Genomic DNA, 60948 nt, shown 5'->3' with positions numbered 1-60948 from the left:
TATGATTAAATTAAGAGGAAAGCTGAAGGAACAATAATATACCACTAGGGGTCAGTATAAGTAAATGTTCTGTAAATGAAATCTAATACCCTATCTGTTTCCCTTCCTGCACACTCTCGCCATGGGTTACACCACACACACACACACACACTCTCTCTCTCTCTAGCTCTCTCTCTCTCTCTCTCTCTCTCTCTCTCTCTCTCTCTCTCCCCCCCTCTCACTCACACACACACACACACACACACACACACAGACACCGACACACACACAGACACAGACACCGACACACACACACACACACACACACACACACACACACACACACTGAAGCTGTCTACACAGCAGTCTGCTCCTGTGTGTCTGGTGATGAGCAGTAGTAGTATTGACCTGCCTATCTTCATCACTACACAGCAGCCAAGGCACCACCTACACACTGGATGAGTCTACTGTGCTGTACATGACATGCATGGACGAAACCAAATGGTGCAGCTTCATCCCACTAAAGCTACAAACAATGACTTCATTTTTGATGTGTTTTTGTTAGTATGTGACTCTGAAATCAAATATTTACAAGCAATCAGATATTCATTGGAATTCGGTGCTCCATAAACAAACATTGTCCACATTTTCTGCAGTTCCTCCCGACACAGACAGCTTCCTCCTCATCTCTCCTCTTTCTCGTCTCCTCCGTGTGGTGGAGCAGAGATCCCTCCCTCCCGTCCTCCCTCTCTTCCTCCCTCTCGTTGGCAGTAAACTTACTGACCTTCTCTGCTGCAGCGGTGATGCACATCTCTGCGATGACTCCTTCTGTGGAGGAAAATCAATATGCAAGGTTCAAAACAGCCATTCAAGGAAGCTGTATTGGTATCACACTATAAAAACCATCAGTGCAGGATTTATTGGGAATGCATGGACGCTCTCAGCACAAACTATGATACTGGTTTGATCTTACTCATGTTATTATTCACATGTTTACTCTACTGTGTCTTGCTTTTTTTTATGAATTTAATGTAGATAACAGCAGAAGTCTACCACACACACACACACACTCGCACACAGATGTTGGATGTGGGAAACCTCTGATAGGATCCTGTGAAGACATCGGCCTTTCTCCTTTCCTCACATGCTTCTCACCTCTCAGCACTTCCCAGTCCTCATTGCCTCTCTGGCTCCTCGCCCGCCCGTGTCCATGCTTCCCTCTTGCCCCTTATCAGGTGTCAGATGTGGGTTTGGTGTCACAGAACGTCCGCCCGTTTGATCTGATTCCACACACATATACCGCCATCTATATGTGCCGATGGGGAGGGGAATACTAATTATTGCTATTTAAGCTACAAACTATTGAATCTTTGTTGATGCCGCATTGAAGGTTTATCAGTTGATTGATGGAGTGAAATCTCAGTTCAAATGGAGCAGCTGACTGTCCTCAACCTTCTGACCTCTGTAGACAAGGAACAGATCGTTGCAAGATGATAGATAATCAAACTTTTATCAATAATTCAAAGCTGTAGTAAAGCATATAGAGAATAACAAAGAACTTAGACATTAGCTTCAATTCTACATCAAGCGTCCACATAGTTTTGGCAACAGTAGCTGCATGATCAAGCTCTTATCACAGCCTATGATGTTATATACCACATTATATTCAGTAGAGCCAAAGAAGATACGGTAACAGAGGAACAGGTTCGCCATCATACATCCCAGAGACCACGTGCATGTTGCCTCTGACAGTTGCTGGCTCAGTTTGACCTCTGAAGACAGAAGACAACCGCCAAACATGAATAATCAAGACCAAACATATCAGAATAAAACAGAGAGCAGCAGTGATTCATGCATATTCAACATTTCTGCTGAATTTTCAGATACGTGTCAGAGCCTCTACACACCCTGCAAACATAGGCATCTTCAATAGATGAAGAGTCAGCAACTGCTCAACTTCATCTCCCTCATTGCATCATGTCCGCTCCATCAAGCAAACTAGGTGCGACCGCCAACTTCAGAGGAATTGTGACAGAAAGTTTGATCAACAAAAGCTTCAAAACCAGATTTCATCACAAAACCTATTTTGTAACGAGTGTGTGACTAAGTTTTATTGGATCTGTTCCCCATATTTCGCATTTGCTCGTTGGATTTTCAGACCCTGGAGCGATTGCATAGTTTCTGATGGGGGAAGACGAAAGGAATGCATTTGTTTTTTTCCGCAAGAACGGATCTGTGAATAAGCGTCTGATCATTTCCTCTGAGGATGCTCGGAGGGGTTTATGGTGTGACTGATGTGGATGATGGGGGGAGAGACGGGGGGAGGGGAGGGAGGGGTGTTAATGGGGGGCATTGTCCAGAAGATGTTATTCTTTCAAACTGGCTCTTTCATATTTTTTCTTTGGAAGCTTAGAGAATAGATTGTTAATTGTGTTGCGTGCACTGAAGTGTTTTTTCACCTCAGCACACACACACACACGCACACACACACACACGCACACACACACACACACACACACACACACACACACACACACACACACACACACACACGCACACACGCTCACAGGGAATCTTGATCGTCGTTTGGAATTTTTCTCCCTCCCTTTGATGTTTCTGTGTGGGTGACTATTTATACAGCGACCACTTGTTGTCTGGAAAGTGCAGCAGCCTCTCCTGCTCCGCTCCATCCCAACTGTACACAAGCATATAAACACGGCCCGGCTCGGAGCGCTGCCCTCCTTATCGACAGGAACCCAAAGTTCCTCCAGTGGAAATGTCTTTGTTCCCCCCTCGGCTGCCACACAATGAGCACGACTCTCTGGAGTCAGGCGAAGGCACCGTGAGCGAAGGCTTTTGCTCATTCCACGCATAGCACAGCAAAGGCACTGACCTTGGCGAGGGGCTATTAAAACCATTCTCTTCCCAGCACACGTATGTACAGCCGCCGCCGCCGCCGCTGCTGTGCACAAACACACTCTGGAATGCGGCGCTGCACCTTTCAGCAACACCTCCGGCCTGTGTAACTTCCTCATGAACGTATAAGCAACTAGAGGGGCGGCCATTACAGCGCACATACCTCCACCAAGGCCCAACAGATTGGACTTGACTCAGAGACATTAAGGATGTCCCATGACGTTTCAACCTGAAGCACCGCACACACACTTTGGATCCTTTGCCACTTTGTCAACGGCGAGACGAGAGGAGGAGAGGAGCGACATCACCCAGCAACCATACCATAATATTCTCTGTGTGACATTATAAGGACGTTACCGATGTTTGGAACAAAGTCCGGGTTGCTCTGTCTGTTCCCGGTAACAAAGCGACATTTAGGAGACGTTCAGGGGACTTCCTGTTTACTGGGAACGCCAATTGCAGCCCTTAACTTACAGTATTGGCTCAAACACTCAGACATACTGTCTATCTGTCTCTCTCGCTCTCACACACACACACACACACACACACACACACACACTTTCCCTTTATGACTTTCCTCACGGCAGCAGACAGTTGCAGTCCACAGTTCCACAGACGGTGAAATCCTGTTACAGCTGGCTTTTCATGATGCGTTTAAGTGCATTACGCTCCCCCTCTCAAGTCCAGATCCAATTTCCCTATCAAACAAACCGGCACACACAGAGCTTCGTCGTGACAAGATGCCCTGCCTTTAATGTCACGAACAACAAATTGTGTTTTCCCCCCTCCTTCAACTTCTCCAGTGGCCGGTCGGCGTCCTCACACCGACAGAGAGGTTAAGAGTGTGTGAAGCATGTGAGCGCATAATCAGACTCCCTGAGCCGTGACACAGTGGCACAGAGTGGTCAGCCTGGACGCGAAGACCATTACCTCCCATAAGTCTTTGCTGCATTGCACGACCGTCGCCTAACCTGAGCGGCCATTTCCCGCTCCTTGTTGACATCTGATCTCATTGTCGCGGGATGAGAAGAACATCTTTGAATGGAAATCCTGCCAATTTGCATTCAAACTACTTTGCCTACGTTTTGCACAAATGGGAACACGGCCTTCTGTGCTGTGATCATTACCGCTGCCATAATATGTAGTTTAACACGGTAACTGTAAAGTGCCAATGATTCAATCTGTAAACACTTCTTCTGCTATTTTAGGCCCTAAAACAGGAGGTTTTAGTCTCTACACACACGTCAAACTGCTTTAATGGCCGCCTGCGATCCTCCAAAGGTGGTTTAGTGAGTGCGGGAGCCTGCGAGGTCGACATGGGAGTGGGATCATCAGCCACATGTTAGCGCTCAGGATAAAAGGTCTTCCTCATCACGTCAGCTGTCACGTCGGGCACGTTGCCAACACATTGCCATCCGCTCGCCATCATTCCCAGCTGTGCTCTTATCCCCCCTCCGCCCCACTCCCCTCCAGCCAACGCGCTCGTCCTCGCACGACCCCACGCCACCTTTGATTCACAGCTCCGGGGGGGGGGGGGGGGGGGATCGTCTCATCTTGTATTCCAGATGATTCCACCTCGCTGGAAAAGAGAAAATCCGACAAGGAGCTGACATTTATTTGACATTTGTTACAGATTTCTGCACTCGTTGGAGATAGAAATCTGCCCGCGAGATCAAACCGACTTGAACTAAGTGTAATGAATCTACGCTCAGGCTCGTCTACCCGGGCCCTTATATGACCCAAACCACATTAACTGGATGAATGAATGCGATCGCAGCACCTCAGAAAAAGAAAAGCAATCAATTATCTTTAGTTGCAATGCTCCCTGTAACTTTCCATTATCCCTTTACTTAGTCATTGTAATTTAATTGATTGAGCACAGATGGAGATGACCCGTGATCGGCTTTCGAAGGGCATATGTGTCAAGTGTCAAGTTGAGGGAATTGATTAAAGGATTGGTTGGAGTTTCTGATTAATTGATTTTCCCTCACCGGAGAGGGTGTTTCATTCACCAGGCTCACAAGGCAAACCGGGGGGAAAAGGAGCACAGCAGAGGATTTAGTCACTTTGTATTTACACAACGCAGATTAATGTGATGATCGTAAGTGATTTCATGCATGATCACTGCTGGCTGCTTAAACATAAAGGGAGTTAAAGTTGTGGATCAGGAATCTGAGGTTATCTTTAACACGCTCAATCATTTTCTCTGCAGCCATTATTTCTTTTAGAAATACTTGCTCAACTACACTTTCCATCGCTCAGGGCAACGTAATTCCTCAACGTGCCCGAACCGAGCTGGGGAATGTGTGATATTACAAAATCGCCCATTCATTATTTCCTTGTTCTTTTCAGATGAAGCCAGCCAGACTTTCCCCCCCAAAATGAGTCACGCCTGTTTATTGCACGCGAAGGGGAGGAATTATGAAAGCCAAGCATGAGTATCCTGTTCGTCCTCTTTAATGATATCAAAAGGAGAAACGTGTTTGATTGTAGCGTTCTAGTGTTGCAGGGATGTTGAGTTTGTAAGATAAATGCTCTTCGAGATGCATTTGAGTTAGACGTCATTATCTAAGATTCATATTTCCTGATTTCTGTGCAATTCTGTCATTATAGTTAAGGGATTTAGGTGAATAACAGGTAATAATGTGACTTTATGGAGTTTCTAAACAGCTGGAACCCGTATCCTTGCTGCTATTAAGTTGATTGGACTCTAATCAATGATTCCTACCCATTCTGGTCACTTCTTCGTCTATGTCAAGCTTGTGAACTTGTAGCAACTTGTATCGGGGCAGATCCTCTACGAAAACAGGCGACGAGTGAATGAATAAGTCATGTCACAAACTGAGTGCTTCCTCTATCCAGTCTTGTTTGAAGATGAAAATAGAAAAGAAGTGAATCTGAAGTGGCGAGGAAGCTGAAGGTCGAGTCGAGCCAAAATAAACACCGGCCTCCTAAATCTCACCGTGCGACTTCCCTTTATGCTCTAACGGCTCTGGCTGATATACGTTCTTATCTGACTGGGAATCACCCGGCAATTTATGAGGAGCGGGAACGCTTGATATGAAGGGGACGAAGACTTTGAATCCCTGAAGAATCTCCTTTTTGTTGGCTGTAACGCTTAAGAAGAAAGTGTGTGCGATATAAATAAGGGCTCAAAATAAATCTCCTCAGTTTCACGTATGAAGGAGGATTAAGCAGAACAATGAATATCCTGTCCTCCGCTCGTCTTTGTGTCAGTTGCAGTCTGCTGGGTTGGTTGAGGAGCAGATGCGCTGCGGCGTTCCAGCTGCTGTGCCAAATTATCTCGTAGGTAAACTTCCCCGATGTCATAAAGAGTAACAGACACAATCAAACTGCCTCGCAAAAGCCTGAAGCAGAAGGTTTCAATGATACGGTGAATTAAACCTGATTGGCTTGTTTTATATGATTGCCTAAAGAAAGAGATCAATCATTTTTTTAGTGGTTTAAAATTGGGGGTATGACAATTCAAGCTTAAGCCTCTATAATGACACTAAGGAAGAAGAATGAGGCAATAAAGGAAGATGTCTATATTCATACACACAATTATATTCCTCATAAACGCTCATATTGTACATTTGTCAGAAACCTATACTGAATCCTCATTCTGTGTTGTGTTCAGGTTCTGAAGGTATTTTTCAGCCTTTAAGGTCACTCAGGCTGGTTGGAGGTGCAAACTGACCTTGCGTATCACATGTGTACTGTAGGAGGTGTAGAGTTGCGCTGCACTCTGTCACTTGAGCGTGACACAAACACACATGAACAGAATATGTCCATGGAAACACACGCTGCAAGACGAAGTCTCACACACACAGCCAAAACGCACCTGCAACACACACACATACGCAAGTACATGCAAAAGATTCACATCTTTCCATCTGTTTGTACATCTAAACATACATACACACACACACACTCACCCATGACGTCATTCTTTGCCCCCCCCCACCCCCCTCACCAGCTGCTTAAGGGCACATTCTCCCAAAGTGACGTTCAAAAGACCACCAAGTGCATGTGTGCTGGCATCGTGTGTGTGTGTGCGTGTGTGTGTGTGTGTGTGTGTGTGTGTGTGTGTGTGTGGATAATGTGCGAGCTGGTGAAGTAAACGCAATTCACACTTTGTTTAGCCCCCGTTGACCTTTGACCTTTCCTTCTCCCCTGCAGAATTCTGCATGTATGAAGAATTCTATTAAATGAACCAAAAGGCTTCACAATTATGTCCCATAGCAGCAAAGCAAAAAACATGAAATTTCATTGTGTAAAGTGAGTGAAGAATTAACAATTGACACACATTTGCACATTTCAGAGACATACACACACTGTGCATCCACAGTAGGAATGATTTGTGGTCTTGTATGTTGTAGATTGTGCCTCCTTCCATCGCTGCATCTCCTCCCCTCTGCCCACTCATTAAAGGGAAGAGGTCAGAGTGATGGGTCTTAGTGCCAGCCAACACCCAGGATGCAAGCACACACACACTCACACACACACTCAAACACACAGTCAGTACATCGTGGCTTGCTGCCCTGCCTCAGTCCAGGCCACGGTGCCAGCTGCAGCCCGCTGTCCTACAGCAAGTGCCAGCTCCATGAGCCATGATGGTGTGTGTGTGTATGTATGTGTGTGTTTGCAAGGAACGAAAGCTAAGCCTAAAATCCTGCCACCCAGCTGCTTCCACTGTCAGATAGTCCTGCAGACTCACGTTGACAGATGCACAGAGCACCGACAGGCAGCAGAACACACAGAATACCAGCTGACGGTCTAAGACTACCAGGCACACTGCTGCTGTTTGCATGTGTGTGCGTCTGTGTGTATATAAAAGCAACCTTCTCTTCTTTAACACCGTAATATAAATAAAGCAGCCATGTCATGTCCTCTGCATTTTAGCCGATTGGTGAATGCTTTCAGCCGTTAGCATCTCAGCACAGTAGTACTACTTGTTTACAAACGCAGCGTGCTGAGGCGTCCTTGGCGGTTGTAAGGAGCCACTCCAGGAATCTGGTGTCAGTTTACTGATGCAGTCTGGGATGGTGGGGGGTGCAGTATTGATGCTGACAGGCACACTTGGCATCACACGTCTACATTAACATTATGGTTAATGTCCTGCATGATGAGAGGAAGTACATCTCCAAAACACGATTAAGAAGAAGAGTTAAGATGAAGATATTTGACAGCTGCATATTATACAGTTTTCAATGTTTTCATTTTCCTTTTGGAGTCTATTTGGAAAAAATGCTTCCACATCTACTTGCTGAAGCATCGCCGTGCACATTGAGTGAAAATAGGCATATTAAAGGCCCTTTCCCAAAAAGGCTGCTCTGTTTTACTGATCCAGCTCCTTTAGACCTGAGCAACACCTGTGTGTGAACATGTCATGTCATTTCCGTAGCGTTGTCTACCTGAGAGGTTTACTCAAATGTTAAGAACAAACCAGTAAATACTGACTTTTCAAATATCATCACAGCTATTGATCATTACTGGGCCTCCATTGTGTACAAGCAATGACACCTGCTTCAAAATAGACAACAGACGAAATGGATATGAAGCAGTACTGCAGGAACATCCATTCATCCATTCATCCATGCCCCGTACCCACCTATCCTGTGCAGGGCTGCAGGGGGCAGAGAAAATTCTGATGTAGTTACTTTTTCTGATTGAACTTATGGATATAAATTGAACAGGATGTGGGAACAAACGTCCGGTTTAGTAACATCCGACAATCAATGACTTCATAGCCACGCCCCAATATATGTATACAGACTATTTAGTAAAGACTTGCTTTTATATTACCAGGAAATATCTGCACCCTGGCTTTCTACTCCTGTGACTTCATCACTTCCACAAAGCTGTGTAAGTCGATCTGGTCTTTCCGACACGAGCAGGTCCCATTAGCATCAGCCTGGGGCACCCAAGGGAGACTTGGAGGAACAGTGTCCCACCCCTCTCCACCCAGCATAATAACATTACTCATAAAACATTCACATCTTTATGCGGTCGGTATGATCACGCCAGCCTCCCATTGGAGGAGACTGGATCGGCCCAGAACAGCAGAGGAGGTTCTATTGGTGTGATGGGAGCGAGAGCGATCGCAGGACGGCGAGGAGGTTGGCGAGGTTATTGGATCAATCGATCCGGTCCGTCCTCAGCCCACACAGACGAGGGCAAGGGCGAGGACGGCCAGGTTTCAGATACTTGTGTGTGAGTGTGAGCGGTAAGAGCCAAGCCTTTCCCAGTTAATGTGGCGCTGATTTGATTTATAAATACAAAGTCGTTGCTCAATTAGTCAGATAATTACAGATTAGCATAATTGCACTTATCTGAGCTGAGGGGAATTTCACTTAGAGGAGATGAAGAGTCACACTGCAGCTGAAACCCTAAATGATGATCTCACCCCCCCCCCCCCCCCCCCCCCCCCCCCCCCCACACACACACACACACACCTGACACCAAACAGTCCAAGTAACGGCTGGGTCGTTAAGAGCCATCCCAACACGCTACTGAAACACTACTAGTGGATTTAACGAGATAATACCTTCTATGGTGTTTTGATTAGGATGGAGCCAGCCAGCCAACACATGGGGATTAAGATCTAACCTCTCAGTGAGAAGAAGAAGAGTAGAGACGTTTACTGGCATGATAAAGGTGATCCCTCCGAATAGCTTTGTATTGATTTGCAGTGACCCTTCACCTACAACAAGACAAGCGGGCCTTAACCATGTCAGCCAACCCCTCAGTGTAGGATTCAAGCATGCAGGTATGTACTGTTCTCCTGGTGTAGGCCATAAATCCACTCACCCACTAGAATATGGTGACACATTAGTCTCTGTAGATCAGTTCCAGGAGCTTCTGTACCACTAAATTCAATCAATTGTGTCATTCTCTCCGTTTCTTCCATCTTAAAGCTATAATACCAACATTCAGCTTTTAACACCAGCAGTGATGCAACTCTTTATTTTTGCAGTGTCCCATTTACAGAAAATGCGATGGTGTTTTGAGACAAGGACATATGAAGGGGGTCAAACCTTTTTGAGAAGACGACATTGTGGAACGAGTTGGTAACTTAAAAACACAAATGCAAAAAACTGTTCCCTTCATTAAAGCCTTAAAACCAAAAGAGGATGAAGTCAACGCACCGTGTCCACATTTTGAACCTTCTGACATCCACGACACTCAAAGAGTCATGGTGGATTTGTTTGTTTTTTTCCTCCAACAGTGTTTTATTCCAGAAATCTCCATGAAAGCAAAATGAGACAAGGAGAGCACTTTACTCAGGCGAATAAAACACGCCACAATACACCACACAATGTTTGAAGAGTTACTTTCCTTAATAGTGAAAACAAACCAACAACATAAAAAGATGACCATAGATTACACAAATAACGCATTACACATTACATTAAGGCACCTGAAACTAAAGGGGTTTGTGACGGGTTTACAAATGGCTCCAGGTGAGGCGAGGAAAGACCCTTAAGGCTGCAGCACTGACGCCCCGAATGTTACCGTTGAACTTTTGTTAGCCAAATAACTAAAATCAAAGACTAATGCAAAAAAAAAAAAAAAAAAGATTAAGAAGTTAAAATAAAAAAATGGTTGAATTAAATAAGGCAGAGGAAGACTGTTGCTGCTGTGTTTGCGTACAAACCTGCCACTTTGGGCACACCCAAATTATAGTGATGGCACACACGGCCTTTGTGAAACACTAGCAGTGAAAAGCAACCAAACATTCAGATCAGGACGTTGGACCAAAATCGCCCCGGATCATTTGCACTGAAGTGGTCCTGTATTGGCAGGACGATGAAGATCTTCTGTGGTCGGCGTATTCTTGTTTACACTCGTAAACGTTAAGGATCAGCTTCACGCAAAGAAACCACTTATAAACCCTTCAAAAAATTCCTTCTTGGGTGGTACCTCACTGTAAAGGTTCTTAACTGTGGGACTCTGGATATGAAGTGATATAAAACCTGCCTATTACGACTGGCATAAATAAAAGGAATGGCATTGTAAAAAAAAAAATCATAACAATAATAATAATATTAATAATAATAAAAATGTGTGACTTGTCTTTAAGTTACTTAATTCAAATATACACAGCGACTCCTTTAGTATTTACACATATGTACAGAGTATTCATTTCTGTTTCGATCAAATACCTTGAATGGCGTTGCTGTGAAAATGAACTCTCCAAATGTACACGAACATCCCTTTCAGATTTGAGAACAAGGAGGTCAAACTGGGCAGCGCAACTCGGAGCCTTGAGAAGACTCTTAAGAAAGGCACTTGCTACCAACTCAAATACTGCAAAAAATCCTCAAACAGAGCTTTCAGCCAGAGACAACTGAGAGACAAGGAGGAAACAATGGAAGGCCACATAGTAGGCACTGGGGTTTGTGTCCCCTTCTCCCCTCCAGGCCTGGTGTTTTGGTAAGGCTGACGGCATGGGGTGGACCCGGCGGGCAAAGCCAGGCAGCGAACACAGCAAAGGGAGGGTTTCTACTGTCAATTCCCCCTCTGACCCGTCCCTCACTGTCCCTTCAATCTGCCCCCCTCCCCCTCCTCCCCGACAGACACTGAACAGGAGCCTCGCTGACAATTTCACTAAATCATAATCATCTGTAAACAAAATCATCTTTATACAAGTTGTTTTCTTCTCCTTTGAGACAATTCACCATTGCTTAAATTGGTACAATTTCAAAAGAAAAACCGAAGAGACCTTTTGCCTCCCGAGAGAATGTCACATGTATGCTCCTTCTGTACATAATGAAAAGGAAAAAAAAGAGTGAACATATGGAAAAAAAGAAAGAAAAAAAAGTCGGTTCACTTTGCTGGAGCCTCCTGACTCAAACATTCTTTTAGGTGACAGTGACAAAACTCAAATCAAAAGCAAAGAATGGCTTATTGAAACACAAAGCCTTTTTTTCTTTCCAAAACTAGTCCAAAAAATAAGAAAAGTCACTGCCTCGCAGCATGTCTCGCCTGAGACGCGAGTCCTTTGTTGAAATTCCTTATACACAATGGTCTCTGCGGCCTTTCTGACCAGTCAAGACAGCAGTGACATTTTTCCAGCGGTTGTCTTTGGGGCTGTAGCCTGCGGTCCGGTGTGGTGCTTTTAGTGGTGAACTGGAGCTGTGCAGGGTGCAGATCACTCCTGCACTGGACTGCACTGCAGTCTTAGAGTACTTATAAACTGGCTGCTTTCCCGCCTCTGCCCCGCTGTCCTCCTCCTCAACCTCAAGCTCTCCTTCCGTCTCCTCCTCGTCCTCGTCCTCCCCTTCATCGCAGGTCCGATAAGAGGGGCCCATGAGTTTTTTGCGCTCTTGCTCGGCCTCCCTGTTGCTTTCTTTGAGCTGTTGCTGCTGGCGCTCCGCGACCGGCCGGAGCGGCTCCCACTGGTTGTTCACGCTGTCGTCGTCGGATCGCGGCCTCCTCTCACGCTCTTTTCTCCGCTTGCGCGTCCACCAAATGCACACGATGATGCAGAAGAGACAAAGCAAGCAGAAGACGACACAGAGTAGAGGCACCAGGTAATCTGTTACCATCGAGACAGACAGCAGGAAACGGCAAAAAGAACAAGAGGGAAAGAAATTACAATTAAGACAGAAGGCCAAGGACAGAAAGGAGAAATACAATTGGTTAGAATCACCGATTATGAACCAACACTATCAATTCATTGAGCTCAAACGACACTTTTCTCATATCAGGACGCACGACAATTCATTGGAACCAAATCTTCCTGTAATCTGTTCTGAACTGCAGTTTCTGTGAAACATTCCTATAAATGATGTTTAGGATTCTCTGTGCCAGCCCCTGCAAATGCTGCCAACGCACTTCGGGTGTTGAGGAAATCGTGGGCTGGTGTGTTGTTGACCTCCAGCAACAACATTTTATATAATTTTAAGGGTGGAAGTGATTATTCTAGAAGCACATTACCCAACACACCAACAGTCAAACACTTTTCCCACGCCAAGGACCGAGTAGAAAATCATCATGAAATAAAAGGATGGATCTATTTTCCTTTGGTGGCTATTCAGTCATTTTGAGAGCGAATATAAACTCTAAAATAACTCTGGGATGCCCCGAACATCACAAAGTGACAATGTGAATGTGAGAGTTAATAATTGTCCAAGAGTAGGTTTCTGTTTTACACATCAGTAGCGAGGAACCATTCATCAGGATTCCCATCAGGATAGGACCCATGACAAATCCTTGCGGGACACCTTTGTTAATTATTACTCACCGACTGAAGGGGGCATGACCTGCGTTTCCACTTTGACCTCAATGACTGCCAGCATTATGGTGCTGTTGTGGCGCTTGGACAAGGTGCCCACAATGGTGCTGGCCGCCTCTTGGACCAGGCTGTGGTCAGGCAGCTCCTCCGGCTGGAAAGACTAAGAACCAAAGCAGAGAGATGAGACTTAGATATCCATTAACAGGCATTAAAGTTGTCTAAGAGCATCTGAACATCTGATCAAGATATTATCAATTACTCTTATTACCACCTGTGTGTGTGTGCATAACATTGGACGGGAAAATAATCTGTAATAATAAAAATCTGTATGGAAATAAGATAATAAGAACCGCTTCCACAGTCCAACACACTGGCATAGAACCAGCAGCTTCTTTGCATTTTCTCTCCAATATTAGATCCCAATCCCAACTAGAGAGAGTGAAATAAGAACTAAGAGAGGCTCCACTTACTATAGCCACCTCCACTGCATCCTGATTGGAATGAGACAGGTCACAGAGCAGGAGAAGGGTGCGGTCTTCAGCCAGACTTCGGGTGTCAGGAAGATACCTCAGCTCGTAGCAGATATTCTCCACCGTTGTTCCCTGAGGTGAAACACATCGCACACGTATCGATGACTGTTCCATGACTAGGGCAAAGAAAACCCCCGCACCTCAATGAATCATATCAAAGACCTGACTCACTGCTGGGACTTTGTCTTTGTCGAAAATCAGAGTTATGCGCGCACAACTGTTGTCCAGATGCCCACTGTTCGGTTGGCACTTGGTGGTGATTTGAGGAGGCGAGGGTCCGGACATGGAACAGACCCCCCACTGATGGCATGGGGGGGAGAAGCAGGTGAGGTAACTGTGCTGCACACACTCTTGTCCAGCTGGACAGGTGAGATGCTGCTTCTGGTCCTGGCCCGACTGCGGCAGCCGGCAGGGACTACGACCACACAGCACCTGGACCAAAAAAAAAAAGGTGACAATGTTCACCGCATGTAAAGAAAACCTCACGACTCTGACCAAACAGGAAATGGCAGCGTTCTCTACCCGACCAGTGCCTGGGAACACACACAGTGCATCCACTGTAGCATGAGGGTCAGGTGAGGTATGAGAGAGCTGGGGAGCTCTCACACATACCAGGCTTTGACCAGTTAAATCAGATTAGGGTTCGTTTCATCAATCAAACGGATGCTGGGAGAAAGGTTGTGACACAAATTAACATGGAGTTTCCCAGAGGTCTTGAAGTTCAATTTAGCATTCCACTGCCATTTTGTTTGCTATATTTCCCAAATGACGACTACATTTGTATACCGTGTTTAGGTTTGCTTGGAATTTTGTATGAAACCAAGGATTAGAACCAAAGTAACCAAAGTGCAGGTCTGAAAACACAGCAGGAAGAGGAGCTGGAGGTATTTGGACACTTTAGTGAAGAGCAGGATATGATTTGACGGCGTTGTGTTGGTGAGGTGCCACGTTACCTTGGTGCAGGACACTTTGCCATTGGTGCAGCTGCAACTGTTGCATTCCTCCTCCCAGCGGCTGCCATGAGGAAACTGCAATCCTGCATAGCGACAAGCCTTTCCAATGCCTATGACTACACACACACACACACACAGAAGTTTATCAAACACATGCAGCTGACGGTTTGTAGTTGACCAGAAAGTCCATTAATTAACGAGAGAATGATGTAGAGATACTTACACTCTTGGCATCTGGGTCCTGTTCTTCCGAGTGGACAAATGCAGCGGAAACCGTTGATCTCGTCGACACAAGTGGCGCCGTAGGAGCAGGGCGACGACTGGCACTCGTTGATGTCTATGCAGCGGGGAAAATGGACATCAACTTTAGTCTGGACAGCACCAAAGAGACCGCAATAACAGCCACATTTCATTTTAACATCTGTAAGTGCAGAAGTCCAATCTGATCAGCGTCCAATCCGCCGCACAGCGACACATTTGGCAGATCCGAGCTGTGGGCAGAAAGGTGAACGCCGTCCAGCCAAAACAAAAGGGCCGAAGAATTTTGGGGTCAGCGGGTAATTTGTCTTGTGTGTGTGTGTGTGTGTGTGTGTGTGTGTGTGTGTGTGTGTGTGTGTGTGTGTGTGTGTGTGTGTGCGACCGTGTGAGTATGGAGGAGGGATGACCTTTGGCCCCCGAGGCGTTAAAGGGACCAAGGAGAAAGGACAGAGGGAGGTGTCCTGGTCTGGCATTTAGGTGTCAATGCATGCCTCTCCTCTTCTCAGGCCCTCCCCTCCCTTCATGTATCCATCCCTTTAACCATACTGTGTTGCCATGGCTACATCAGGGTCTTTTGTGAGTGAAGAATTAAAGGTTGCCACATCAGGATCTGGACTTTAAACGGTTTTGTTCTGGGTTCCCCCCCCCTTGCTCCCATCAAAAGCCATAATTGTGTGTTACATGGTCATGGTTGCAAACTCACTGATTCGGCAGTCCGGTCCGGCGAAACCGGGAGCGCACTCGCAGCGGAACCAGTTGACCCCGTCCACACAGATACCGCCATTGTAGCTGCGAGAGGAAGGAGAGATTAAAAAATGATTAAAATAAGGCCGAACAAGAGCCGTGTCCCATCCAGCTGCAACAAAGAGCGCCGTGTGTGTGTGTGTGTGTGCATGTGGGTGTGTGAGCGAGCGAGCCAGAGAGAGTGTGTGTGTGTGTGTGCGTGTGTGTGCATGTGGTGGGGGTCACAAGGCTCAATTCAACTCATCAATACAAGCCTCCACCTTTCAGATGCTAATAGGCGTGTCCAGACCCTCCCCTTCCCTCCTCTCATCATGCCTCTATTCCATTCCTCCTCAAAGCCTCGTTCCCCCTCAGGTCGCACGGTAAGAATGGACAAGTACCCCCCCCCCCCCCCCCACTATTCCGCCCCCCCACCTACATTCACCACGGGGTAGGTGGGACTCTTGTCCGTCCCCCCCAAAACTCCCACCTCTCCCTTTCCTATTCAACACCGCCCTCCCTCCCCTCCGTCCTCCCTGTCCTCTGAGAGACGTCCCCCCTTTGAGGCTTGATTTAGGGACGACTTCCATCCCTTTCAACCGCAGCCCCTTCACCCCGGCGAGGCCTGCGTGAAGTGGGTCAGACGAGAGAGGCAGGAGACGCGGAGAAAAGAGGGGGAAAGGTTGAGCCACGCCACAAGAGTGTTTATATGTGTGTGTGTGTGTGTGTGTGTGTGTGTGTGTGTGTGTGTGTGTGTGTGTGTGTGTGTGTGTGTGTGTGTGTGTGTGTGTGTGTGTGTGTGTGTGTGTGTGTGTGTGTGGGAGGAGATGTTACATACCACGGGCGGGAGATGCAGTCGTTTGTATCTGTCGAAGGAGAAACAAAACAGATTTATGAGTTCAAAATGTGATTTTCTGTCACAAAACACTGAAGTCAAGTCTCCGCTTCTTCAATCTGGCAGCTTTAACGGCATTATAGACGGTATAAATGGCGGTAGGAGACTGACTCTGTGCGCAGGTGGGCCCTTCCCAGCCGTCTTTGCAGATGCAGGTGAAGGCGTCTCCTCCTCCTACGCACGTCCCGCCGTTGGAACACGGACCGGAGGCGCAGGTGCTGTTCTTGGCTGTGAGGCAGGAGGAAACATGAGAGGAAAAGATCAGGGCGGTGCTGCACTGAATTAACATTGAGGCCAGACAACAACAAGAACGACAACAACATAGTCACTCTTCCTATTGCCCCGACACTAATTTGAAGATGAGGCCACCTCACCTGTGTTGCACGTGTTCCCTCCCCACCCAGGGGCGCAGGCACAGCGGAAGGCGTCCCCGTGATCGTAGCAGGTGCCCCCGTTACTGCAGGTGGTGGCATCACACTGGCTCTCACCTAGATAACACACCCACACACACAAACACAAACACACAGCAGCCCTTAGACCGGTCGTACAAGCTACCGCCGCGTACGTAAACACGCACATAAACACACCAGCTGCCATAACTCACGGGAATGGCAGGTCTTGCCCTTCCAGTTGTCGGCGCACTCGCAGTAAAAGTCGTTGACGAGGTCGACGCAGCGGCCGCCGTTCTTGCATGGGTTGTGCCTGCACTCGTTGACGTCTGAAGGAGAGACAGCAGCGGGGGAGGAGGGGTTTAAGCTATACATTCTATGCTGTACTCTTGCCTCATCCTTGGTTATATAACCGGGGGGGACTCACTGAGGTCGCACAGTCGTCCTTCCCAGCCGTCGGGGCAGAAGCACTGGAAGGAGTTCACCCCGTCGATGCATGTGCCCCCGTTTCCACAGGGGTTGCTGATGCAGTCGTTAATATCTAATAAAGTAAAATAAGAAGATAAGATAAGAGGGCCTGCAGGGAGGGATGTTGAGCTCCATCGGGAAGGCCTCTACGTACTCTCATGACAGTAGATGCCGCTGAATCCCGGGTCGCAGACGCAGGTGAAGTTGCCCCCCGGCTGGCTAATGCAGCTTCCCCGCGGGCCGCACACGTTGGAGGAGATGTGCCGCACTCCTGCCGAGTCGTTGGTCGCTACGGCGATGGTGCAGCTGTCAATCGCTGGGCGAGATAAAAAAGAAACCACAGTTCAGACTCTCTGCTTGGCATGCCTTACAGCGAGAGTTATTAGATATCGTGTGATGATTTGTTTTCCCAGCTGGTTAGGATTGTGTCTGTTCTGTTCCGTTCTACATTGGTGTTACAGTCACCTTGACACGGAGTGGTTTGGCAGTGATCCTTGAGCTCCTCGCAGTTCTTTCCCTCGTAGCCTTCGGGACAAGCACAGTAGAAGTCGTGGGTCATACTGTGACACTTGGCCTCGTTCTGACAAGGGTTTGGATCGCAAGGATCTGAGGGAGACCAGCTGGGGACCTGTGGAGACGAAGGAGAAGAAGAAGGCACGCTTCAATCCCTTCCTTTAGAAGTATTGACACGCAAAGCAAAGACCTGCAGCAGTAAAAATTGTTGGACCCGACCGAGTCGAGTCATGTCCCAGTCCCAAATGTGTTCTATCGCAACCACAAAGCGAAATGAGCAAACCACGACCTTGTAGGTGGTGAGAAGGATGAGGAAAGGAGAGTGAAACACTGTGTGGGTGAGCAGCTTAGCGTGGGCTCAAGTGCCTGTCAGCGTTCAGGTCAAATTGAAAGTAAGCGGACAAGCAAAGTAAGCCTCCGAAACTTTCCCTAAGCTCATCAAGGGAATCCACCCTGTTTGGTGTTACATCGCTGCCTTGCTTAATCTCACTTGATGATTCTGTGACAGGAGGAAGAGTCGGGACAAATTCTGACTCTGATCCAACATCATTAGGGGTGAATGTGATAATGTCAGGGGCGATGAATGAAGCCAAGGAGAAGCCCTGATCTCATCTTCTGCCATTTCTACAGGCTCCAATATGAGGGGTCGGAGTGAAAACGTCCCAGTTTGTGTTAACAGAAACAAGCTGTGCATAAACTGTGGGACTCATCGTCTCGCCATTTAAGGAGCTGAGCGAGGGAGAGCGAGTGGCGCAACAAGGTGTGTGAAGTCTGCTAACACACAGTTTATTTTACCTCAAGTGTCAGAGCCCGATACATTTATTCTATCCTATCATCTGAAAGCAAGAGCGTCTATACATCAACAGACTATAACTATAATATGTGACTGTACGACCGCCGCAATTATTCAATTTGATGCTTTTGCAGGAAACAGTTTAGAACTTTCTTGTCTGACTGTAACCCGGCATGTTGCTGCTTCACCAGGGGAGAAGAGGGTGACATCGTCTCATAATATCATCAGATATTAGCTGCATGATACGAAGAAACAAACAAGCAGATACAATATGTCCTTGTTTTAAAATGCTGGCGTGAAGAGAAGGAAAACACTGTTCTACTGCTGTAACTGTACGTCAAAACTGTGCTGAATCAGCATACTCTCCGCTTCATAGCAGAGGTTGTTGCATGTTTCTACCCATACTTTGCTGCTGTACAGCATCCAAACCAGATATCAATCTGGATCTGGAATAAAGAACCCTCTGATCTGCCTGTAATACGTCAAATATGATCTTTTCTATTGATCACTGTACGCTAATGTTGAAGAAATTTGTGTTAGGGTGGGGAAAAAAATGTTTTTGCTTGAATAGACTTGTGCTCCGACGTACTAAACTTCCTCCGTGGGTCTAATGAGATCAAGATGAGACCCATCTGAAGAGATGAGAACACTCTATTTGACAGGAAGGCAGAGAACACCTTTCATATCAGAGATGGAAAATGCCGCAATAAATACTAATCAGAGAAATATGATGCCTCCAGCGTCACCGCTTTGCCACTGGAGTAGAGGAATGTACTCCGTGCCATAGCAAGCATCAAAAGGTTTTCGAGTTGCAGTCCAGCGTCGCCTCATTCAGGCAGGCTCATATTTATAGTGGAGCTGCTAAATCAGGATTGGCTCCTGACCAGCAATGTCCTCCATTCAGGGCCCAGGAGAAGAACTGGAGTGTCAGTTTCCTCACTGCTAACTTACATTTACTTGAAAGAGCCACTTTGAAAACAAGACTGCAGCAAGCACACTGAGGGACAACATAGAGTCACAATAATCATTAGGAAGAAACTATAAAAAAATTACTAAAATTAAGTTGAGTAGGGCTGCACCTAGCGATTACTGTTTTAACGATTAATCTACAGATTATTTTTTTGATTAGTCGATTAATCTATGATTATATTTATTACGCAATATTAACATTATTTCCCCCAGAATAAATATCAAACTTATCTCATTAATATTTTAATATTTTCTTCAATCATCTAGTAGTATTAGTAGTAGCAAGTGTGTATGTGTGTGTGTGTGTGTGTGTGTGTGTGTGTGTGTGTGTGTGTGTGTGTGTGTGTGTGTGTGTGTGTGTGTGTGTGTGTGTGTGTGTGTGCGTACACAAATTATGTATGTGTTTTCAAATCACTGCACGTTCCAATTACTGCTCAGTCATGCAAGTGCCTCAGCCTCAGATGAACACACAGATCATCACCTCGGATCTCTGCATCCATAAGCATCCAACAGGGAAACCCGTGAGATCATGACTCACCTCGCACAGCTTCCCGGAGAACTGCGCCGCGCATTCACACACGAAGCCGCCCAACACTACGTGGCAATGGCCGCCGTTCTGGCACGGTCTGCTGTCACACTTGTTCCTCTGGATTTCACAGTGACTGCCCACGAAACCTGGAGGGCACTGGCAGTGGTAGATCCTCAGACCCTCCTTAAGAAGAAGACAATGAGTTGAGGTGCTGAAGAGTCACGGTCGCATGTGGATGTGATAACCTGTGAGATGGAACCTTTCCGTACCTTGCATGTTGCTCCATTCTGGCACTGTCCATGGCAACCATTCATATCTGAAGAGCAAACAGGCGGAAAACAAACATGAGCAAGAACGCAAACGATTTCATGTGGCAATTAAAATCTTGGGTCAGATCACCCAGCCGGTGTAAAGTTCAATCTGAAGCTGGTGATGTGCACGGATTAAGTCTAAATTGGAAGAAGAAAAAGCTGGTTAAGTCGGTAAAGTGCCAGAAAGTCGTTGTGTAGATTCTAACTGGGCATGCACAGGATCCAGAGAGAGGAACAGAGCATGCACCAACAGTTACAGTGGAGGAACTTCAGCTTGCCAAGATGAGACAGGATGTGAGGAGAGAGAGACGCTAAAACCACACTTGTGTTGTGTGTCCGGAAGGCGAGAGAGTGAGGAGCTGATGAGAGGAGCCAGAGAGGAAGCTGCCAGCGGGAGGAGGAGTAGGAGGAGAGAAGAGATGCAGGGAAGGAAAATTGACGACAAAATACTGACTGATGTCACAGTTTTGCCCGGACCATCCCGGAAAACAGTTGCAGAGATATCCACCAATCAAATTTTTGCAAGAGTGAGCGTGCACGCAGGGCCTTCCTGCACACTCGTCTGCATCTGTGAAGGCAGGAGGAAGAAGCAGACCCCAGTCCATCAACAAGCACAAGAGGCAAAAAGGAAGGAAAGACACCTGAAATCCAACATCCAGAGCCCCCGCAGGTGCAAAATTGAACACTTTGCTAGAGTGAATTAGTTTGGATACATAATCCAGTCAAAAACATTCATCTGGGAGCTTTACAGTGCATCAACCGAGTGTGGAGCCTGCAGCCCACACAGATGCTCCTCTGTAAGCTGGTTATACAGTAAACCACAGTGGAGGCTCAAGTTTACTTCAATCAGAAGCGCCAGATGATCACGATCACGTCTGAAAGTCCACAAAATGTGCAGCATTCCAAAACAGGTAACGTCACGCATGCAGTGATTATGCATAGATGCGTCTACGTGCATGCGTGCGAGGAGGTTGGGTTCCAGTCTCTCAATAACTCTTCCATCAAAGCGTTCCCCCCTTTTATTTATTGACCTATGATTCATCGCAGCCAGATTACAAAGAGGTAGAAGATGCAGAATTCCTGTAAGCAGCCTCTCCCCTCTCCATGACGACGGGCTTTTATAACACACCTTTGATTTCTCAACAGGTATAAACACGATGACTTTCCGATGTGGACACTACTTCATGCTTTCTTCTTTTTAAAGCACAACTGAGGCCTCGGTGAAGGACGACAGCTCGTAATATAACTTAGAACTACTTGGCAAATGACATTAACTCTGTGGTATTGATGGCTTTTGGTGAGCAAAACAAGAGAGTTGCATTTCAATATCTAACTTTATCTGTAAGAAGATCGGTTACACATAATGATGTCATCAACAACACAAATACATGAAATTGCTATGCAGTTGATATGGAATTGTTGCGTTGACTGCAAATTCCTATTGCTAAACTCCAAATCAACCTATTAAAAGCATCAGAGAAACAGGTGACACGTGACAATTTCCACTTCCGCACACACACGCGCCCCCCCCCCCCCCCCCCCACACACACACATAAAAAGCATAGCAGCAAGTCCCCAGGGAGTCCTGCTGTGCTCACTCACACACCTGTCTTCTCTCTGAAACCCAACACTCTCATGCATGAACACACACACGCCCACACACACACACACACACAAACCAATCGCCAGGTAACACAGGAGGGCAATTGCTGCCTGTAAACTGAGCTGTAAGCTGGTAAGATGAGATCGTACTGCTGGGATCTCTTTCCTGCCTTCACCCCCCCCCCCCCCCTCTCTCTCCCTCTCCCCCCCCCCTCCCCTCCAACCCCCGCGCACCCCAACTTTGTTTACCGGTCGTAATCCGTTTCCTGGCATCACGCCGCTCACGTCCTCTTGTCGGGATGAGAGTGACGCAGAAGCAAATTCCACCGCCGGCGACAAACAAACTGCTGGCCGTCGACACGCGACCCATGAAGCCATTGAGAAAATGAAGGCCGGGTTGTGTGCAGCTGCCAGCCTGTCCACCATATTGACAGCTTGCAGTGTTGCCGGGTGACTATTCTCTAATCCCAAAATAGTTATCCAGAGCGTCAAAGAATGTCCAAGAATTTCAAGTTTTCTTTTGCACTAAGAACACTGGAAGGTTCTGGAATTTGGGAATAATTTGCAGTATTGTTGCACATGAGAACATAGTGGGTTTAAAGTCTCACCTATCTGGCAGGTCTTTCCTTCCCACTGTGGGGGGCATACACACTCAAAGCTGTTCGCCAGGTCGATACAAGTTCCACCATGAGCACACGGGCTGGAGGCACACTCGTCCAAATCTGAGAGAAAGTAACAGCGAGTCTCTGCATTATGAGGAATGATTGATGGCTTACAGAAAGGCACTCGACGGTAAAATGTTTTTCTGCACCTCTCCCACCCTCCACCCCTTCCCAAACAGGTATATACACACACATTGAGGGGTGGAAAAAGGAGGAAGTTGGCAAAACCTGTACAACTGTAAAGATGATCAAGAGCACAGACGATTGAAATACAAGAGGGGAAATCAGAGAGCGGTTCAGGTACTCACCGTTAGCACAGGTTGGGCCGTCCCAGCCAGGCGGACACTGGCACTCGAACCCTGCGGTAACTTCGTGGCATGTACCGCCGTTGGCGCAAGGATCGGAAACGCAGGCATGGTCAGCTGACGGAGAGAGGAGACGAGGGAACAACACGGAAAGTAGAATGTTACGGAAGATACGGTTACCCTTCAAAAACACCTCAACCTCAATGGACCGTCGGCCCACCAGTAAGCTCCTACTTCTTCTTCTTCCTCACCTATGTGACAGGTCTTTCCAGAGTAGCCCTGTGGACAGGCGCATTTGTATTCATCCGGTTCACTGTTGATGCAGGTTCCGCCATTGATACACGGCTGGTGGCGCCCGCAGTAGTTGAGATCTGGAGGAGGAGCAGGAAGGATCAGACGAGCCGTTTTCACATCTACGCCTTGATAGTTTGACTTTCACTTCACTCACTTTGATCAACATCAGGGTGTCTATACACACACACAAACACTTTCAAACTTTTAGGGCAAACTTATGGACGTGCAGGTGTGTTTCCAGGCTTAATTGGACGCACGCCGTTAGACAGCTCTTTTGCCTCGTTTCTCCCGTTTGGTGCCTGGAAGCTCGTCTCAGTCTTCTGTATCGAGCAGCAGCTGTCTCCGCTCTGACAGGAAGTGCAGTGTTTTTCACACGCAGTGCTGCACTGCATTACACAACCAGCTATTACTGATACTGAGAAGGTGGAACAACTCAAACGCAAGAGCTGAGAGAGTTTGTGTCATTTTTCCCTGTTTCCTATGCATTCCAGCTGATCTTATTTCTATGATCTGCCATCCATTTTTCTCTCTTTTACCTGCAAAAACAAAAGGAAACTCCACCCCCGCACGCCATCCTTAGGGCTGCGGGCCAGGTCACCCTAAAGGCTGGTAAATAAATGAGCAGGGATCTGTCTCCACTGGGGATCTTAGGACCATTCTCATCCCCTGAAGAGCCCTCGCTGACGAAGGGACGCGGGGGGATCGAGTGTCTTCCTGCTGCTGCTCGGGTCACACGGCCTGTAAAACTATCCAGACACCATTCTCCTGCCGGAGAGAATGGGCGGCAATTTGGGCCCAACATGGAGGTGCATACTGGGGTTGGCTCATTGTACTGTATGGAGTTTGAAGATAGTGTTTTGATGTGAAATGTGAATGCAAACATACAGGAAAATCAACCTTGGAAATAAAAAAAATGACAGTAAATCATCTTTTCAAAAATGTTTTAGGTGTGTTGAGTGTTTTCTTGCACAAAATCATCCACGGCTGATGATGAATAGTTATAGTTATCATGATCAGCAATTTTCATCAGGAGCTTGGAATTTTTGGAACAATCTCCGTAATTTGCATTTCAATCCACTTCTGAATTTAAATGACGCAACTGTAATCATAATCATCATCACCACTGTGTTTCATATTAAGATTTACTGCTGCTGATTTGGTTGCATCTCTGCCCTCTAAATTATTGGTTGACTTATTACTTTTAATTACAGACAAATGTAGCTCAGGGGGACGTGCGTGATGAGAGGACGAGGCCGCGCCAGGGAATTCTGCAGGCAGGAGGCGATGAAGGGAACATTTGCATACCTTTGTCACACAGCAGGCCTCCCCAGTTCTTCTCGCAGTTGCATTGCCAGGGTTTTTTGCAGGTCCCGTGGACACACCCGGGGTAAAGCACGCAGTCGTCACAGAATTGTCCCTGCCAGCCGTACTTACAACTGCACACAGGACCAAAAGTTTAGAGATTTTAGTCTTTGCATCACATCACAAGCACCGAGTAAAGAGAAAAATGGAAAGATTGGATTCCCGTCTTTCACTATTCAACTTAAACCCACATAAGGAAGCAGGAGATGCTGCAAGCTGCCCGGGACAAACGGGGGAAGCCTGCCAGCCCCTCGACTGCGACCTCCCTACAGTGGAAACTCATCTAATATCCACTCTTGAATCAACCGATCCCAAGCCCTCCTGCCAACTAATCTTAGTGAAGGGTGACATTCCAGGGCAGGAGGGGTTAAGAATACTTCCAGGGGGCTCCCGTGCTGGAGTCCTGGAGGGGGGGGGGGCTACGAGGGTGGTATGGTGCTTCTGAGGAGCGAGCGACCGGAGACGACTGTGTGTACACGGTGTGTGTGTGTGTACACAGTGTGTGTGTGTGCACGCGGCCGCAGCATCCACGACAGCGCGCTGCTATTCCAAGGCTGTGTTGTCGTGGAACCAGCTGTCTTGTCAATTGACTGCTATTTTGAGTCCGCGCCGTCCTGCAGACGGCACCGCTGCCTCTCTGGGAGACGAGGCCTTTTCAGAAAAGCGCCGCCACGCTCAGGTTGGAGGGGTTGGGCATCTGGGGCATACCTGCCATGCTTCTGCCACCACACAGGATTTGCTTGAGAGGGCCAGACGGCGATGGTGGCCGCACACACCGACAAGACACTGGCAAGGAAGCTGCAGCCTTTTCAAACTTTCATTAAGCTTAAAGCTATCAGGAGACAGTCTGTGGTTTAATTCTTGGCTACATTTGCTGTATCTAATGAGTCCTCAATCAACATGGGTGCAGGCGTGAATCTCCTCAGTGAAGTTTTGCAACAGATGCCAGAATCCAGCTCAGAAGCGCCGTGCCTCCACCTGTCAAGCGTGATGAAAAATGTGTTGCAGCGCTTACCTAAGTGATTTCTGGAGATGACAAGCCTCTCACAATGTCAGAACAAGTCTATTTGAATGCTAATAAAACTCCTCAATGCGCCACTGTAATAACACAGGAGCAGTAGCTTTTGTGTGGCTTTACTGTCGGGCATGGAAGCCGCCACGCTCAGACCAATTGAATAGAATGAAAGGAGAGAATAATATATGGGATTTGATAGCAGCTTTCTAAGGTTAGTCACTAACCTAAGGCCTGTGCTTCATGCGTGCCAGTACAGGAATGTAAAACGTCTTCCATTCATGTCAGCAATCCTCTTGAGTTGAGACTTTGACATCTCGGAAAATCTCAGCGGAGTCACGCTGGGGTCACGCATCCCTGTACTGTAGGTCTTGCAGGGCACTATTGGCCTATCTGAGGAAGGGACTGCATCCATAATTGTGTTTCTATGGTGCATGAAAGAATGACAAAGCCCATCTGCTCCTTCTGCTTGAAAACCAGATGTCTTTGCTCTTACTTTCGTTTTCCTTCATGAAGTTTGAGGATCTGTGAAATGCTGCACCTGGTTTTCTGTTTTAAGTGTTTCCGAAATAAAAATAAACCGGTGGAGTGGCGAGTCTCGTGATTCTGCCCCGACCCCTGAACTCCAAATCGCAAATCTGCAGTTCAGCTCAGCCGCCGCTAAACACATCCGAGTCCGTTTCCTAGAAGTGGTCGTCCCTTCTTCCTCGGCTTGGAGCCAGTCCTTTTCCTGATGATGGGAGGGAAGTGATCGTCTATCCGGTGTCTGTGTGTGTGGGTGTGTGAGGGGGAGTGCAAGTGATGACAGGATGTACCATATCCTGGAAGTGTGGAGACCTGAGGGGGCGACGATACGTCACTTTATCAAACTGCCATTTCCACTTTTGGGAACCGAACGCAGCACAGTGGGATATTCATTTCCTTTCCTGCCCGCAAGCCCTACAAGGAGGACTGCAATGCGGATGAGGAGGGGATATGACAATTCCCGGCACGTTTACAGTGGTCAAATTTACACAGCGATAACTCCCCTTTCCTCCATCCGAGCCACAGAGGGCGGATGAGACGGTTGGTATTCTGCGGAGGATTTCGACGGCTAAAAATACAGGAAGGCAGGCGGCGTTGCCCTTTTTCTTATGAACCGCGCTGGACCATAGGGGACGGGGAAAGCCGGCCGGCCTCCACAAAGGAAGGTGCTCAAGCAGGTGTCCTGAGATCCATCGCTCTTTTCTCTTTGACGCTTTAAAGTCCAGAGCAACACTTCCTCCTCTTATTGGCCCTAAATCCAGATTAATCCCGACACCACAAAGGTTTCATCTTCTATCCTTATTGAGGGTAATTACATCACTTTACTCAACTTTAGCCGGCAATAAACAATAACTTGTGCACAATATGACAACATGCAGACTCATTTATCATCCCTAGAATAGAGGAGGAACTTCAAAACAAATGCAGATCCCTGAACGATCACATGTCGGAATATGAAAGCGGAACAGAATGTGCCGCTAATCTTACGTGCATGTCCCCGGGACGGAGCAGCCGCCATTTATCAGGTCGCAGCCTTGCCTGCAGATTGCTGAGAAGAGAGAGAGAGAGAGAGAGAGAAAGAAAAAAACATTTAAAAGTGGACACATAGCGTGACAATTTCTTTAAAAGGGGAACGCGCACACACACACACACACAAAGAGAGAGAGAGGGATAGCAAGACAGAGACAGAAGAATGGAGGCGGCAAAACTGAAAATAGGGAGGAGTAGAAGCTCATTTGTTTGCCATCATTCTAACATGTGCGACAAGACGCGAGAATACATGGGCGCCTTGACTGGGGCGGGGGGGGCAGGGTGGAGTAGGGGACGATTTTATAGCCTGCATGTACGACACCACCCCCCCTCTTAAAAACAAACCCCGTCCCTTTCCCTCAACCCCCCCTCCTTTCACCCTTCGTCTTCTAAGGTCAGCTGGGTGATTTATTGAGGCCTCCCTCTCCTACCCACCCACATACATGCAATTCACCTTTGCCCACACTTTTGTCGTTCACCATGATTTAAGGACACCGGGGCGACATCAGTATAACTCCACAAATTCATTTCTGGCAATCACAAGGTCCTAATAGGAGACGAGACATTTCCCCCCCAAACTCACCCGTCGTGCATTCTTTGCCCATCCAGCCCTCCAGGCAAACCTGGTTCCCCGACTGCTCGCAGCGGTAGTGGCCGAAGTAGTCGTCTCGCGGGACGCACAGCTTGTTGCACTTGAAGCTGTAGTAGTTTTCGTCGCAGCGCAAGCGGATGCGGTACACGAGGCGAGCCACCGGCCCGTCGTGCACGATCTTCTGCCAGTGTTCGCCGGGGTTGATCATGTTGGTTTGCGTGCTGCGTTCAATGAGCAGGTCCTTCTCGTCTGAAAGAAAAAGGAGACGAAAGCCGATTACAGGACGTTCCGATTAGAAGACGGAACCAAGATTTCACGCTTCCCCGTTTCAACTCGTGTCTTAGCCATGAATTCTTCTACAACTGGCATACGCCCACACACACAAGACAAATGAAAAGACCACTGGGAGTGAGAAGTTAGGGGGGCGGCCAGTCAATGGGACCATAAAGTCTCAAAGCTCCCGTTTTCCTACATTGCGTAACATCTTTATAGTTACCAAGAATCCTTTATTTCAGAAACAATCAACGTTATCATGAACCAAAATAAGGAGAAACCCAACAACAACATCAACTGGTGAGATTTCATTTTGGGAGGTGACAGCAGTGCATTCCAAGGCATCTTGACATGGGACTTGAGCTCATGATTTGTGATTTGTGAGTGAGTGAGTGAGTGAGTGAGTGAGTGAGTGTGTGTGTTTGAAATTCATTGTCTCCAAAATGCATTTTCTGGCAATAACACAAATGTCAGAGCCGTTGGGGTTTTGTCTTTTGCTTTTGTCATTCCGCTTTTGGTCGGCTGTTGCCACCATTTAGTCTGTAGCACGCAAACATTAAACACAGTTTCCCTCTGTGGGGACGTACTGGAGCGCCAGATTCCACTAAGAAAGCAATCTTTATCACAGTGGGATCGAAAACTGGCAAACAATCACTGTGGAAATAGGGGCCAGCGATTTCCTCTTTCTCCCTCGCTTTGGACTCCTTCGGACCATAGAAATTTCAAGTGAACATGCAGGAACGGACAGGAACACACACACACGCGCACACACACACACACACACACACACACACACACCTTCCTCTGTTGAGAACGACACAATGTCAGACAGAATTAAGCAACAATAACAGAAATAACCCCCGGCAGTTTCCAGATAGAGAACAATGGGCTCCGGGCCCGAGCTGGGCCCTGCTACCACCGTGTCTAAACACTAAATGTGGCCGTCCAGTCCACTCCACTTCCTGCTCGATAAACACAAGGAAAACAGCCGGCTGCCTTTCCTGAGGACACAGGGGGTGGGGGGGTGGGGGGGGGGACCACATCGTAGGACATGACGGTGGAGGAGAGGAATCTCACAGACAGACCAGTTCACCGCTGGGCTCTTACGTAGAACGAGATGTGAAGCATGTGCTGACTCAGGCCACGGCAACGCTTTTTGCTCCGGCAATGAATTTGACCATTTCTTTCAGCTCAGATCCGTTTAAGTTGTGTCAAAATCAATCAACCAATCGATCATTCAATCTGATTCTTGGTTTCTTTGTCCCTGCATGTCAACTTTTCTGATGGATCTGATGAATGAGTCGTGTAAAACTCAATAGAACAGGTGGCCAGAATTCTAACATTGTCTTTTAAATGAAACAATTTGATTTGTGGTCCCCATAAAGACATTTAGGCGATGCATTAACACCAAATTACACCTCAGGCCTGTATTCTTGATTCTCATTATCCATCGTTGAGTTCTACATCATTGTGCTTAACTTAGACCCATTGTCCTCATGTCTGGACAAACCCCGTCACATTCAATTACTACAACGTTGGCGACCGTGACACACAGGAGATTGGAGATTCAGGCTGTGCTTGTTAAGAAAACTGCCTTAAACTCAAAAATGGAGATGGAAAAGGCAACCAAGGTTTTCTGAGTTTACTTATCAGAGAAACACGGACATCCCGTCCACACCCTGATGGATTACTGTATGTTGACCTAAAGCTGACTGGTCTTATGAATAGAGGACACCCTGTCTGTCAGGCTAGTATGAAGGTGCTCCAGGGTCCATTTTTCCTCAATTCCTTTACATCAAACATTTACTGGCCATTCCAATATCAATGACATCAAAGTGCGACCCCCCCCCCACTCCACCCTACTCTACCCAGCTGCCCCATATCTCAGGTGTCCCTCACATCCTGCCAGGCAGAGGCAGCAATGGCTCACTAACCGTCTCCTTGAGGCTTCCCTTGCGCTCGTCCATGGAAGGCTGAAAGGGGCATTTGTTCCCCAAATTTGTCTTTCGTGAACCCATGACATCAAGGTTGAAGTCAGCGGATGGTTATGACTTAAGCATTTAAACACTAATAGTATGCGACACAGACTTCATCTAATTTGGCTGAGCTTCAAATTGCGGTTTTTCCCCCCAACTTCCCTCCATCTACATTCCAACATAAAGTGCTGCTGGGTACATTTGCTGGATCATCTTGGTAAAAATATAAAAATCTGTCTATATAAAGTAGTTTGGGCGAAGAACACGAGTCAGAAGAAAGGAGGGGGTTGGGTTGCAATCGTCTAATCAAAGCTGTGATGTCAAAATCTATTTCTTGTCCATTGTCTGCATTCCTGCAAGTGGAAGTGCTTTGATGTTATGGACAAAACAGGATGCAATGACCTCATATCAATAAGGTTTGTCACAGGACATTGCAACAGACAGATAAATGCCTTCACATGAACCGTTGCATGCATGGAAACGTATAAGGGACTCATCAAAGGTGCCACTGTCTCCACAGATCAAAGCCCCCCCCCCACACACACACACACACGCAGACATTATAATCCTGCGCTGCTCAATTGGTCTTCTTCCTCCCAGACTAGACTACTGCTCAGACGGGAAAAGAGGGCCGTACAGGAGTCCACAGCGGACATAACCAGAAGGAAAACAGGATACAGCTGGTCAGCACCGACGACCAGAGCCAACACGGCCCAGAAGAACCGGGCCTTGTATTCCATATGAGGTGTCTTTGAACGCCTCACCAGGTAAGAGGTTGATAACGTGAATTCAACCCGCACAAGTTCAATAAACTACATTCAGTATGTTTTAGGTTACTTTGGTTATTCTGTGATTAAGGCATTAAATGTTTCATTTTTTTCCAAATATCATGCTTGTTTCAATCAATCACAGACAACCAGTACCAATATCCACATAATCCCGTCTCCCTCAGGAGTTGTTCTAAAGACCCCAAGCAGTAGGATGTGAGTGAGTGAACACTTACCTTTTTGTGTGCTGTTGTCCCAGTCCCAGGCCTCTACAATCAGTGTGTATGAGCGCTGTAGAGGGAGATAAACAGGAAACACGTCAGGGAAAGTCAGAAATGTTGGACAAGGTACACTTCTTTCCTCTCTGTCCCAACACAAGTCTAAGATAGTTGCAGACGTCTTTTGAGGAAGAGAAACATTCACTCATCTACACCAATATGCCAGCTGATATGACCTGGGAGGCTGTGATTGGTTCTAGCAATTAATGCCATTCATCATAATCGATTGTTTTTAGCCAAGCAAGGTTGTGCAAAGCAGCAAAAAGACTCACACTCACATTGTGTCTATGGTATCATCTGCAGTATTCCTTCAGCCAACTCTACTACTATGGAGACGATGCAGAAATCAATTCCACTGCTACTACCAAGTCTCGTATGTAACTTGGCACGGCTGCCTGGAGGTGTGCTTGAGTTACGCAGCCAATGAAACCCAATGTTTTGCGAGATGCCTCAAGTAAAACGGAGGGAGAGGCCAAGATTCAGACTGCCTGACTGGACTCGGAGGGAGTTCGGGCAGAGATTTTACTGTCTATTTGTTCGATCTTTTGAAAAATCAAGGACTTTCTGAATTCCTTCCCTGCTCACTCGGTAGTTCTTAACAGGAGTCAACATGCTTGCTTAATTTCACAGTAGGACCTGCAGCCCAGGAAACCTCGTCCTTGAAAAATCTTGGCCGTTATTATCTAAAACTTGCACAATTTGTAATTAGCTAGCAAGATAGCTTGGTTAGCTAGATTATGGTTCTCAATCTCAGTTCTCAGGAAACAGCTGTGTAGGGTTTTATTCTAGACACAAAATTAAGGAATTTACATGATTGAAAGTCTTCTTTAATTAAACCGACATGGACCATTGATCACTTTTCTGTCTGTTTGCAACGATGAACAATAAGAAGGTGACTTTGCCAATTTTAGCTGTGGGAGATGAACTCTGCCTGGCTTTGTCCTTGGCTGTCACACTGCCAGGTAAATCAGAGGCTAAGGGGATTATCTCGTTTCGCACCAAGTTATGCTTTTACAATTCACCAGTGAGAACGACATAAAAATCAACGTTCTCTTGCTGCAGTGTGAATAAATGCCGCATACAGAAGGAAATGAAATGTGAGAACCAATAAAGACAGAATGGGACGAAGCACTGCAAAATCATTAGGCTTTCCCCTCGGGTGGTCAGAATGTGTTAAACTGTGCCATCTGCATTACACCACGTCACTGATGCTCACTGTTTATACTCATTCACCACTGACAAAATAGCTTTGTTTGAGCCCAGCTTTGGTCACAGCAGTTTGGATATTGAGCAATAAACCTATTTCTGTAGTTAAGACATGTGAGCCTAAATCACATCAGCTCCTGATGCATCATCATGACTCCTACTAGTGCAACCTACAACAAACCACACATTCAAATTACTCACAGCAATAAATTCATTTATTCCTTTATATATAAATTGCATTCAGATGCAAATTTGGCCAATTTCCCATTTTACATTTCTATCAATGTCAAATCATATTTAAAAAGGAATCCTCCCTCCTTCCTCCTAATTGTTTGCAATACAGCGAAAACTGCATTTTGTACAGTTGTCACTAGTTTGGCCACACACACACACACACACAAACACACACACACACAGATGGAAACTGACCAAGCTAACCAGCATCACAGGAGTAATCTAGCTGGTGTGCTGCAGGGCACACTGCTAGGCAACCAGCTGACCTAAATAGCACTCATTACGTCACCACCAGTGACAGTTGTAGTAGCCATGGTGTGACTGCCTGTGACCTCTACTGTAATGTCACTGATAGCATGTTGGCCTGGGACTGCTGGAATAGAAGTAGGAGGTCCGTACTTTTGAGGAACTTTTAGATGTCGGAATGATGCAAGAACAAAGAATGACAGGGAGGGGCACTGTAAAATATGTGTGTGTGTGTGTGTGTGTGTGTGTGTGTGTATGTGTGTCTGTGTTGTTGATCTGGGGGACAAACAAGCTGGTAGGCTGGTCGCTGCTGGGCTGTGGGATTAAACAAGCTTGTCTGGCTGTGGGTGGTGGCGGGAAGAAGGGGAGGGAGGGGGGTGTTATTGTGGAAGACTGTGGGTGAGAGGAGAAGGGGATGGAAGATAACAGGGTAGGGTGAGCTCAAGGGCTCGGGTCAGTGTTTGGCCATACGAGTGCAGCTGTACAAGATGGTAGCCTAAAGACCTTAACTAGAGAAAAGTCTAAAAAACAGATTGCCGGGGAGCGATACGGTTCTGACTGGAAGCTGAGAAGGAAAGAAGAGGAAGAGGGGCGATGTAAGGGAGAGAAGAAGGCCAACAGTTCCGTCTCTGGGGTGGGAGGGTGAAGGCAGGCGGGTCTGCCGGCGACGGTCGCGCTGCTGCTGCCGCCGACGACAGCGCCGCCATACCCGCCCCGACCCGCAGACGCTACAACAGATGCAGCCTCAAAGATGGATTATTTGACATGAACATGGATCATCCCACGACACGTAGCTTTGGCTTCTGACCTTTCCACCCATCCCCCCCCTCCCCCCACAATACATTGGGCTGGCTTGCTCCAGTCTGAGCATGTGGGTGGGTGTGTACGTATGCCAATGCATGGGAGACGGAGAGAGGGAGATGACACACGACTGGGAACGAAGCGCTAGACGGGGGAATCTTAAATGACGCACATCTGGGAATGAGACAGTGTTGTGTCTGCATGCGGTGACTATTTAGTCATGTACCATCATCGGGGAAATCCTTATCCAAGCTCAAATACAGAGCTGTTGCCCAAATTACGCCCCTGCACCTTTTGAGTTTGCCATGTGCTTGAAATCCGGGCAAGTGCACATTCCTGCATGTTGTAAACGCTCTGCTAAATAGTCCCCCGTGTCCATGGGTGTCGGGGTTTGAGCAAAGCCCATGGACTAGCCTGGTTTCCCACAGACCATCCCAGTCTGTGATTAGCTGGATTAAGTGACAGCTGCCCAAATGGCTGGAACAAGATAGATGGATGGGTAGGGGGATAAAGGGGAGGAGTGGGGGAGGGAAGGGGGAAAGGCTACTGAACAAAGACCCTTGTCCCAACACCGTAACTCACCCCCATCCCAATCAAAACCATTGTGCATGAAGAGACACCGTCAGCACAAGGAAAATTAGTGTCAGCATGTGTGCTAGCGAGTCCAGACAGTCCAATGTTTGAAATCAGGGAACATGGCAACTGGTTTTCACACAAGTCCCAATCTTAACACCTGACTAATAAATACTGTCAAACTCAAAAAACAACAACTATCACCATTCCATTCCTACAAAATAAATACTTGCGATACCATGACGAATACTTCTAATACTCTTCAGACAAACCTCCAAACCCGACCCAGCCCTTCCCCTTATGGATTAGAGGATTTACTTAGAGAAATCCCACATTTCAAGACAAGGAGGAGGACATGGTTTGAAAAAAAATAAATGCATTTGTGTCACATGCACTGATGACGTAATGACTCTGAAAGGGGACGAACCCCAGAGTGATTTGACCTCATCAAACAAGGCCGTGCATGTGAAGGCTCAGGACAGAGGATAAGGAGACGTCTGGGAGAGGCACAGGTATAGGTTCCCACACTAGCTGAGGGACGGATGGATAAGTGAAGACGGGGGGCTAGAAGGTGGCGATTTAGAAGAGAAGGACAGGGAACAGGGAGGAGGCAGTGGGAAGTGGAAGCTGGGGCAGGCTGGGGTCACTAAGCATGGATCTGCACGCTTCTGGCTCAAAAGAGGGGTCAGCCTGGTGTATGCGAGTGCATGTGGGCCAGTGTGCGTCTGCATTCTAAGAATACAAAGAATGTGAGCGCCGAGCCTGGTGGCTAATCCTATGGCAGATCCCAGTCAGCCTGCGATTCAGGATCAATGGAGGGGGTATGTCCGCATTGTAGATCAGAGGGTTGATGGACTCATTTCTTTCCCCTGGGGAGAGTAAAGACTGTATCTGTGTGTAAGGGTTTAACAGTTTCATAGAGAAATGTAGTTAGTTTTCTTATTGATTTGATTGACTTTTATAGTTAGTAAAGAGAGACAAAACACAGAGACAAAGAAAGTGAGGACATTGCCATTAAACAGTATGAATGTTTGACCAAAGGTGCACAAATATGCTTGGTAACTTTTATCTGAATCCATCCAGCAAAAATATGAAAACTGCACATTTAGTCCCTAATCAAAAAGTGCACAATGACTGATATAGATTTTTGATTAACTGCAAAAATACAAAACAAAATGCTTGGTTAAACATTCTCTGTTATCAGGAGCGACTCCAAATGTCATTGAGGGGTGACCTGAATGTCCACTACCGACTGCACCCCCCTGTTCCCAGCTCCTTGGGGACCGTTCCCTGACAGCCCCTGATTTATTGCCCTCCGCGAGACATGAGGTCATCATGATTCATCCCGTGGCTGGTAATCGCTACACGTAATCTTCATTAATCTGTGATGTCAATCCCAGCTTTTTATTTCACTTGGGTTGAGTTTATGCAGCTCCAGCCGGAACAGGAAGGAAGGAAACAGAGACGCTCAAACCAAATGTTCATCAGCATCATAGATCGTCGTTGCCTGAATTTAACTTGAATAATCAATATTCTGATTGCATTGGCAGCAGAATTAATAGCCCCTATTGACTCTTTGCCAGACCCCCTCTGAGTGAACAACCAGAGACGATTCATGATACAGGGGTGGACGTCCTCCTTTGAAGCACCTCTTCCTCAAGTGTGCTTCAAATACAAATCTCTCCCTGTCCATCAAAGCAGAATCAGACCTCCAGTGGTAATATTCCCTGCAGATGTTCCACCAACTTTGCAGGATTTCACAAGTCCAAAATGTATTTAATAACTCCCAATTGCAGCTATCCAACTTTCACTCCCACCTGTGTAGCTTTCTGCTTCATACCAGACATAATAATGTCAAGGCCTGAAACCCACTAATCAACACGAACATGCATCAACAAGCATCTCCCAAACGCAGACGGAGAAGCTCCAGCTCCAGATCTACCTCCCTGACTCAGTCATTGCCTGACTACATGAACACTAGGCCAAAACCCTAAATCATCTCACCCCGTCTGCAGACCTTTCTCCACAAACACAGACACACAGGAAGGACAGTGTCTGCAAATTCATTCATCCCATTTGCACGTAGCAAAGGGTTAAAACGTGAGCAGATTTCAACAGCCAATTTGCACACGTGAAGACCTAACCTGACAAAATGCCTTCATCTGGACAAAGGAAGTGAGTTGAGGAGCCAGGTAAGGAGGAAAGGCGTGCATACATACATGCATACGTACATACATACATACGTACATACATACATGTAAGCCAGAGATCTGACTGGTCAGAGAGGTGGAGGGGAGGGATGTCTGGACACGGTCGCTTGCCAGAACTGCGTGCCAAGAGATGTCATTCGGAAGGCAAGGCATTTAGCTGGCTGGCACTCACACCAACTATGCGCACTCTCACACACACGCGCACACACACACACACACACACAGCCCATTGAGCATGCTGCTACTATGCCAACGGGGTTATTACCCATGCACTTCCAATACAACAAACCCCTCCCCTCCGGGTGCTAATTAACCTGCATGATCCGAGGCTATGCAACACACAAAAAAACAAACACCAGCACATGCACAGAAAAATCTAATCATAGTCACCTATTAAGTGTAGCTTAATGCTCGGTACAATAAAACAAAAATACTCCTACAAACCTTCATAGTAAACCAACAGGTCACCTCAAATCCATAAGGACAAGAACAACTGTCACACTCAAACAGGTATTGTAGGAAGGAGTGTTTTATGAATAGCTCGCCATGCAAATGAGGAAATAGGGCATTAACGGCTCTTTCAACACGAACAATAACAGTGACAAGTGACAGGCGTTTATGAATGAGGAAACATTTTTACGTGACACCCATCTGCTTTAACACCTTCAATCTGCAGTTGTGCCTTCTCAATCAAGCTGCCAAGTGAATGCCTGACCTAAATGGTGCCGGGCCATAGAAATGACCAATTTCAACTTAACCGCTAAACTCTGATGTTCTTGAAAATGGAGGGTGCAATGAAAAAAAAAAAGCACCAAAGCACCCATTCAAAACCGTGGATGTCTTTAAGAGATGTGAGAATACAGGTCTGACAGGGAACCGGTACTCGCAATACGAGTCTGCTCTATCAGCTTTCATACGCGTGTCACGTCCGTGTTTGTCTAGCATGATAAAACAACACAGACCAAACCACGATGACGCTTCAGACTGCCACCGTGTTCGTCACCGCTTGTTAATTTTCCACTGAGAATAATAGCGACAAAGCTTTTAAACCGTCACCTGAAGTCTCCTCTTATAGATCCGTGGTACTTTGCCAATTACTCCTGGAGCTGTCGATTTGCCGTTAGAGCTACTACGCGCTTCCGAAACATAACAAGGGCCAAATTCCCGACACAAAGCAACAGGCCGAGTGACTGCGGAGCAATACGAGCTCTGCTTTCCAGCTGAGCTCCATTATCATATCAAACAGGTTCAACAGTACAGTGACAATTTAACTGCCTGTGTAATGACATGGCTTTAATTACCACCGCGAGGAGCCCGTGGCACCTGCACACCATTCATCTAACAAGAAGCAGGGGACGCAATGGGCCGGGGCGACGGGCACATACATTCAAAAACGACAGGAATATATGCAAGGGCGACAAAGGCGACATGCACACTCACAACGCCACTACACATCCGTTATCCGCTCAAGAGTTAGAAAACATGGGCCCCGTGTCGCCGGCAGCACCTGGGATGTGGGCGTCAACTTCAAACGCCAGCTTTTTCCCTACGGTATAGTTTTTCCTTCTCATATTCTTTCCTGTTTAGATTTGTCTCAGACTACTATGAAAACGCTTTGCAGACGGTGTTGAAATTAATATACCTGATGATTTCCGCATGTTAATACATCAATTTTACCTTAATAAACAGCAATTTCCTGTTTGCATTCCAGTACCATTTGACTGTACTTTGTTGTAACCATTGGATTAGCTGCACCAGCACAATGATTAAACCACAATATTGATATTTTCACATTTGTTTACATCACTTATGTGGATTTAAAGGCATGTTATTCAGATTTCCACATTGTTATTTTCTTTGAGGGGACTATTATAAAACATTTGCTGCGTTTTAATGTTCCGGAATCAGATAGGTACATCTTACTGCTAGTGCACAAGCTGCTGCATCATCTCTTTAAATAGCTCCACCCCCCTCTACTCTCTTTGGTCAGGCCTGAGGTGGCAACACTGGCTAGCCTTACCTTTGTGGGCGTGTCTAACCGGGTGTGTGGCAAGGTGGATTCAAAAGTGTCTTCAGTGTCTATGTAAACATCAAATGCTAATCAAGAATAAAGCTTTCACAGCAGGGCCTACAGGTGCAGGAGTCGATAATGTTCCGACGATGTCACACTTACAAATGAGTGAAAATAACAAAACAGGATGTGAAGTGCATTGCTGCACCCTGAACGGCCTCGTAAAAAAAGACTCACCGCCTCTTTTGCTTTGAAAATGACTAAAACAAATGAGCTTGTTGACCGTGACGTAGAACACGGCAGCCTACATGCCGTGTCTATGTACAGTTGGCTGTCTGAAAGGGGACAAAAACCACTTCAGACAATGCAGAGATAAACATACTACAAGCTCTCGTGTGTCACATCAGCCAAGACCCCAGAGAGACTACAACCCCCCGGGAATACCTGCAACATCATAACAAAAGAACTTGTATGGTTATCAGTGCTCGTCCTCACTCCTGGCACCACACTTCTTGTTTTTGCTGAGTCCACAACTGTACTAAGTCTTCCACTTCAATTATCAACACTAACAAGCAGCTCCAGGCCATCCTCATTATGTCTGCGGGACATTATAACACACACTCAACACTTTGTCCCTGTCAGAGATGGTGAAGCGGATTTAGGTGAGCAAGTCAGACAAACGTTTGTATCTTTCTATGAACCCACACGCAACTGGCACACCTGCATTCACGAGGGGCCTTCAACCTGGTGTGTAAAGAGTGTTATGGCCTTGAATAAGATGTCACATTAGCAACATGTTCTTTTCATTAGAAAACTACAGTTTAGGCAAGTAATTGCTATACAGCACAGGGATAAAGTGCGAGCTAATCCAGTGGTGGCACGGCCTTTAATGCATTTTCATTCAGTGTTGACTGCCGCCCTCCTTCATTTTCATACAAGATCTTCATCATCCATCACTTAAACTAAGTCCATAATCCTGCTTTAATGGAATGACAGAAAGTAGGAGTATACGTAGGAAACTTTGCCACGGGCGACTGAAATGACTTCTCTCACATGAGCTGACAAGCTACACCCAACTCCATCCCAAGAGGGATTTGAATGCTGGTTTACACATTCAAACACAATGACCTCACTTGGTTCCTGATGGGCCATTTACACGCAGTGGTTCGCTTCAAAAAAAGAGAAGAAGTGGTTTGGACTGCACCAACAAGTCTAATTTGCAAACCTTTCCAGTTGTGTCTAAAGTGGCTCTGTTTCTGTCGGGAGAACGTGATGGCAACAACTGGGTCACACACTCGTTCGTGACATATTGGATATGCTGGAAGACTAACAAGTGACACTTCACATACAACTCAGTTTAAGTGTTTGGAATTGATATAATTTAGACAAGCATCACCATTTAGTGCCATTGGGAAAATCTGATTACTGGTGACATCACTGACTGTCCTCCTCAAAGTCACACACACACACACACACACACACACACACACCATAAGAAGGTGTCATGCCCTCTTCATACATAAAACCCACTAGTGTACATAAAGGTACAATCATGGAAGAAAATCCCTCCTTGCTTACAGCATAAAAATCAACATCAATATCCATTTCAGATGCAGAAGGAATCAGATGGTAGTGGCAGAGTTCAATCCACGAGTTTCCACTCAGTTTGGAAAACGCCAGCTGTCAGCACAGTCGATAAGAAATCTGTGCAAAGCAACAACACAGATACCGCAGCTTAATACGCCAACAAAGATGCAGTGAGACAGAATGTTCAGAGGCTACGACGGTTAAGAGAATGCGGTTAGAGTGATGGCAATGAAAGTCTAAAAACACGTCTTGCAAGGCTCAAGAAGCAGCAATTCAGGCTCTTGTGGTTTATTTTGTGCAGAGCCCCAAGGGGAACATGTGTCTCTTGTCTTTTGTGATTCTCTCTAATTGCTGCAAACATCATACGGCTGGTTCTGCCACTCGCGAGGCGCCAGTGGGCAGAGCTCAACCGGCGACACAATGATTGTGATATTTGGATCGATTTCAAGCCAGGCAGGATTAAAGAAGGCAAAGGATTCTGCAGCATGTTTGGGTTCTTGGACATATTCGCCTGTCTGCCATCTTTTGAAGTATCTAAACACCTTTACCCTCCATGATTACACACGAACAAGACGAGTAGCTGTCGCGGCAGCTCACTGGACAGAATTGCTGTTTTTCCATGCAGATTCTGTGACGACTGGAGTTGATGTAATTTGCTGGTGGAAGTGCTTTCTGTTATGAAATTGATGCAGTGGAACATGGCAGCGTGCTGGGCGCTGTCAGCGATACTCTGAATGCACACCAACAAGCCCATGTGGGTTTCTTGAAGGATAATGAAGTAAAAGTGCCATCAGCAGCACAGAACTACAAGTACTTTAGGTATGGCAGCGTGGAATAAAAGGCATTTTGAGCACTCGGAGAGGACTAACCTCAGATCCAATTACACTAAAAGCTGAAAATGTGTATATTGTGCCTGTGGCCTGCTGAACAAGAGAAGATGGGGGTTCTCACTGTAAAATTATTCAAAAATCGGGAAAATGGAAAATCTAGGTAAAGTAGAATGGAAGAAAACACAGGCTGCTTTCCTGCAGTACTTGAACTCATCATTTAGAACTGCAACCACTTGCAGTACTTCAAATCATTTAGCACCCAGTTTGTGATACTGCTGCAGCTTTGATGTTATTCTGAGAGCACACACACACACACACAAGCCACGGTTCTGCCACCATGTAGACTTCCCACAAACATATTCGGCTCACTGAGAAGTCTCCAATCAGTTTGAGATGCCTCTGACACAAAGGTCCCCCTCCCCACCCCGGTGCTAGCTCCAATGATGTGTTCCTCTTGTTTGAAGCACAAAGGATCTACATGCTGTCAAGGGCAAATCCACACAAATCAAAAGGTGAGGTAACCAATCGCACCTCAGACTTGCTCTGCATTAACTGGAATGTAAAAGGAATATTACAGCTTACTTAAAGCGATCCAGCCAAACGCTGATCCTCCACTTACTTTAAGCATTTATGACACCAAACTGCAACGACCGCAGAGGCAAGTAGGAATCTGCATTTAGACTGACAAGAGCATGGAAGTGTTACACCGTTATTATTAGGACTAAGGTTAGTGGGGGCGTGGGAGTAAGTTGGAGGAAGAGGATTCTCCAAGGTGGTGCTGCTGAGGGACTTCAACTGTGAAGCAGCTGCGTGATATGCAAAGTAAAGGGAAGTGTTTGAACTAGTCTGGAATACCGTCTGCAGATCAGAACAGGATGTTATGGAATGAATAAAATGTTATCGCAAAAATTCCAAAAAGTAATCACACCGTGCAGCGGCTCTTTCCTCTCTTTTCTTATTTAAAACCTACAAATAAAAACTCCACATCCGTAACACGGCAAAGGCGAGCTCCTAGTCAAACATGGCCTTTCACCTTGGGAGCCCGTGACTGACTGATTAATTGCCAAAATCAATATTTACATGAGCTGAATTACAGGTGAGACTCCTGTATGTGGCTTTCCACAAGGCAGCCCTGGGACCAGGACGGGAAAGGATGGGGGGAGGGAGCCGCAAGGGAGGATAATTGTTTACTAGAGGCCTATCTAGCCGTCTCCTAGCAACAGCCGTGACAAGCTCCCTATCAGGTGTGGCTAACCATAGCTGTCTGCTGTTAGCCTTTGGCTCTGCGAGTGTGTGTGGATCCAAAATACAGCTCTTCAAACTGCAGCGAGGAGAGAAAGGCTTAATCCAAAAATGACTGAGTGCGAGAGGAAGGAGAAGAGACTGCAGACGGCTAAATCAAAAAGTGTTTGAGAGGGCCGATATCTGCAAACATATTCTGAATACACTTACAATGTCCCAGTTTCTATGTCCTCTATCCGATGGTTACCAGAAATAAGAATGAGGTGAGATCACGGCCTCATTTACACCACCAGGCACAAGCGACTCCGTTCAATTGGCTCACATGCAGCAAATATCACACACGTGAACATACAATGAGGTATTCAAAAGGGGAAATCTGATATGCATTTGTGCCGGCTGTCATTTTCTAAATCAAAACTCAAACACAACAGGTAGCGCAGCATTTTGAAATTAAACCCTTGTTTATGCATATAGATGGTTTCAGGTCTGCACAGGAGAATGTAGGTCAACATTGGTGACTCCTCTTTGTGGGGTCAACATAAGTCAATAAAATACCAAAATGTGCACAGACCAATGAAAACAAGCCTTAAACATGTCTTCTTTTGTTGCTATGCAGTTTTCAACATGGATATAACATAACATGAACAGATCACAGGGCTCCATTATGACTTTCTATGTGGGTAGAGCAGATTCCAATCACTTTCTCAACCACTGGTTCCAATGGAAGACAAAAAGGTCACAACCTAAAGAAGAATTTAACATTTTTTAGCAGTCGAATCACAGTTTGAGATAAAGATAGAGGTGACAGAAATGAGATGCAACAGGGTATAAATGAAAGCAATGACACAGCAAGAAACATCTCTTCAAAATTGTAGTATTTGAAGACATAAATGCCCAATTTTCCTTCTTTTTTTTTTTTTACAGCACAGATTTAAATCGTGCGAGTGACTTGGGGCAGTGCCAGAAAAAGTACGACAAAATTACTGTGTGCTTTCCATGTACAGATGGTGAGTGCAGCCAGCCAAAACCATTCACATACTTTGGACTCCTTCCAGAAAAACAATCCTAAAACAAGTCTGCGCAGATTAAAGCATCATTTTTCGCGATTTTTTACGCGTTTGTTGCGTCATTGTTCGCGTTGCTCTCGTCTGGGCTAACCAGTGCTGTGAGGTTGCAGTATTTGGTTGAGGGCATGAGCGGCTTCTTCTCCTTCTCTTTAAGTAGGAGCTGTGATCATGACACATGTCTTTGAGTCTGAGTTTGAAAATAATAATTAAGATGATGATGTTGGTCGTTGGTGTGTATCAGCTAGAGGGCCCGGGCGAATTGATGCGTCCATTTACGAGCAGAGTGAGAGAAGGGAGGACTGATACATATCAAAGTTCAGAGAGGATATGGTTACAGGCAAGCTCACGTAAAACGGACGTCCGGTTAATGTGGCTGAGGGGTAAAGAGAGAGAGAAGGAGGGAGGGAGGGGGAGAGAGAGAGAGACAGAGAGAGAGAAATTCCACCGGCAATTTCATTAGTGATCAAATGGAACTAAGATGTGTGTCCCTCTGTTTTGCTCTCCTTCTCTTGCAGGCACAGCAAAATGGAAACTCAATCAAGCAGACCAACGGGGCAAATGTTCATCATTCCTCACAGTGATGTCCTCCAAAGTCCAGCGCCATAAATCAGATAAAAATTCAAATGACTTACATTTTGACCTATTTACGGCCCATTTCTCTCATCATTATGTTTCTGAAGCGTTAATAATCAGCCACATACATTCTTCAAGCTCCCAAACTCTCCACTCCCAAACCTAAACTCAGCTCTTGCATATTATAGGTCAGACATTCATCTGGACTGCATTGTCATGTCTGAACATTGAATTAATTAATAGGCCCGGATTTACATATTAAATTCATCAGTGAGCAGCAAGCATCCCTCGTCCATCTCCTGCTGGCATGAGGGACACACAGATAAGAATCATGAACCTGAAGAAAACAGGCTGATTAGTGGGCTGAAAAGAGACTGAGACTAGAAAGTGTTACCGACTGGTTTACTAAGCACCAGGGATGAAACGGGCAACACAAACAAACCTGAAGTACATCTACAGAAATTGAAAAAGGTAATAAACAAGTGTTCAGATATTAGGATCAGGATCTCAGCCTCAATTCTGACGGCAAATCCCATTGATTAACTTGCTTTCTTTCCGTATATCTCATGAGAACGATGGTAACTTTGTCTTAAGATACTCTACCCACGTATCAAGGCCAAAATGGAAACAAAGCCAGAACACCGGCCGCATCACTTTTGTTTCATGATGCTTAGACATGAATGGGTATCAAATGACGGTTACATCTCAGAAACGGGAACTTTTCCTCGCGCCACCAAGAAGCAGAAGTTATAAAATTCCTAACCTACGCTTGAGTTCTGCTTACAGCTGGGTCAGGGGATGACAGGAGTCCAGCCCTGATTAGTTTCTATGGAACTTAGAATGGGCACTTAGCCAGATGACACAGCCAATAGTACACTGCATCTTTGTTTCTCCAGCAAGGAAAAGAGACAACAGCACAGCGAGTGACCCTGCAGGCTTGTGGTGACATCTGGCACTGGAATAGTCTGTGTTATCAGCCCGGGCCACTTAACAAAAAGACAACACACCAGAATAACCCTCTTCACCTCTGCCTTGAGGTGTCGGTCAATACTTCAAATGAGACGCTCCGAGTGGTTTTATATCGTGTGTGTGTGTGTGTGTGTGTGTGTGACACCAAATTTACAGTGTGTGACGTGAATCGGAGAAGCACAAAGACAAATGGAAATCAAGAGCTCTTTTCTCTTGCAATTATCTGCTTAACTAAATGAAATACTGGCTGTTTCCATCACTAATGTCTACTAATTTCAATGTATTAACACAAACATGCAGAAATATAAGGCAGTATCCTAGGTCCTTAACACACACACACACACAGTCACTCACACACAGCATTGAATACTTGAACACCTTATTTGCGTGCCTAATCCATCCAGCCATCAATCATCTGCAGTCTAACAAACTTAATTGCCCTGGAGGGGCCACCAGGGGCCACCTGGCACCCACAGCAGGAGAGGAGGCAGTGGGGAGCAGAGGGGTGGGGGTGAGGTGTCAAAACAAGCCAACTACACACACCAAATCCCTGCCCCAGGCTTCACTTCATTTCAGTTTTATTAGGAGAACATATTTCACACTGCTTAACGAAGCTCACAGCAAGATGTCACTCATTCATCATTATATTAGGGGATGAATTGGAGCATCCATCTAACACACACACACACCTGGGGTGGAGCTCCAAGTACTGTAGGTAATTATCTTATACGGAGAGAACACAGCTCCAATCTCCTGTTAGAGTTAAGAATGTTGACTGTGTGTTTATAGAAGTTACAGATCTTGTGATTGATGACTTCTGGTCTTTTGCTGGCTGTGCTATCAATTACAGAATCCAGCATTTACTTCTATCTGCTATATTCTAGAAGCTACAATAGAATAATCAGGATGGTAATGAGGCCCTGTGCAAAAAGTTGAAAACCTACTAAACCAAGTGTAGTTTGATGGATTTTGTTTACCACAGGAGCTTTCTTTAGGATCGTATACTGGTTTAGTACCGTATACTCATGTCTACATAAACCAGGCTAGGGTCTCTATCAAAGCATTGCCCTCAGTCTAATTACCCTATCATGGCCTTGGCAGGTGCAAGCTGGTGAATTGGAACAAAGCCAACCTCATATATCAGGGGGGCAACTTTAAAAGATGACCCAGGTGACACCGTGAACCAATGTGGCTGCAACTGGATCCTCACACAACACGGATCCGGTTGGGACGAGACGACTCAAAGAAAACCGTTTGACACATTACACTAACAATTATGACATAAGAGGCGAGCCAAGCAGCAGTTTATATACAATTGGCTGAATAAATGATGTTCCATTGATCTGTTTAAGTCAAGACAACAAGCTTTGAGCAAATTCTGAATTAAATCCATATTATTGGAGGGGATAATTTAGGAATCATTTACACATTAGAAGTGTTTTGACTCTGCAAAAGTCAGCTGGAGTACCGCCAGGGAGCGCTTCAGGTACCATTAATGGCACACGGACCACAATTTGAGACCCCCCCTCCCTCCAACCGGTGTTACAGACTTAAAAAAAAAAAAAAGAGGATTCACTCACCGGCCACGCAAACTGGAAGGGGATCTGGATCTTCCAGGCGTTGTCGATCTTACTCGGGTTGCTCTTGGCGCTGCTAAAAGAAAACGTATTTCCACCGAGGACTTGCGTAGATCCCGCCCCGTAGGTGCAGAAGCTGTCGGTGTCGACCTCGGTCTGGTACTCCTTCAGGCAGATCTTGAAGTAGGTGTCGCACTCGTCGCGGGTGCAGCGCAGGTCCGCGGATCTCCTGGATCCGTCGCAGCACTCCCCGTTCGCCAGCTCCCCGTTCAAATTCTCCACGGAGATCAGCTGCAGCTCGAAATAGCCGGTTGACTGAGACCTCTGGAGTGGAAGGAAAGGAGAAGCAAAAATAAGACACATTATAGGCCGAGACAATACGAATTAATACAGCCATTGACATTGCTTGGAATATTGCAGGCAAATATCGTGGGGGGGAAGATTCGGGGTTGATCGATAGCTGCATCATGCACGGACAGATACCCCCCCACGCGTGAAACACCCCGGCGGCCGGCCAGTCAGTCAGTCAGTCAGTCAGTCAGTCAGTCAGTTCCTATCATTCTGGAGCAAATTAACCGCCGCTGCAGCCCCCAATTGATGCAGTGCAACTTTCAACTTCTTGGCGCAGGCCTGCTTCCCAAAGAGCCACGCAGGGTTGCTTGAGCAGCATTGTAACCAACAATGGGGAGAGAAGCTCCGTCATAATTCCACACACACTTCCAATCTTGTCACGGTTTACGCGATCACATGCTCCCACAAAACTGACGCTCCACGCAAACGCAATTAATCGATTAATAATACCGATTCGAATATGCAAAGACAAATACATCTAATGCCCACGCCCACCAACTTTTGACATTGATAATTTTTTTGGAAACATTATTTCATTCATCTGGCGAGCAAAATTACGCGTTAATTTCAAAACGATTTTGTGAGATTGAGAGTGTTTCTGTTGTGTTTTTTGTTGTATTTACCTTGGTCCATAACGTCAACAGCAGCAGGCACACTATTGGGACGCAATTCCTAATCCTGGTGCGATTCCACATGCCTCCGATTTAATTAGAGTGGCATAGGAGGCGAGAAGCGATCGGAAAAGACAAACAGCCGTGAACCGGCGACGGGGATCCTCCTCCTCTGCTGACATGCAAAAATTAAATATTCACACGCGTGTTTTTTCCACCGCGGATGTCCCGATTTCACCGACACATTACATGCGTGTGTGAGCAGGCGGCGGATTGCAGCGCAGTGATGGTCCATGTACAGGAGTGTCTCCCTCCGTGAAATCTCTCCACACAGCAACTGAGATGTTCCACAGCCACGGCCTGAGGAGAGGATGTCTGCTTTGATTGGCAGCCCGGCAAACCACTTACAAATTGGCCTGCGGGCTGTCTGTGAGCCAACCGGATTAAGGGGCGGACGGTAGTATAATCACCCCCCCTCCCCCCCTCCTCTTTTACACACACACACACACTCCCTCACGTACACACACACACACACAAACGCACACACCATCGTCCCCAAATTTGAATTATACAGGGTTCCCATTGCGCGTCATTTGGACAAAACCGCATTACAGCTCGCAAACAAAGCAGGGGTCGACATTAATTAAGTATATTATAATGAGCGGGGCTTTAATTCCCAATTAGAAGCGTAGCCACGCGGTCTTTGAATTTAATTATAGTCTTAATTAGGCAAGGTGACACATTTAGATGACAGGATAATGATGATGAAAGCTTATAAAGTCATTCTATCTGATATAATTATCACCCAAACTGGCAAAAATCATCGTAAAAAAAAGGGGGACTTAATTTCTAGTGTGTTAATTGCTGTAATTTGGTTAAATGGTCCTGAATGCGTTTTTGACCAGATTGATTTTAGATTTCTTCTTCTTCTCGGCATTGTTGGCACACGCATCATTAGACCGGATCCTTTATTTCAGACTCTCGCCCACCCACACACCTTCCTCACAGTCCTAATGTGGTCTCTGGTCACCGATTTCTGCAGCAGGGCGACCACTTTGCCAGGAAGCAGGCAGGACGTAATGGTTCAGTCTGGCTGGGTGAATACAGGTGCACTGCTCCGTTTAACCGACATTACGGTAGTTTACAGCGCCCTCTTCTGTGGAGGCATGAAACAGCAGGCACAGATTAAACCCACACAACAAAATGGATTAAAAAAAACCTTAAAATGATGAATTAATCCGTTCTATTAATGATACATATTTGCCTGCTTAGCTATTATTTAGATCCAGAATGTATTTTAAATGTATTTTATCTTTTGTTTGCTTTCATAAAAAGAATTCTTAGGGTTAGGATTATGAATCAACCCTTCGCATAATGGTGAGTTATCTTACTGAATAAAATAAAGAATATTCAGTATAGAGACTGCTCACGCCATCGTGGACTGCAGTTCAACCACCATCATTTTAGAATATGAACGAATTTCTGCTTTGTAGAGGTGCAAAATTCAGAAACGCATCAGATATCCTTTAAATGGAGGTTCAGTTGAAGTTTAGGGACAATACCTACGTTGTTGTTATGTTTTGGCCTCTTTTAACTCATTCCCCACGTATTATTGATCATGTATTAATGTTCTCACAGAGAATGTTGAATGCTTTTTTACCTTTCAGGCAGCCATCTGCTTCAGTCAGATGGAAATGGAAATAAGCTCTGAGGAGATCCTGGGATGAAGACTCCACTTGTAATGAACTAATCACAGATGCAAAGACAAACACACAAATACTCATTACACCATCATCTGTGGGCTGAGGGTGCACCTGTGATCCACAGACCCCTTGTATCAATTTAGAGTTGGAAATTGAAACAGACACAGATGAGCCAAAGCGTTCTATTTCGCTCAACTGTGAACACATTTGAACTATTCGCTTAGTAGGAAGTGCAAAATGCATCTTTCTAGTTTAATGGACAAGCATAATTGTCCACAAAAGCTTCATTACAACGTCAGTCGGAGTAGATATAGGACAGAAATTCTCTTGAGCAGATTCAGAATCTTTTCAGTCATTCTCTGGAAAATAAAAGGAAAGGTACATGAAGAGCTACATGCAAAAAGTATGTGACAGCCCCTCCATGTCTCTGTCTCGTTCATCAGGCAACTGCCAGGAACATCAGATAGGCCCCTGCAGGAGGCCGCCGATAGGCCGGACCTCAGCAGCCGCTTCCACTGGAATATTTCACACGCTGTCACAAGTACATGTCAATGCCTTAAGTTGGATCACACCTACTCAAGGGCCTTAGGTGAAGACACAATGTATAAGCGTATGTGTGTGGTGATCGGCCATGGGGTTTGTTAAGGTCACTGGCACCTGCTGGTTTGGGATATCTGGTGCTGACATGCCATATCGGCAGGAATTTTCCATTTCCACGGCCAAAAATCCAACTAACTAAGTTTTCTTGTAGCAATTAACAAGTAGCAATTGCCAGTGGTGACATAATTCACCCATTTCTCAGTGCGGTTTCATGTAAATGTCGTGTTTTTTACTGGAAACAGGTGACATAAGGTCATTTCCTTTGGGAGTTTATTTTGAAGGTTTTAAGATAATGATTTTTTGGCTTATAGAATGTAGAATAATGAAATTGATAAACACCTGTTCAATAAATAAGCAACATACTGAACAGAAAATGTGATTGAGGGTTTGATTGGGTTTCATCTAAACTTCATCCTTTCAATCAGGAATGGGAAACACAACTATTCAATATTCAACAAAAGCCAGACGTTAGTTTGAATACTAACACCAATTTAAGAGCTTTGGGCAGTAAAGAAACGGGGTGTGTGTGATGGAGAGAGACTACCTTGTACTCCTGTTTACATACACAGCGTGCATGTGCCTAAGTCAGAGAGAGGAGTGTGTGTGCAGGAGGAGAAGGGATTATGAGTGGGAGCGCTGTGGGGGGTTTGCCAGCCTCCAGGGGGGAGGTGAAGTGGATTTCTTCTCTCATCCATTTTTCATGGCTCTTCTCCTTTCAGATCTCCGGTCTCAGTACATACGGCTGACGGGTCGATTCTCTTTTATCTCTAAGCATCTTTTGGGGACTCCTGTGTGTTTTTTGTGTGTGTGTGTGTGTGTGTGTGTGTGTGTGTGTGTGTGTGTGTGTGTGTGTGTGTGTGTGTGTGTGTGTGTGTGGAGTGGTGTTTTGGGTGGGGGCATGGGTCAGGGTGGAGACGAGGCGTAACGATGACCTCCTAACACAGAATAGTGAATTGTGAATATATATTTCTGTACGTTTTGCTCAGATGCAGCAATGAAGCTTCATCTCAAAGGACAATATGGAGGTCAGACCATATGGACCAGCCTGGCCGTATAAACAGGACTGTTTAATATCCGTATATTTCCCCTGTGGATTGATTCAAACACATGCGTCTATTTAAAAGTGGCTTTAAATATTTAATAACCTGGATTGGTGGCCAAAGCCCCTGACCAGTAACAGTTTGGAGGAAGGAAGCAGGCCCATGGGGAGGGATTGGCCATTTCTAAAGATATCTTTGCCATTTTCTTCTAATGTAATGTGTAATCTCTTGAAAATCGGGCATATCTATCAGGAGATGATTAAGGATATGGACCTAACTAACTAAGATTACAAGCTTAGACACATTAATGGAACAGCTGCACAGTAGCAAATAAGACAGAGGTGAGATGATGACGGTTGCGGCTATTGAAACACAAATTCCGATTCGTCAGTCGCCATTACGCCACTATCATACCACACAGGATGTCTTCTGCACGTTTCACAAATCAGAACATTACGCAACAGCAAATTCATAGCTTACATTTCTTGTAATTACAGGGGAAGAAATGGACAATAAGTTTTATCCTGCTGTGCATCATTGGAGGTAAAGAAGAGGAAGCGGGCGCAGGCAGAGGAATGCGTCTCTTCCTGCATGCCGCCCGTCAGAAAGCATGACGCAGTGTGGCGACGATGCAAATGCGAGCGGAAGAGCCTCAGCTTCAGTGCAGAGGAGGAAATTGTGTTTTTCTCGTGGTTTGGTCTTTTGTGCTTTTTCCTAACTGTTTATTTGTGCACTGATATGAACACAGCAATGTCTTTGTATACCCGGATGGGTGTGTGTGTGTGTGAAGGTAAATGCTGGATTATTAAAAAAGTAATTTTAAAAGACAGACAATACTGGTGTGTTAATATTTAAAAATAGTGAACTGGCAATAACATTCAGATGAAATTGCTGTTAAAGCTGTACAAATAGTCATAATCTGTGCTGTGCAGTGTAAATATACATGACCTTTTGATGTTTTATAGTCGTTTAGAGGCTAGTGTGGTTATTGTGTACAGATGGGGGTGTGTGGTCTGGATCACCACCACACACACACTGATGTAGTTATTGATTATCTGAACTGCAGATGTTCCGTTTTATTTAAATCTTATTAAAACCTGGAATCAAGGGTTATCATGTGTTTCTAAAAAAAGAGCCTGTGGTGTCTCAGTGGCTTTTTTTTCCTGTCCTTTGCTTCCCATGGTTGACTGAGCTATCAAGTGGGTGGAAAGGGCAGTTCCGCCGCGATAAGAAGAGACACGCAGTCACCAATGACTCTAAGGTGTATCTCTCTCCTACCCTCATGTTCCGCTCTGCTGATAGCACTGTATGCATTTCGGCTTTCTTCGCGCGGAGATCTCAGATTTCATACGCCAATCTGTTTGGAACTATAGGAAGAGAGGGGTAAAACAAAAAAGTGCCCAGACTGCTTAGAATTAACAGGAAAAAGCAACAGTCTTTGGTTGAAACAACACTGTGAACAGGGAAACTCTCCACACCCGACCCACATCCTCATTAAACACACGCGCTCGCTCACATTCTGAAAATAGTTTACAAGGGGAAAGTGCTGCTTGCGCAACTTACACACTAGCAGCACATTGACGAGGCCTATTTAGTAGCAGCTGTCCCCTTTTTTAAAAGGATACAGTCTGTGGATCGGGCAGGAAACGGAAGCATCACCCCGGACCGGCCAGTCCTCAGATTTCACTCCTCTGATCAATATTTAAGTTGCTGTTGACACTCCATCACAGGACATACACGGTCGAATTTTCAAGCAGTAGGCAGAAATGTCAACAAAAATGCCAGATGTTGCATTTTTTAAGTGCTCATTAGAAAGATACGTGAATCCCGATCCTCACCAAAAATCTAATGGGTTCTTCCCTGGATCCACGCCTCATCCTCTTACAAGGCTCCTTCAAAAATTGGATCATAACTTCTTCAGTAATCCTGTTTATTATCTTATACTTGAAGTTTGCTTACACCTGTAGATGTTGTATATACAGCAGGAAGAGGCCTTTATCTGTTATGATCATTTGAGCATGGCAGCGCTGAGCCTAAGGACAAGGAGGGGTTGGAGGGGGGGCAGCTGAATCTTCAAGCCCTTTGAACTTAAATGATGGTTTCTTGCTATCACCCATCTGGGAGAGATGGGATATGCCGCACAGATAACCTAAACGCTACCTGTCCGACTGTATATCAGTGATAAAAAGGTCTGATTATAGAGCTCGTCTGCTGTTATTCAGGCTTCTTTCCTATCTGAGTTAACACAGCAGATAAGACTCATTTCCCTTCTTCCACATATGGAGATACGCTGCGAGAGACTTAAAGTTAAACCCTCCAATCCATCTCAGCAAGTACACCTCACTGCAGTGCTGGAAAAGTTGCGCAAGATCTGTGCTCAGGTTGTTATTATCTGCTTAAAAGAGAAATATGGTTCTTGGTATTAACCTGGTTCCTATCTAAGACTTTTATCAATTGGGATCATTTAAATCATTTCACCCTCTGCTCTTTCTCAAAAAAGGGCCACGTTAATCCGAGGGTATGAGCCAATCGGTGGTCATTGCTCAAGAGCGCAGGGCTGGAAAACAGCACATCTTGAAGTGATTTTGGCTGGAAGAAGATAACAAATGAATTCTTACCTTTAACACCGCGCAACAAATCTTGCAATGTCTATCTATCTATCAAGAGCCATCAGTAAATCAGTAAACCCCCAGCAGTCCCAGTACAACAACGGAGCGACCAACAGCAGATGGTGACTGATCACATTTGTGTATTAGCGATGTTTGCGCGGTTGATTGATAAGTTCTGATCTTGTAGAGAGTAATATGATTGCTAAGCTTTGGTTCAGTGATTGTAACTTGTAATGTCCAGAGTTACCCAAGGTTCTCTGCGTTTGAGGGCCTGTGCATTCTGTACTTGCTGGCTTGTGGCTTGAAAGTAGTTCAGCGGCTGCCCTACTCACCTGATTTTGAGACTTTCACCACTTCCAAAACCTAACAAAGGCTTCAGCTGGAGCCCGTTTCTCCTCAGCGGATGATAAAAGTGTGCTTTATCTTATTAGTTCTGCAGTATCTAAGTGTCCACACAAGTTTAGCCCTGGTCGCCTATACACCCCACCCTCTCCCCATATGTCTAAGCTCTCATTTACATACAGATGGACAGTGTGCTGGAATCATACTGACTTTATGCTCCTCGATTTGCCTTGTAACCGCAGCAGTGGTTCTCCTCTTCACTTCAAAGGGAAGGTTTTAGCTCCCACCTGTGAATAGACTTCATTCATAAGGAGAGGTGGCAGTCCATCTGCTGTAGTAACACACACACACACACACACACACACACACACACACACACACACACACACACACAGATGGTCTCTGGTGAAAAGGGACATCCCGTGTGTCCAGTTACAACAGGAAAGCTGAATGCCACAGGGATGTGAGTTCAGCATCCCTCCTTACTAACATACAGTTGAAAGGGACGTACAGAATTTGTGGAAAGGAACTGTTCATAAAGAAGCAAATGATCAAGGACACGCTCACAGAATATTTGTATATTAAATTAAAACCTGCTGCTGTAATTAACTACATCTTCTCATTCATTCACTGCCATAGCAACATTTTGTCTTATTGTTTCCTGGTTTTGTGCTTTTATCATTTCCTTTTGTCTTTTAAACTCTTCCATCTGTAATTTTGATGTCTTCGTGCCTTTGTTAAGCACTTTGAATTTCCTTTGTCTCTGAATGGTGCTATTTAAATCAATTTGCCTTGCCTTATGCAAATGAATACATAGTGCTTGAACATCAGTCCACTGTTGCTGTGTTGTTTACCTGAGAACAAAAAATGGCCGCCGTCCACCTGATTGGTCTGGGAAAAGCTTGCGTCTGATCCATCATGCATGTTTGGTCTTCGGCACCTCCTGAACCATCAGAGAACAGAGTGTATCAGGCACTAAGGGTTCAGTACCAACATGGGTCCTGTGTCCTTTGGGCTAAGACGAGCAAAATATCAAAAATAGAACATCAAAATGGACAAGGCTCCTACAATGTGTACCTAAAACATAACGAGCCGATCCCTTTCTTAAATTGTACACTTCGGCTTCTTTCACAGTTCACTTCTATTTACAATCACAACTAAATTAGACACTGCTGTACTGGTAAAACTGAAACACGTAGAAGAACAAGAACATAAACTGAAAGAATTTGTTGTTGCAATGGACACATTACAGGAGAGAAGTGTGTTTTATTTCTTAAGTGGGAGGGAATGTAAGCATGACCTGTTGCCATCTTGTTCCCAGGCAACCAAGAGTTTGAGATGTGCAGTGTCGGCATTTGAAAAGAGAAAATGAGAAGGAAATAAAGTGAAAACAGTATGTCGTGATTTACGCAAGCCAGCTTTAGTTAAGTGCTCATATAGCCTCTCTTGTAGAGAAACAATTCTAATTTGTATAATCAATTAGAAATGAAGAAATGATTGCTGAAGTTCTGAAAATGATCCATGCCACTATTCCATATGGTGCCTGTCATAAACAGAGGCAATTATGGTAAGAATGACTCTGCAAGATGACATGTTCTTCCTGTTTCCTTCACTTTAACTTTCAGTTCCAGTTCATCTTCCTGCATTTGCACAATTACACATATCCCCCCCAGACACAGACACACACTCACAAACACAAACTCATTAATAAGATGCACATCAAGATCAGGACTCACAAACTTTCAGAGGGTCTCCATGTGGACGTTCTTAGCATAAACGTATCATGTCGTTTCCTGATCCAGATCTATTTTGCACCTTATCAGGACGTGTTCATTGAGCAATAGGATGAAATAATAGTGATTAATCTGTGTGAGTAGACAGCAATTCCAGGTTCAATCATCCTACATGCTGCTGGTGTGTCGTTTTACAATTTCGCTAAAACATAAGCATCATCCTACAGTCACTACTAAAGCAAGACCCTCTAATACTTGAACTCCTTCACTTGGGGCTGAAACTGGCTCTCTACTAAGAAACAACAATTCAATGTTTTACTACCTCAGCCAGAGAGATGAGCAAGCCTTTCCTCAAGTCTTCTCACGCCGCTTTCTCTGTGGAGGACATGTCAAGGCAATGTCAATATAACCCCAATAGCTCACACAAAAGGACCATTTAAAACTCAATAACTCAATACCAAAGCCTCAAAGCAATTTTATTTGAACTTAATGGAGTTTAATTCAACACAGTTAGTGCACATGCAAAGTATCATATTTGAATATGTGTTTGTACCAAGTGTCAGGTTTTTAAAGTTAAATATTCTAACATTTAGGTAATAAATTAACAAAAACCAAAACATTACCAAAAAACACAGCCCACAATGAGAACACACACACACGGCTTGTAAAGCAGAGTACAGGACAAATTCATAAAACTGCAACGCTCATATGTGTTGTTTTTTCAGAAAATACCTCAAGAATACAAATTCAGTGTAAGACATTACCAAGAAAGAAACATAAACAATCATATCACTCCTTAAAGGTAGTATGTGTAGGATTTTCAATAAGTATTGCACGAGCTAATAGATTGACATAAGTGCTACACTGAATAGCCACTCTGGACTGCTTTCACAGCAGCAAGTTTGATTATCCTCTTCTGATTTTTGCTGCTTTTTGCTACCAGTCTGCCAATAGAGAAGCAAATTGACCCTGGAGACCCAAAATCAAAAAGTTACCTAACAAGGATGAATGGGCAAATCAACAATCACTCAATATTTCATGAGACAGAGAAATATTGAGTGAGTGAGTTCAGGCTCCCCCCCGTTTGGTCAGTGCTGTTTGAACCGTAACGTCCACAGACAAAAGGCATCATTAACACAGGAAACAGTTGAATTAGCAAATACTACACATAGCACCTTTAACAACTCACATTTCCAAGCTATATCTCAGTTTATGATTACTGAAAATACAGAAAGAAAAAAGAAAAAACAGTGCACAAACCATTCAATGAAAACAATCACAGTTGAAGGAGCAATTACAGCATATGTAAGGGGACGTATAGAAAAATGTGCCACCACTCGTGAGGAAAACTTATGAATTAAATATGTTTGTCACAAAGAAGCGCTAAGTGTTGACACTTTTGACATGTTGCTGGGAATCTGATATGTCACCACCATAAAACCACACAAAACGAGTTTGTTCTGCTTATGTGCCTGAGTGATGGAGGTAGAAATGTCCGATGCTGGGCTAATGCTAATATCCAGCAGAGACCAGAATTGATTTGACAACTTCAACATTGACTGAATTGAAATATTGTTCATGTTTAAACTTCGTAAATATGGCTTACTGATGACACAGTCTGCGACCTCATGCCACTGTCAAAAGCATGTTTCATTTTGCCACAAACTGTAAGGTCCAGGGAGAATGTTTTAGACTCTCTCTTCCAGTCTAGTGTTATGGCTTCTCTTACAGCAGAGGTTCTCAAACCTTTAGACTCTAGACCTAGCAGAACATCCGAGCACCGCCTCGCCAACAAGCCATTTCTCAATAAAAACACATTCTATTTGAATCATTTGTGAATTTGAATGAAGTGTTTTGGCGTTCTACCAAGGGGCTACTTCATGTTTGAGAACCACTGCTTACACTGACACTAAACAAACTCTTGAAGGTGAAATAATTAAGCAATTATAAGAAATAATACCTATAGGAGTTAAATTTATGACTCTTGACTATCTAAGTTGGAAAAAAATGTACAAGGCTGCTTTAAAATCAACCATATTTCTTATTCATTAAAGAAACATTTGACAGGACAAAGAATCTGGCTGAAGCACTGCCACATCATCTCCTCCAGAATTCTAAAAACGTTACATTTGATCTCTTTCACTATTTCCATAAATGATGTATAGTCGCTGAGGCTCGCTCAAGTTTTAGAATGTAGCATACAGAATATACTGCATGTATAAATGATGACATAGCATGAAGAGACCTTAACTGGTCCAGGCTTAAAATAACCCCAAAACTATCATTCCTGTAAATTCCTAAGGGCAAATCCAACCAAAAATAGAAGGCAAATGGCTAATGCCCACACGTGACAGGCACATGAAGTGACAGACTGGCCATAAGAGAGAAAACGGCTTTTGGTGATATTTTACATCAAGCCAAATGTGAATCACTTTCTGGAGACTGAGATTTTGTTGAAAATAGGAGGAACTGATGGAATGACTATGAATGACCTATAGCCTACAGATATTATGAGTCCATCCAGGACAAAATGGGAGTTTATTCATCAACCTCATGACTGGACTAGGACTAGACAAGTGAAAACTAAGAGCACCTTTGGAAATCTTTGAATCAAAATATTCATGAAACGGCTTAATTCCAATAGTTCCTTATAAGGGGTTCGCTATCACAACACAAAGCAGAGAAAGTATTTGGTAAGAAACAGAAAAACTCAATGAAAGGACTTGAAGACATGAAGTCACGTTTAAAAAGCTGCATACCTGCTCCAAACTACTGAGGTTATGATAAAATGTAATCCATAAATTTCTATGAAACAGTTTTCCAATGGTACTTTTGCACATTTTTTCCCCAGCGTTGCCATGAGACAGAATCTCATCACTTCCAGCAATGAGGTGACCTTCCCATAGGCTCCCGAGAGGAATCCGAGCAATCGAGTGAGGAGGGAAGGAATGTGGCTACAACGGGGGGAACGGAGATCATTTCTATATGGCTTGGCTAGAAATGACTCAAAAGGAAATCAATTACAGAAAACATCAAGTAAACACAAGGGTTTTTTTATCAATAAACAGTGAAATGTGTTGACGTTTGATTGTCGGCTGTTCCTCAGGCTGAAAGGAACAAAATGAATTCTGGACCGAGGCTCATTTTAAACTTGCATCGTGAGGACAAGAACTTGATCTATTGTGGTTTCATAAAACATATTTGAATATTTGACAGGCGTTCGCAACGTTGCACTTAAAATGCTCACATATATTAACCCAATAAATACCATGATCTTGATTTATCTTGGATACTAAAATGAAGTACCAGCCCTTTTTCAGATTTACAAAATACTGCCTTGTTGTAAGAATATCAAGCACTTTGTCGTCTATAGTTAATGAAGCTGCAAGTGATCTTGAAATGTAACAAGATGTTGATCATCATCAAGTGGAATGGTTCAGTCCCTGAATATGACCACAGGGTTGACTAATTGGACCTGAGATTTTGGCTTATGGTCGATTTTGGCTTGAGGTTCATTTTGTGAGCGTAGACTTGTGTTTTAATGACCATCTCAGCATTGCGCAACTTTCCCGTTTCGACATTTAATACAAGTGGGAACTCCCAAATAAATTCTGATCAAAGGCAGTGTGTTTTCAGGGTTGAGCCCTTTTTTTACACGTGTTGCTAAACCTTAATTCATTCAATATGCTTGGTGTAATCATTTAAATTAGAAGTGACTTAATTGTAATGAAAACCAGGGAAATAGGGGACTTGCAAAGGCATTTAACCTACATTCTCTATCCCCCGATCTCTCTTGATAAAAGGTATAATAGATGGAACTGACAAGGAACTACTCATACTAGGAGTAATCATGGATCATTATGGTTCCAACTAAACTCAAACTCATCTCCCCAAAGAGTCTAACAGAAGCTTCCTGTTTGGAAACGAGTATGAAGTGAATTCACTGACTGTCACCGACATATCAAATACTAAATATCTAGATATAAAAGCAAACCTCACACCACTACAGCTAGTCACATCCCAAACTAAAGGTGAAGAGACCAACAGAAGTTTACTCCAGTCGTGTAAATACGGTCACTTTCACATTAAGATTATACTTGAGTGCGATGATGTGCAGGTGACAGAATCAAACTGCAATCTCCTGTTTTGTTTGTTGAATAAAGCCTGGCATTGTTGTGCGCAGGTTCTGCTTTATAAACTATTTGTGGTGAAGTGAAAGTTCATTTCGATGACACTGAGTGATTTGTAGAGCCTGGGGTAACTGTGATGAGTATTGCTTCAAGGCTATGTGGAACACAAGAGACATTAAATGAGGCGTGCCTGAACATGTGGCAGTTAAAACACACTATCATTACAAAGCTCCATCGTTGACTCGCATAGTTTTTGCATTTCTGGTTCATGGCTTAAAGTAATACGTTACTGTTTTTCCAAATGTACCTCCGTGTCTGAAATGTGTAGGATTATTTATCGGTATTATATTGTGCAAAAAGTAGCCAAACTATTAGCCAGGCAGCCACAGGTGCGTGTGGCCGGATGGTGTGAGCGCAGGTAGATTGGAGATTTTCAGAATGCAGGGCTGGCAAGTGAATTCTGGGTTTGAGAGGAATGATTGGAGGTTGACTAAGCAAAAACTGCTTATCTAGGGCAAAATCTTAGGCAATATGAGTCGGTTTCCTTCTAGAAATTCAGGTAACGCAGGGGAGCGTTCCTGTAATCTAGGACAGGCAAACATAATCGGAGATATGGCGCCATTTCTGCTAGATGGCACGTTTTTAAAAAAAATATTTGAAAATTAGCAAAAATACAAAAATATGCCAGAGACAACCAGCAAAATAGTTTTTCTTTGAGATAAACTATTAAGATCACATAAAAAAGTTTTAACAAGACAAAACTCAAAAACCTACAGGCAAAAAGACATGTGCCCATCAGCAAAAAGGCAATAAAAGATGAAGGGCAATGAGGGTAGTGGAAGGGTTGTGCTGGGCCAGTGATTGATCTAATTTGGGGTTAAATACTGGTTACACATTGGTGGAGATCTTGTACTTGGGCGACATGTTATTGTGGAACCAGATAAAACTAAATATGACGCCCATGGTTTTAGGAATCTTCTCATCGTAGGCAAATGTCATGGCCTCGTGCAGCGGTACCTTCACCACCTCAATAAGCTCGCCCTCTCTTGGCTCGCCTCCGCCTTCGCTCACACGATTGTCGTCCGACACCTCGGCGTAGAACATGGTTTGCTTAGAACCCGTTATGCCAACGCCAGACCTGGGGAGAGAAGTAGAGGATTAGAAGTCATCTATGTTTGCAGTTGTGTTTTTCAAGAATTCACATCAACATTTATCCAGTTACTGTTTATCAAAATCAGTGCATCAGGTTTATAAATATTAAGACAGAGCCGGCTTGCTATCTAATATACAAGACATCTGACCTCGTGCAATCTGTGTAAATCTTTATGAATTGGACGTGTGCCTGTATTTCTCTTGTCTGTGCCTGTTAGTAGCTTCGCCACACAGTAAGTCTGTGTCACATACACTCTCATAGGGGTCATGAGGGTTAAGATGATACCCATCTATTTAATGGGAGCAGCCCACACATAACAACGGCAATAGACACCACCAACACAGCCAGAGGAGGTGTGCGAGTCAAATCAAAAGCAAGCTTATGAGAGCTGTCCATCATAGCTG

General features: G+C 45.2%; 2 protein-coding genes across 3 annotated transcripts in view; both read right to left on the bottom strand.

Annotated features, from left to right (window-relative positions):
• Positions 1 to 10087: 10087 nt before the first annotated feature.
• jag2b (jagged canonical Notch ligand 2b) lies at positions 10088 to 47599 on the bottom strand. 2 transcript variants are annotated; one of them, XM_076167490.1, is made up of 26 exons: positions 47247 to 47599; positions 46276 to 46596; positions 31105 to 31159; positions 27844 to 28101; positions 27219 to 27279; positions 24638 to 24768; positions 23290 to 23409; positions 23042 to 23155; positions 22680 to 22793; positions 20924 to 21037; positions 20428 to 20474; positions 20168 to 20341; positions 17820 to 17982; positions 17509 to 17670; positions 17314 to 17427; positions 17102 to 17215; positions 16872 to 16985; positions 16609 to 16725; positions 16441 to 16468; positions 15583 to 15668; positions 14845 to 14958; positions 14622 to 14737; positions 13840 to 14100; positions 13609 to 13740; positions 13148 to 13298; positions 10088 to 12439 (listed from the first exon to the last, which is right to left on the bottom strand). In XM_076167490.1, the coding sequence occupies exons 1-26, from the start codon at positions 47316 to 47318 to the stop codon at positions 11916 to 11918; spliced, it is 3777 nt and encodes a 1258-aa protein (XP_076023605.1). In that variant the 5' UTR covers positions 47319 to 47599; the 3' UTR covers positions 10088 to 11915. The 2 variants fall into 2 exon arrangements, with proteins under 2 accessions (XP_076023605.1, XP_076023612.1); XM_076167497.1 differs by lacking the exon at positions 20924 to 21037.
• Positions 47600 to 55729: 8130 nt separating this feature from the next.
• nudt14 (nudix (nucleoside diphosphate linked moiety X)-type motif 14) overlaps positions 55730 to 60948 on the bottom strand; it is an 18177-nt gene continuing 12958 nt past the window's right edge. The window contains exon 5 of the mRNA XM_076167648.1: positions 55730 to 60529. Coding sequence (XP_076023763.1) covers positions 60280 to 60529 — 250 coding nt within the window. The 3' untranslated portion in view covers positions 55730 to 60279. The remainder of the gene's footprint in view (positions 60530 to 60948) is intronic.

Source organism: Genypterus blacodes, unplaced genomic scaffold, assembly GCF_046128005.1.
Source record: "Genypterus blacodes isolate CSIRO-AG114 ecotype Tasmania unplaced genomic scaffold, CSIRO-AGI_Gbla_v1 ptg000013l_1, whole genome shotgun sequence".
In the NCBI taxonomy this organism is placed as follows: Eukaryota; Metazoa; Chordata; class Actinopteri; order Ophidiiformes; family Ophidiidae; genus Genypterus; species Genypterus blacodes.
Note: the sequence above shows the minus strand (reverse complement) of the source record. Positions and strands in the feature narration are given on the sequence as shown.

Bases quoted from the DNA above. Each gene is read 5' to 3' on its own strand.
- jag2b (XM_076167490.1), bottom strand. From the start codon at position 47,318: ATGTGGAATCGCACCAGGATTAGGAATTGCGTCCCAATAGTGTGCCTG. The intron at 28,102-31,104 runs GTAAGTGTTCAC...TTTTTCTTTCAG, and splicing joins GGACAACAGCACACAAAAAG to ACGAGAAGGACCTGCTCATT. The intron at 16,469-16,608 runs GTCAGTCTCCTA...CTCCTTCGACAG, and splicing joins AGGGCCCACCTGCGCACAGA to ATACAAACGACTGCATCTCC.